Source organism: Pinus tabuliformis, chromosome 7 (genome assembly GCF_031772625.1).
Source record: "Pinus tabuliformis cultivar Carrire ecotype Pingquan chromosome 7, CPIR1, whole genome shotgun sequence".
NCBI classification, from domain to species: Eukaryota; Viridiplantae; Streptophyta; class Pinopsida; order Pinales; family Pinaceae; genus Pinus; species Pinus tabuliformis.
Genome location: NC_142293.1, coordinates 1,756,132,390 through 1,756,204,478, shown reverse-complemented (window position 1 = coordinate 1,756,204,478; position 72,089 = coordinate 1,756,132,390). Strand labels below are relative to the sequence as shown.

At 36.9% G+C, this 72,089-nt stretch overlaps 1 protein-coding gene and 2 pseudogenes across 1 annotated transcript; all 3 read right to left on the bottom strand.

The window, feature by feature from the left end:
* Window positions 1-1,057: 1,057 nt before the first annotated feature.
* On the bottom strand, window positions 1,058-1,474 carry LOC149255381 (caffeic acid 3-O-methyltransferase 3-like). The gene has a single exon (XM_089455022.1). It carries the CDS (start codon window positions 1,472-1,474, stop codon window positions 1,058-1,060), a length of 417 nt encoding a protein of 138 aa, XP_089311148.1.
* A 19,339-nt stretch (window positions 1,475-20,813) lies between these two features.
* On the bottom strand, window positions 20,814-27,228 carry LOC149255380 (uncharacterized; annotated as a pseudogene).
* Window positions 27,229-29,746: 2,518 nt separating this feature from the next.
* Window positions 29,747-39,858, bottom strand: LOC149255379 (uncharacterized; annotated as a pseudogene).
* Window positions 39,859-72,089: the final 32,231 nt, after the last annotated feature.

Genomic DNA, 72,089 nt, shown 5'->3' with positions numbered 1-72,089 from the left:
AATCTTTTTCATGCCAGAAGATAACACAAGACTTTAAAGGGTTATCCACTGAAACTGTACAAGTCATCATCCTTTTCATACCTGAAGATATAAAACACTTTGAAGGGTTACCCATTGAAACTGTACAAGTCCTTTGCTTGCAGAAGGGTTCTGGCATTTTATTACAGGAAAAGGATTTTTATACTTGATCCATGTTTGTTCATAAATGTAAACCTGTGAAATCACTATGGTATACCGCTATAATGGTCACACATGGATGTCTGAAAAACATGCAAAAATTACAATATGTCTGTATTTTTTGAAAAGTTGAATCTATTTGGTAGAATGGAAGAGCAAAGGGAAATTTTGATGTTTATCAACTGACAAAAATGTTAGACTCCATGTGGGTATATGTATCTTAGAGATTCCTTTTACTATTCGAAATGCAATTTCAAAACAAAGAGATTATAATCTATATAGACATTCAGGGTGAAAAGGATGTTTCTGATATATAGGAGAAGACTTCCTTAGTAGAGGGAGATTCGAGGTATCCCAAATTTTTATGCAAGGCATTTAGAACCAAATAAGTATGTCCAGGATGGCATACCCTTGGGCATATCGTTCTCTGTGCAAATTATTTTTGAGTGTGAGTGTCACATTTGGTTCTGTTGGCTACAATTCATGTGTGAGAATGCAGAACTTTGGCCCAATTCGTTAGGAAAAGACAAAAGTATGAGCATTCTTTTAATGGAGATAAGTTTCCCTAGATATTTCAAATTGTTTAAGAGTGCGTTGTGTGTTCACATGTAAATTCGAAATGAATTATATCTACCAAAATCTAAAGAACATTGTAACTTCATTACAGATGCATAAATCTTATGTTATTTGCAATACAAGATTATTCTGCATCGCCGAAGGAATATCAAATTGGAGTTTTATTGAATTGGTATGATTCCAGTAGGATCTATTGGCTACCAGTTCTAGTGTTTGTGGCCATGGCCTCATTGAAAATATTGTTGGCTTGGGGATTACGACCCAGATATTCCCAGGGGCTTGTACCATAAGTTTTGTTAAATGTTTAGCAGCCCTCCAAGACAGATTCGTGCAAATGTTGATAAGCTTCCAAGTAGACCTTGTCTACTATCAGGAGCAGGAAAGGCCCACAAGGTTGCCGATTTTCACCCTGCACCAACAGCTTCGGAATGCCCGTCAAGCAGTACTTTATTTTCATGGTATCTGCATGGTCTAACTGATCAGCTTCTTCTTGTTCAGTAAAAACGCCATAGGAGGCAAGGAGCCTCAGAATTATGAAAAGGTATCCGACATCCACGTGCGAATGTGAATTACTAGTCGATGAGGAATTAGCAGCAACAATGTGAAAAACAATATGCTCAACCGAAAGGGCACCTCCGTTGCCTTGTGTGGCGATAATGTCAGGAATGTTGAGCAACACTGCTGCTCTCAAAGCCAGGGGCTTGATGGAAGACCATATCATCTCATAAAGATGGATATTAAAGATAAAAATTAAAAATTAAACGTTATTTTTTTATTTTTATATGCATCAAGTAAATATTTTTTTAATAAAAATAATAAATTGAATTTTTTATTGATATATTCTTAATATTTTACTTATCTGTAAATTTGTCTATTAAAAAAGTTATAATTGGATGCATATTTTAATTTTAATTTTAATAATTATGTTATATATATTGAATTTTATAATAAATTTTGTGAAAATATGAGTTTATGTAATTTTGGAAATTTTGTGTGAATAGAAATTTTTTTAAGGATTAATTATAAGTTTACTGTTTGAATCTATAATGTATAATCACATTTTTTTCAAGTTTTAAGTTGTTTTTTTATATTGAATTGTAAAATAAAGAATATTAATTTAGATAAAGAAGCTTTAGAATTTTTTTATGAAGTGGAATTTCTTTAAGAATTTAATGCATGTTTAATGTTTGAATTTAAGATTTCATTTTCTTTAGGTTTTAAGTTGTTTTTATTTATATTGAATTATAAAATAAAACTTTTGAGAATATGAATTTATATAAAAAAAAAACATTGGAAAATTTATATGAAGATTGGTGAATGTTTTAGGCACACTATGTATAAATGGAAACGCCTTTAGAGGTTACTCACAAAGAAATTTGGTTTGGAACAATTACCACATGAGGGAGAGTGAAGGGTTCAGTTTAGGCGATGAAAGACAAAGGTACCATACTGAGGTGATGAAAGACAAAGGCACCATATGATGGTGGAGGGTTCAGTCTGGCTTCTATGCTTGGAGATTGGTGAATGTTTTAGGCACACTGTGTATAAATGGAAATGCCTTTAGATATTACTCACAAAGAAATTTTGTCTGGAGCAATTACCATATGAGGGTGATTACCATATGAGGGGGAAGGATTTAGTTTGGTTGAGGCAATGAAACAAAGGTACCATATGATGGTCAAGGGTTCAGTCTAACTGAGACTATGAAAGACAAATGGAAGAGAAAGGAGTTCTGATCTGGGATGCAATTATCAACGGAAATAAACTCTTCGAATTGTCAATGAAAATAAACTCTTAGATTGAGCACTTGGGAAGGAAGTTGCACATGGCTCTTTTTTGAGTAGATTGTTTGATTGTATTACATTTAACATTAACATTTTTTTCACTCAAATTGGGCTATAGTTAGATCATGTAACATATCACATCTTTTTTCATTTATGCTCTTCTTCCATATGCACGACTTATGGCGTTTTCTTTGCAACATCTGATGCAAATGCTAGTTACATATCATCTCTTCAACTCCATATTAAGTAGCTAAGAAATTATATATCTACTTCATACTAAAAAGTAAATTAATTTTTTTGTACTAAAGTTGATGTAAAATTAAGGTGCAAATTGAATTATTTTATTTATGGCCAACATTGATTTTTTTTTTTGTTATTACTATATTTTTCAATTTGTTAATGTAAGTATTATTTTATTATTATTAAATTAACTTTACGTGACAACATCTCCCTCATATTTTTGGTGGGCATTGATTTTTTTTGGTTATTATTATTTTTTTTAATTTTCTAATTGAAATATTATTTTTATTATTTTTAAATGTATTTTTGAATAACTACTTTTCTATTATATCGTGCATCAATCCCTTGTCTCTTAAGTGTTATGGCAAGATAAGACTAGCTTGTCATACATAGCTTGTTAGGATGGCAATTATTATTATTATTATTACTAATTATAAAAAAATGAATGCATGCACTAAACTTATATACATTTTAAAAACATGTCAAAATAAAAATAGGTTAAAGCAACAATAAGCAAGAAGAGTTTAATGCCATAAATTATAATTTAATGGAAACCTTATTTCACATATGTGGAAATGATATTTTTTTAAATTAAATTGAAAAGTAAAAAAAAAATAGCTACTTTTGACATAAATCTCAACCCTATATCCCCAACTATTAATAAAATATTCCAAATGTATTTTGTGGAGATTAATTCCTACTATCCATCTAATAATTATTAATTAAAATTTTAAAAACCTTATGTCAAAATAAACACAACTATTCGACTCAAGAAACATATCAAATTGTCTTTCCAACTTTAAATTAGTTTCTTTGATTTTTCAAATATATATTAGTGTCTTAAACTCGAGTTATCTACTACCAATCATCTGGGTAAGGAACATGTCAGTGTCTTTCTGTTATAATTACGCTGATAGGAATTTATCTGCTGGGTTGGGGTGGCAGACACCATTCACCCCAACCAATCGCAGGGTTGCATTTTCGTTCGCCTTTGTCCAACTAACATTTGACATGCAGCTATTTCTTGTTGCTTTGGTATCTCAATCCTTATTCTTCTTCTTCTTCTTCTTTGGCAAGGGTTCCTGGTCATCTTCTTCTCTCGCTGGAAGGACGACCTACATCAAGTTCAGGTTCGAAGGCTCCACTAACCTCCACCATCTTCCATAGCAGGCGATGTTTCACAACCTCAGCTTCTCCCTCAAAGAGCTCCACCAATGTCAATTCGTTTAGTCCATGGTTTTTCCCTACATAGGACTTGAACCACCTCCAACCAAGAAAATTTGAACAACGCCTTTGTAATTCAAAATCCTTTTGTCAATAGAGGCTTGGAGGTGGGCGAAATCGACCAAAACTAGAAATTTATTGGCTCCCCAACCTTCTAAGAGATGAAATGGTTCATCTTCCTCGTGACTTTGTTTGTCTTTGTTGCATGCAACTAACAAACTAGAGAACTCAAACAAAAAAGTTAACAAAATCAATGATGAATTATATAGAGAGGAAAACTACCAAACCCGCCATCCAAGAAATGACCAAAAAGGTTTCCCCTCTTCCGTCTACCTCTATTTTTATTTTTACTCTTTTCTATTTAAGATATGTCGGGTTCGAATCCATGTATTTGTTTTGGCAGGATTGTGAAATAGATGGACTAAACAAGCAACTGGAAGAAGATTGAAAGACGATGGAACCGTTTCTTCTCTAACTTCAACAAGAACGAGCCAAACGATTGGAATGGAGTGTGAGAATGCATGGTTGAATGACCAGGTTTTCATGCTTATGAACATGCTCAATGATGATGATGGGGTTGATGATATCAAGGGCTTGCATGTGATGAGCCTCGGTATTGCAACAAGAATGTTGCAACTCCCAAGGCTACCGACTTTAATTATCAACCCGGGGTTCGTACAAACTTAAGAGGTGTCGGCACTATATGTGTGGCATACAATGTGTCCTTCCTTTGCTGTCATGATGTAATGGAGTGCATGTACTGAAGTCAAATCCTAAACTAATTGCAGAAAATGAAATGTTTGAAATGGAACCTTAACCTATTGCAAGAAAGAAAGTACAAGGAAAGAAATTGAAATCAAATGCTAAAACACACCATTTTCTAACTAACTTCCAAGAAAATATGCTTTGCAATAATGCTAAATTATCATGAATGAAATGTTACTATCTAAGCATGGAAGTAAGAAGCATCAAGCATCACTAATGTGCAAGTAAAGGGACTGAAATAAATCTATTTTTGTCTTTTTGTCTTTTCATACAAAATCAAGTATGCAAACTAATTTCCTTTGGTGATGTGGCAACTGAATTTAAGGATGTTGAAGGTTGGATGGAAGGGTTAGGAGATAGTTGGATGGTGTGGGAGACCCTTGGGAGGCTTTTGGTGACTTATTAGAGGTTTTCCATCAATTCGGCCTCAAAACAAGTCGTTTCAGGAAAACCTACAAGATGTACTAGAAACCTACAAGATGATCTAGTAGGAATTACAGGAAATCTACAAGATACAGCCGAGAGCAAAATGTGAGGTGTTGGAGGTGATCGGAGGCTTAGGAAAGGTGTGTGATGGGTGGAATGGAGTGGGAAAATTCATAGGATCACTCAGAACTCAAAAGCAAAGTCGGGAGATGGATGGATTCGCTCAAAAAGCTTGGAGAAGTTTCCTTGTGAAATGATGAAATTGGTGAGGGTTTAATGACCAAGAAAATCAAATCCAAATTGGATGGGACAAATATTGTTATTAACTAGGATGTCTTAGGTCCCTATTCCAAGTGGAATCACTCAAAAAGACCTTTGTTAACCCATTCTAAAAAAAACAAAAAGAACATTACTAGTAAAAAATCTAGAAATTCGAAAACTAGTGAGCTAGTAAATCTAACAAATGCCTGACCAAATCAAGTGCAAATGCAATGGAATAATTTTTGTTATGAACTAGAATGTTTTTTTGATCTAATTCAAGTGGAATCAAGTCGATTGAAGCTCGTTAGCATGCTCTAAAAAATAGCAGAAATTTATTGTTCTTTGCTAAAAGGAAGGTCCAACAATCTAGATTTGGGAATAAGAAGATTAATCCACGCATATCAATGATTACTATGAACTTCCAAAGCTTTTACAATGATGAAACAAGACTTGTGATCCTGCAAAAGAACTTTCATTAACCAGTTAACTCAGTCCTAAAACAAGAAATCATTAATACTAAATGCAGAAGTAGAAAGAAATGAAAACTAGAGATGCATGTGAATAAGCAATGAAAAGAATGAAATAGAATGATACAAAAGGGCTATAAAGTTCTTGGGATGGCCAAGCCCAAGGAAACTCAGAGACCTATGGAGGAGAACAAGATTTAGAAGCTGAACATGACACCAATCTTCATTATTTTCATCAATAGAATTACATCCCTGCAAGAAAATACAATGGAGCTGCAAGAATACAAGCTCTCTCCACAATAAAAATTAATGAAAATCTATCCCTAGAGGAAAATTCGACTTGGTACTTATAAAAAATGATTAGGAATCATTCCCCATGAATGGAGGAAGCTTTCCCCACCAAAATCCCTTGATTAGTGGATCTAGTCCCCAATACTAGGAATTTGCATTAAATGGCAGGGAACACATTCCTAGATTTTTTCAATCATTCCCTAGAGGAAAATTCGACTTGGTACTTATACAAAATGATTAAGAATCATTCTGCATGGATGGAGAAAGATTTCCCCACGGAAATCCCTTGATTAGTGAATCTACTCCCTTGATTGGTGGATCTTCTCCCTTGATTGGTGGAACACATTCCTAGATTTTCTCAATCATTGGAGTTCCACAATTTGTGGCATAATTCCATAATATCTTGTTGACTTATCATTTATTATTGATCCTCCAATAGTAGGGAACAAGTCCCTAAATTATCTCCTCCTCTAACTCTTCATAATCTACCCAATATTCTCATAATATTCCACAAAAAATAAATAATATTAGGCACAAATATTCAATTATTCATAAATCTTCCTAATGAATATATTAAAGTTAAAAATAAATTATCTAATGCAAAAATAGAGGTTTAATGTGCTGAAGGATGGTCATGGGCCTTAATTTATGTTTTAAATTAGAGGCATGGGCCTTAATTTATGTCTAATTTAGAGGCCCATCATACCCCCCTACTGAAAGTGTTGCTCATCATCTGAGCAACTTAGTGACCTCATTGTGCCTCATCCATGGCCCTAGTGGCCTCTCTCTTGTGCATTAAGACTCTTGGTTGTAAGCATTGCAAGGACAAGGCAAAAAAAATATTTGTGCAAAGAAAAATCCTTGTTTCTTGAGACTATTAGTTTGCCTTCTTCCCCTTATTCAAGATGGTTATTGATTGTTTCTTTCAGTTTGGGAAGGTCTTCCACACCCTTATCAACATTCTGCTACCTTGTTCCACCATTTATTTTCCTTAGGACTGCCTCCTGTAGGATTTCTGGGTCACTGTAATTCATACATGATCATCCTGTAGAAAACACAGTCCCTTTGTAAACTGAAGTAAAGGAGTGGAAAAAAATGACATAAATGGTGGATGAATGAATGGTAATGAGTGGTAAAATAAAAATGTGAGTGACAGGGGTCTCTTTGTGATCCTCCTTTTCTCTTTGACCGTCCTTCTTGCTGGCCTGCAAATGGAAATTTCATGAAAATGGAGAGGATGATCTCTTTGTTTTTTTTTTCGAGAATGAAATAGGATGGATGAATGATGAATAGATAGTGAATATGAAGTGGATGGAGGTCTTGGAGTGTTGTGGTGACCTTGGCCTTTGCAAAAATTTCTTCTTTTAACTGTTGTCCTCATTCCTTGAAATGATCACCCTTCATAATTTGACTTTCCAACATTGCATGAGTGAAGGAGTGAGTTGCAATTAACTAGCTGAAGGCAGATGAGACTACCAACCAATCCTTAGCTTATAAAACCTCATCTCTCATGCATTGACAACAAATTTCTGACTATAATATGCTCAAGAGAATAGGTCAAGAATATTGCATACTTGTACCTACCTGATGGTTGTTGGAGAGACATGCATGCTGTTGCTGAGTTGATATTGATGTGCAGGTGTTGGATGGTCATGCTGATGATCCTGATGCTGTTGTTAAGCTCTTGAGGAGCTTCTTTGACCTCTGGATCTCCTTTAAAACTGCTCACTGCCAATCTTGTAGGTGATGTTTTGTATCCTGTAGGTTTATAGGACAATGACTTGTTTTGTCCATATCTCCCAAACGGTAGACTGGATTAAGCTGAAACTTTTTGAGCATGTTGCCATCATCATTATGCACCTCCCCATAGACAAATTTTGGTCAATGGATGCACGGATCTCGAAAAAAGCAAAAAATGGTTGAAGGTGATGGAGGTATATTTCTTGGAAAATGTGCACTGGAATTTGTTGAAATTTCTTGGGCATGTTACCATCATCTATATGAATCTCCCCATGAAATAGTTTTTTAAATGGATGCACGAATATTGAGAAAATGCAAAAATGGCTGAAGATGACGGAGGCTAATTTCTTGGAAATCGTGCACTAGAATTTGTTGAAACTACTTGAGCATGTTACCATCATCCATATGCATCTCCCCCTGAAACATCTTAGCAAATGGATGCATGGTTTTCAAGTTATGGCAAAAACAAATTTCTGCTCTATGTATTTTTGTATCTTGTAGTAAAACAGAGCATCCTGTAGTTTTTTAGGACAGCAAGCAAACTGAATGGTAGAAGCTTGAGAATGATGGGTGGATGGTGAAAATAGATGAGGGTGATGGATTGGCATGGCCTTGGCCTTGTTGGAGCATTTGAGCAAAGGAGGAGAAAGTCAAAATTTGACTTCTTTTCACTAGGCTTGACCAATTTTCCTTTTGGTACCAACTTGTTCTTGTTGCTTGCAGATGTTGGAGAGTACATGCATTTATCAAAGAGATGCATGGAGCAAGGATTTCTTTTAATTTTTTTCTCTTTTTTCTTCTAGGCCTACTAGCCGCCTCAATGAGGTTTTCAACTAGTAGGTCTGCCTAGGTGCCTCAAAGGAGGTTTTCAATCAATGAGCCAATCCGAGGCGCCTCAAAAGAGGTTTTCACCTGAGTTTTTTTTTTTTTTTTCTCTTATTTTTCATTTTTTTTCTACCCTACCCTACTTGAAAAACAAAATCACTTTCAAGTATAAGAATACTTCCAATGGAGCCATGTGCACATCAAGATGACAGAAAAATTGATGTGTAGGCTTGAGATGTATGCTTTGACATTTACCTGAATTTGAGAGATCAAATGATTTGACTTTGATGATATCAAGCACAATTGAAGAAGAGGGTATTGCTGCAACTTAATGACTGTCTGGAACCATATTTCAATATAGTTGTGATGCCCCTGGTCCACTTGTTGATTTGGATCATTCTTCATGTCTTCTTCTACCATGACCTTCAAATATTCCTCTTTTTGCTGATTGTTCTCTTGAATACATGGAGGATTTGATGGTAGCCATGAGGGAGTTCTCTCGATCTCTGATTTTGATGTCTGCTCTTCATCAATCATAGCCCATGGTTCTGTGGTCTTCTTATTTGAATCTTCTTCTTTTGGATGTGGTCCTTCAATGATATCAAGATGATCTCTTTTTTGCAATACTCTTCCTGAGCTATGGTGAATACCATTGATCTCAAGAGGAGATGTTTGGAAGTGTTGTACCTCAGCATTGTAAGTGGGTTGAGCTACTTCAATGTGTGGGTTTGGGAATGGTGGTATAGGTAGTTGAGTGGGAGTGTATATTTGAGATGGATGTGGATGGGGTTGTGGTTGTGGTGGAGGTGAATGGTAAGGATAACATGGAGTTTGGTATGGAGGATATTGAGGAATATATTGAGGATATTGTGGATGGCTCCCATAAGTTCCTTGCCAACCTTGTTGCCAAGATTGGTTTTGGGGTTGAGATGGCCAATGTTGCCAAGGAAAAGGTGTGTTCCAATTACTTTGAGGTGGATGTGCATAAACTTGAAATTGTGAATTAGGTTCTTACATCATATCAGGTTGCTGCCATGGTCCTCTTGGAGCTACATAACATTGCTTCATTGGCAATTGACTTGCTCCATTGTCCTCTTGGTGAACTTCCTTCAAACTTGGTAATGAGGAGCAACATTTAACATCATGTGATTTTGGATGGACAACACAAACATCTTATTTTTGCTCATTTTGTATTCTTAACATTTCTACTTGTTTGGTTAGATTGCTAAGAATTTTTGTTTTAAAGTCATCAAACAAATTTCCAAGTTTAGCTTGACTTACCGATCTTGACACTGATTTACCTACTCTTGCTTTTCCTCTTGATACATGTTTGCATGTTTCACAAATTTCCTCAAATGATCATTGATATACATCACCTCTACTCATGAGATTAAGGAGATCAATCCACTCATCCATAATTGTTCTAAGTAAGAGGGGTTTTAGCGTGTCAGATCCTAAATGATGTAGTTTTTCCCTCTTAAGATTATACATGAACCTCTCTATTAGATCCTCTAGACTTTCATCTTCTCTTTGATTCATTCTAAAGATTTCTTCTTTAAGATCACGATCTTTATATTTTTCTAGAAATATATTTTGCATATCATTCCATGATCTTATTGAATTAGTCCCTAAACTCATGAACCATTTAAGAGCTCTATCCTTCAAAGTTCCCAGAAACAATCTCAGTTTTTGAGTTTTTAATAAGTAACCATAAGATCTACAAGCAATCTCAAATTCAAAGAGAAAGGTTTCTGGATCTTCTAATCTTAGACCATGAAATTTTGGAAGAAAAGAGGGAGGGATGTTCTTCATGTGCACACTACCATCAGTATCTTGAATGGGAAATTTGAGAGGATCTTCCTCATTGTCATCATCTCCATCCATTTCTTCTACATTCAGTCATCTTCTTCTTCTACCTACAAAAGTGAATGACGATATGGCTCTTACTACACCATCTGATCAAATGGGGGGGTGAGTTGGTGTCGGAAAATTTTGCTTTTGTTTTTATGATTGAATGAAAACTATAATGCAATGCAATTTTCTACTTTTGAAATCAAATATGCCTAATGATTTTTTTTTTGTTGTTGTTGCAAAAATTAAAAAGAAATGAATCAACTAGGGAAGAAAACAATGCATACTTTGACACCTCTTTGGCAATGGCGCCAAAAAGTGATGAGCCTCAGTATTGCAACAAGAATGTTGCAACTCCCAAGGCTACCGACTTTAATTATCAACCCGGGGTTCGTACAAACTTAAGAGGTGTCGGCATTATATGTGCAACATACAATGTGTCTTTCCTTTGCTGTCATGATGTAATGAAGTTCATGTACTGAAGTCAAACCCTAACTAATTGCAGAAAATGAAATGTTTGAAATGGAACCTTAACCTATTGCAAGAAAGAAAGTACAAGGAAAGAAATTGAAATCAAATGCTAAAACACACCATTTTCTAACTAACTACCAAGAAACTATGCTTTGAAATAATGCTAAATTATCATGAACCAAATGCTACTATCTAAGCATGGAAGTAAGAAGCATCAAACATCACTAATGTGCAAGTAAAGGGACTAAAATAAATCTATTTTTGTCTTTTTGTCTTTTCATGCAAAATCAAGTATGCAAACTAATTTCCTTTGGTGATGTGGCAAGTGAATTTAAGGATGTTGAAGGTTGGATGGAAGGGTTAGGAGATGGTTGGATGGTGTGGGAGACCCTTGGGAGGCTTTTGGTGACTTCCTAGAGGTTTTCCATCAATTCGGCCTCAAAACAAGTCGTTTTAGGAAAACCTACAAGATGTACTAGACACCTACAGGATCCTACAAGATGTACTAGAAACCTACAGGATCCTACAAGATGTACTAGAAACCTACATGATGATCGTGTAAGAATTACAGGAAACCTATAGGATACAACCGAGAGAAAAATGTGAGGTGTTGGAGGTGATGGGAGGCTTATGAAAGGTGTGTGATGGGTGGAATGGAGTGGGAAAATTCCTAGGATCACTCAGAACTCAAAACCAAAGTTGGGAGATGGATGGATTCGCTCAAAAAGCTTGGAGAAGTTTCCTTGTGAAATGATGAAATTGGTGAGGATTTAATGACGAAGAAAATCAAATCCAAATTGGATGGGACAAATTTTGTTATTAACTAGGATGTCCTAGGTCCCTATTCCAAGTGGAATCACTCAAAAAGACCTCTGTTAACCCATTCTAAAAAAATAAAAATAAAAATAAAACATTACTAGTCGAAAATCTAGAAATTCGATAACTAGTGAGCTAGTAAATCTAACAAATGCATAACCAAATCAAGTGAAAATGCAATGGAGTAATTTTTGTGATGAACTAGAATGTTTTTGTGATCTAATGCAAGTGGAATCAAGTTGATTGAAGTTCGTTAGCATGCTCTAAAAAATAGCAGAAATTTACTGTTTTTTGCTAAAAATGAGGTCCAACAATCTAGATTTGGGAATAAGAATATTAATCCAAGCTGCTCAATGATTACTATGAACTTACAAAGCTTTTCCAAGGATGAAAAAAGGCTTGTGATCCTGCAAAAGAACTTTCATTAACCATTTAACTCAGTCCTACAACAAGAAATCATTAATATTGTTAGGATATTCCGACACATAGGAAATAGTTAAGTATAACTTGGTCTAGTGTAGAGTTAGGTAAAGTGTGTTTCTTTACTATATACTTTTGTAACTTACAATCCGACGGTCACGATATGTTCTAGACATGAAGTGATCCGACAGTTCATTCTCTCCTCGGTATTATTGATACTTGATCCGTGGCTTAACACCCGATTGGTCCATGATCTCTATTTAAAGAGCATGGAGGGTCATTTGTGGGTTAACCGTTCATGAGAGAAGGTTATGTAAATTTTCATTATTTTATTAATAAATTTCCTGAAGTGGCTGCTTTGGCTCAGGCCGTGGACTGTTTCCCTCTTTGAGGGTTTTAACCACGTCAACAATACTGGTGTATTGATCTGTGATCTGTTTGTGAGCGGTGTCCTTTGGTGTTTTGTTTGAGGAACTTACCCTGTAAATTCCTACATGGTATCAGAGCTATTTGAGGGCCGCATCCATTGGTGATCCAAATCTGAAGCCGGTAGAACTGCATTCGACTGTCGTTTCTTAGATGTACTATTACTGAGTACTTTCGGGCAGAGAGGACTACTCTATTGTGTTAAGAGCATCTGTTCCAGTGAGGAACCCCTTTTGTTTGACACGAAAAGGTTTCTAGTAGCCCTAGCTACGTCATTTTTAAGATCTGGAGCTATACGGTGTTTATTTGCAGTTTTTAGTTATTTTCTCTTTGTTTATTTCAGTTTATTTAGCTCTTTTTTTTAATTACCGGATCTAGCTTTCTCAAGTAAGCACACACCCCAAAGCTTCAGTGACAAAAAAAAAAAAAAACCTTTTCCTCTTTTCCAAAAATTACTAACCTTGTAATTTAGCTCACTTGGTCCAAAGCTACTTTATGAGAGTAGAGGTCTTGAGTTCAAGTCTTTCTTTTTGTTGAGTTAATTAGATTAAGTTTGGAAAGGGGGCGAATTTTTTTTAAATATAACATTATCAGTCATTTTCGCACATTCCCGCACTTCGTCGGCATCTTCAACAACTTTTCTTCAAAAAGCCATAACTTCTTCATCTAGAAGCCGTTTTCAAAGCTGTTTTTTTTAATCAGCCTAATTTTTCAAGATCTTTCCATTGGAACACTTAGTTTCAGCATATATAGCTTCAATTTGTGTTAAAATGGAAATTCCATGCCAAGCCAACTACTTCTAATGGTGGTCCTACATTGTGGATTTACTTAGAAGTAAAGGTATTTACATAATAGCCTCAAGCCAAGAAACCAAACCAAAAGATGAAGATAAGGCAGCCAAATGAGAAAATAGGCAAGATCATGCACGTGGGTTGATAGGGATGCCTGTTTCTCCAGACCTTAGATTCCATATCGCAGAATTTGATACTCCTAATGAAGCAATGAAACAAATCACTGAAGTTTTTGGAATTAAAAATGAACTTATAGCCCATCAACTCGAAAATGAGTTGCTTACATTGGACCCCAATAATTTTTCTTCCATTGAAGATTTTTTGTCCAAGTTCAAGACCCTTAGACTTCTCTTGGAAAGTCTTAAGGTTAAGAAATAAGATGGTAACCTTATCTATTCCATTCTTACTAAGTTGGGACCAACCTACTCTGTGTTTGTTTCCACCTTCCATTCTACAAGAGAAGCCTTCATTTCTCAAGGACAAGACTACAAGTCCCCTTCCTTTGATGCCTTTTGTGATTCTTTAATAAGAGAACAAGAAAAACTCTTACATCTTGGTCTTCTTAATCTTGGAAACTCTTCTAAGAAAGCCTTAGCCGCTCAACAACAACCAAATTCAAAGAATCCTAAGAAGCTGTATCCTAAAAAGAATGGTCCTAAACCAAACAAGGGTCCTAAGCAATTTCAGTCTCAAAATGAAAAATCATTTCAACAAAATGATAAGGCAAATAAAAACAAAGGGAAGAAGACTGATAGACATTGCCACTTTTGTAATCGAGATGGCCACTTAGAATCCAAATGATTTAAGAAGATGGAAGCCTTGGAAGCAGCAATGAAGAAGCATAACATCCATTTGGAGCACTCTTCAACTTCAACTTCATCTTCAGGAATAACACTTTCTGCATGTGGTTGTCAAGCATCTTAGTCTGGCTATGCACTAAATGTATCTTCTTCTTCTCATTCTCATGAGTGGCTCATTGATTCTGGAGCTTCTTATCACATGGCCAAAAACAAAGCCATGTTTTCTTCTTTAAATGATTGTAACACCAAAAATATATATGTTGGTGATGATAGATCTCTTAGTGTTGTAGGGACTGGAACTGCTCATATAGACAATGGTCAATTTAATGATGTATTATGTGTTCCAACCTTATCCTGCAACCTTCTATCTGTATATCAGATAACTCATTTAGGTGAAGGTAAAATCGTTGAATTTTAACCTCACGATGTTGTAATTAAGGACCTAAGAGATCCTAGACAGATTTTAGCTACTGGCAGTGCTGATGATTCTACAAGGTTTTATAAGTTTAACAACTTTGCGTCATCAAATCTTCCCTAGTCGGTATTTGTTGCTCATAACGATGAAGTGAGAAAACTTTGGCATGAGTGATTTGGTCACTTAAACTATCGCTCCCTTCATAATCTATGTAAAGAAAATATGGTGACAGGTCTTCCAATGGTATCTTGCAGAGATGGTGTTTGTTCTGGATGTGTACTCGGAAAACATCATCGGGATAGTTTTGAAAAACATGTCTCTTGGCATGCCTCATCCCCTTTACAACTTGTGCATAGTGATTTATGTGGTCCACTTCCAGTTGTTTCATTCTATGGCTACAAGTATTTCTTAACTTTCATTGATGATTTCTCTAGATGCACTTGGGTATACTTCTTAAAACTCAAGAGTGAACTATTTAACATGTTCTTGGCATTTAAGGCCTTTGTTGAAAAACAATCTAGACATCAAATTCTTAAGATAAGATCTGATAATGGTGGAGAATATGTTAACAACAAATTCATCAACTTTTGCACTAAGAATGGAATTCAAATGCAACATACTGTTCCATATGCTCCACAACAAAATGGTGTAGCTAAAAGGAAGAATCACACCTTAAAGGAAATGGCTAATTATATGCTTCAATCTAAAGGACTTAGTCTTAGTCTTTGGGCAGAAGCAATTAACTGTGCAAATTACATAGTAAATCGCACTCCTACTAAGGTTTTAAAGAACATCACTCCAGAAGAAGCATGGAGCTCAATTAAACTAGATGTAAGTCACTTTCGTGTTTTTGGAAGTGAAGCATGGGTCCATATTCCAGATGAGAAACATAAAGCTTTAGAACCTAAGGGTGAAAAACATATTTTTGTTGGATATTCTGAAGATGTCAAAGGATATAGACTTATTCCATTTAAGTCAAAAAATGTTATCATTAGAAGAGATGTAAAGTTTGCTGAAAATATATCGGCCTATGAACCTAGTGCGGCGGATGTGCCACCTCTCTCTATCCCTTCTACTTCTGAAAATATTTCTTCTTCAGATGATGACAGTGAGGATGACAATCCTCCCCCACCTTCTCAGGATCCTCCTTCAGCTCCTCAGCTTCCAAAATGGGTCCGTGCTACTCGGGATGTAGCAGGTGCTCTTGCCAGTGATCCTACAGATTAGTGTCGCACACGTTCTCAGTTCAATAGAGCCTCTTCTTTACTGGCTCAAGCTTTAGCGAATTATGATCCTGACACCTTTGCAGAAGCTTCAAGCCATCCAGATTGGGATGCAGCTATGAATGAATAATATCGTTCATTATTGGCAAATGATACATATAATCTTGTTCCTCTTCCAAAGGGACAAAAACTTGTTAGATGCAGATGGGTTTACAGAACCAAGTATGGCCCAGATGGAAAAGTTGATAAACATAAAGATCTTCTTTTTGCTAAGGGTTTTTCACAAGTTGAAAGCATTGACTATATTGAAACCTTCTCCCCTGTTGCCAAAATGAACTCTATCCTCCTTGTTCTTTCCATTGCTGCCTCTTTCAAATGAGAAGTCCATCAGATGGATGTTAAATCTGCCTTCTTGCATGGAGACTTGCATGAAGAAATCTATATGGAACAACCTACTAGCTTTATACAAACATACTCCAGCCTTATATGTCAGCTTAAGAAATCCCTTTATGGTCTCAAGCAAACCCCTCGAGCTTGGTGTGCCAAAATGGATAGCTTTCTTTTAGAAACTAGCTTTTCTAGGTGTCATTATGACAATACTGTCTACACCAAGAAAGTGGGAAAGTCTCTTATCATTCTTGTTCTTTATGTTGATGATCTTATCCTTACTGGTAGTGATCCCAACCTTATAAACCATGTGAAGTCCAGCCTTAAAAAGAAGTTTGAAATGACAGACTTAGGACACTTGCATTATTTTCTTGGTCTTCAAGTCTTGCAATCCAAGGAAGGTATTTCCCTTTCCCAGTTCAAGTATTCCTATGATCTTCTACACCATTTTCACATGGAAGACTATAAGCCAGCCCCTTATCCCTTTTAGTCTGGAGCCAAACTTTCAGTCACTTGTACTTCCCCTGAAGTTGATGCTACCTTATATGGTCAACTTGTAGGAAAACTCTTATATCTGACCCATGCTCGTCCTGACCTTTCCTTTGTTGTTGGCCTTATTGCTCAGTTTATGCAAAACCCACATGAACGTCATTAGAAAGCAGCTAAAAGAATACTTCTTTATGTTCGAGGTACAATTCAGTTTGGGATTCATTACAGTGCAGAAGCATCTCCTCTATTGGTTGGTTTCATTGATTCTGATTGGGCTGGTGACCCTGATGATCGGAGGTCTACTGCAGGTTATGTGTTCACTCTTGGTTCATGATCTATTACATGGGCTTGCAAGAAACAAAGTTCCATTTCTCTTTATTCAATAGAAGCAGAATATCATGGTGCCGTAGAAGCTAGTAAGGAGGCCCTGTGGCTTCGTCAGATCCTGTTAGAGTTTGGCTTTCAGCAGCAGCATCCGACTACACTTTGGTGTGATAATCAAAGTTCCATTCAACTATGCAAAGATACAATCCAACATAAGCACAACAAACACATTGAACTACACATGCACTTCATCAGAAAGCTCATTCATGACCATGTTCTTGAAGTGCAATATTGTTCAACAGATGATCAAGTTGTAGACATCTTTACAAAGGCTCTCACAGAGGCGAAGTTTACTAAACTTCGTTTTATGGTTGGAGTTCAGGAAGTTGTCACTAAGGGGGGATAGGCTCTAGTGCCTCCTTCCTTCTACTATTGTGTCATATTTGTACATCCTTCAATCCTATCCCAAGTTGTTCTTAAGGGGGGACGTTAGGATATTCCGACAAGAAATAGTTAAGTATAACTTCGTCTAGTGTAGAGTTAGGTAAAGTGTGTTGTACTTTTGTAACTTACAATCCGACGGTCACGATATGTTCTAGACATGAAGTGATCCGATGGTTAATTCTCTCCTCAGTATTACCGACACTTGATCCGTGGCTTAGCACCCGATTGGTCCATGATCTCTATTTAAAGAGCATGGAGGGTCATTTGTGGGTTAACCATTCATGAGAGAAGCTTATGTAAATTTTCATTCTTTTATTAATAAATTTCCTGAAGTGGTTGCGTTGGCTCAGGCTGTGGATTCTTTCCTTCTTTGAGGGTTTTAACCACATCAACAGTACTGGTGTATTGATCTGTGATCTGTTTGTGAGCGGTGTCCTTTGGTGTTTTGTCTGAGGAACTTACCCTGTAAATTCCTACAAATATTAAATGCAGAAGTAGAAAGAAATGAAAACTAGAGATGCATGTGAATAAGTAATGCAAAGAAGGAAATAGAATGATACAAAAGGGCTTTGAAGTTCCTGGGATGGCCAAGCCCAAGGAAAATCAAAGACCTATGGAGGAGAACAAGATTTAGAAGTTGAACATGACACCAATCTTCATTATTTTCATCAATAGAATTACATCCCTGCAAGAAAATACAATGGAGTTGCAAGAATACAAGCTCTCTCCACAATAACACTAATGAAAATCTATCCCTAGAGGCAAATTTGATTTGGTACTTATACAAAATGATTATGAATCATTCTCCATAAATAGAGGAAGCTTTCCCCACTAAAATCCCTTGATTAGTGGATCTAGTCCCCAATAATAGGAATTTGCATTAAATGGCAGGGAACACATTCCTAGATTTTCTCAATCATTCCCTAGAGGCAAATTTGACTTGGTACTTATACAAAATGATTAAGAATCATTCCCCATGGATGGAGAAAGATTTCCCCACTGAAATGCCTTGATTAGTGGATCTGCTCCCTTGATTGGTGGATCTTCTCCCTTGATTAGTGGAACACATTCCTAGATTTTCTCAATCATTGGAGTTACACAATTTGTGCCATAATTCCATAATATCTTGTTGAATTATTATTTATTATTGATCCTCCAGTAGTAGGGAACAAGTCCCTAAATTATCTCCTCCTCCAACTCTTCATAATCTGCCCAATATTCTCATAATATTCCACAAAAAATAAATAATATTAGGCACAAATATTCAATTATTCATAAACCTTCCTAATGAATATATTAAAGTTAAAAATAAATTATCTAATGCAAAAATAGAGGTTTAATGTGTTTAAGGATGGTCATAGGCCTTAATTTATGTTTTAAATTAGAGGCATGAGCCTTAATTTATGTCTAATTTAGAGGCCCATCAACGTGTATATCTCATATTCAGGGGTTTGCAGGGTTTGAAGATTAGACGGTAATTGGGATATCTTTGAGGATGGTAGGAGAACGACAATATGGTGTTATCAAAGCCCATATCAATGGCAATACCCACTGAGGTTGATCTTCCCAGGACTTAACAATTGGAAGAGGTATGACTAAAATCAAATGCCCTTGATTAATTTTTTTAGGGTTATTTTAAATTATATTTAATTTTTTAATTCCCTTCTTTTCCATAAAATTGCATGTGTTTGGGTGTTATATTATATGAGGTAATTGTGTGTAGTTTTTGGTGAGCGATGGGCTTTATGAGAGTCCAAAGGATGGTTCCTTAAGGAAGGAAGTTTTGGCCCAAATTGATCAGGTCAGGGGAATTTATATATTTTTCCGTAAAACTGGTGTAGGGAATATGAAGTGGTCTTAAGAATTTAGGAAATTGTTGCTATGTTATGGTTAATTTTCTTAGCACGGGGTAAGTATGATTGTTTCATTATTTTCCAGCTTGCAAAAGCAAGGGTCAAGAGGATAACTCATGAAAGAGGGTATGGTGAATAATGGTTGGAAGAAGCAAAAATTATGAAAATTTATACATTTGGGTCTTATCGTATGTCGGTAAATTACTATACTTGTCATGATTCTCGTTACAATGCTTTGTTTTGATCTCATCTTCTATCTATTTTCAGAAAATATTATGGTTTTTAGGGTTTGTATAATTTATAGTCTCACCCTTTAGTGTTATTGTCAATAACTGTCAACTGTTGAGGTTGATGCTCTCAACTATAGATCCAGATTGACGTGGTACTTATTTATGTTGCGAGTTAACCCCAATTTATAACTATGGTCATTCAATAAGTCAATGGCACTGGATGAAATTTTGTTAAATGTAAGTGTCATTTAAGTCTCAAAAGATGTCCACTACATGAGGCACACAGTCTTCTTAGTTTTGTGTAATGTTGTTCAAAATTACTATTGTTATAAATACTTAAACCTTACTCCTTTAAAGTTCTATGTTTTTATTGGTTTAATAATTGATTGCTAGCAAAATCTCGATGTCAGTAGGTACATGGTCCAGGAGCAGATCTAGACACGCTGTGTGTAGGGCCTTGCTATGTGAAGTTAGGGAGGTGAGTATTGAATGTTTTTTTAGTCAATTTGCTTTTCATGATGGTGGATTGATTTGACAATATATTGTGTCAATTTTCATAATACTATCTGTGGGTGAATTTTTTGGACATAATTTGCTTGGTCGTCCACATGGATACAAAGTACGCAGCTGGCTTATTCTAGATGAATACTACTAATCTAAATAATCAATTTACATTACTCTTCCATAGGAGGATTTTTTTGGCATTTTTCACGATATATCGACTGAAATATTGGAAGTCTCTAAACTCCATCCTAGCCCTGATGCACAGTACCTGTCATGGAGTTTAAGTTAAGAGGGATATCTATTTTTTTTGGCGAGTTAGCTTAAAACCTATGTTTTATTGAATGCTTAAGCCAGACAATACAATAAAGATTATAAAATTCCTCATATATATCGGATTTTGATTCTAGAATTTGCACTTGAAAAATGGAAGAAAGCTTTGATTTCACTTCATAAAAACTCTTAATGTTACAATCTCATATGATACTTGTAGTAATAATGAAGCCATAGATCTACATTAGGGGGGATTTATTCACAAAATGCATACATGCACGGGATAACACAAATATTTGTGTCAAAAAAATCCATTAAATGCCTTACCTTTGTTTCTTGCCCTTTCTTTTTTTCTTGCTATTTTTGGTGTGATTCCTAGTCATCATGCCACATTTTCTGATACACCATTACTAGTGTCAAACATCCCATATGCGATTGCATTTTGAAACCAATTAAGAAACTCTTCTTTTGTCATATTTTCATCTAGGTTTGTAGGTACATCAGCATTTGTGCCAGCTTTGTGAGTTGAAGTTCCACCTCGAGAATAATATTTTCCAATATGGGTAGTATTGACATTATAAATAGGCTTGTGTGTGTTTGGAGGACACTTCATACTCTAGTAAATAGCCCACTCAGTTGCATCATATTCTTTGCTTTCTACATAGGCATATGCTTGTGGTGTGTCCACCCTTCTAAGCATCCTAAACAAAAATGCATGGTATGTTTGTTCAACCCATCCATATCCACCTTTTGCTTGATGGTAATATTGGGAATCCTGGCACCACCTAACTTGTTCTTTTGTCCTATCAATATGTATCCAAATATGTGAACCATTGCATTTTTTGCAAGCTATTCTTCTTGAATTTGCTTGAAGACCACCCCTCTCATCCTCATCATTAGCACAACCATGTCTAAAAGGGTTGTTCCTACTGATGAGCCTCAGTATTGCAACAAGAATGTTGCAACTCCAAAGACTACCAACTTTAATTATCAATCTGGGGTTCGTACAAACTTAAGAGATATCAGCACTATATGTGCAACATACAATGTGTCATTTTTCGCTGTCATGATGTAATGAAATGAAATCCTAAACTAATTGAATAAATGGAAATTTTACTTTGAAAAAAAAATTAATCCTAGGCAATAACAACAAATAATAATTGAAATCCTAAGAGCATGAATTCAAAGAAATAGGCCTAATCTACGTTGTAAAAAGGCATGTTCTAATTGATGTTTATTCTTCCTCGACCATTGATTTAGAGCCTAGGTGTCATGATTCAAGCCAAATAGACAAAAACCAAACTTTTCGAGCAAATCTGGGCAAGTATATACGTGCTAGAAGAGTGCTACAGGAAGTTAGAGGTGCTGCTACAAGAAGTTACAAACTGCTACACGAAGTTACAAATTGCTACAGGAAGTTACATGATATGGTACAGGAAGATATAATTCACCGAATGACCAAGCAAATCATATCCAAATTGGATGGGACATATTTTTTTTTTGAATAGGATGTCTTAGGTCTCCATTCCAAGTGGAATCACTAAAAAATACCACTGTTAACACATGCTAAAAAATAACAGAAAATTACTACTCTAAAATCTAGAAATTCGAGAACTAGTGAGATAGTTAATCTATCAAATGCCTAATATAATCAAGTGAAAATGAAAGGGGGTGAATTTTTTTATTAAATTTAATGTTATTATGATCTAATTCAAGTGGAACCAACTCAATTGAAGCTCATTAACATGTTCTAAAAAATAACAGAAAATTACTACTATTTACCACAAGGGACTTCCAAAAATTTAGATTTGGGACTAAGCAAACTAATCCATGTAGTTCAATGGTTACTATGACCTTAAAAAGTTGTTCCAAGGATGAAATCATGCTTCTAATCCTGCAAACAAACTTACTTCAAGCATTTAACCCAATCCTACTACAAGAAATCATCAATACTAAATGCAAAAATAGGAAAAAAAACAAGAACACGAGATGCATGTGAATAAGAAGTGAAAAGAAGAAAAGTAAATTATACAAAAGGGATCTGAAGCTCCTGGGATGGACAAGTCCAAGGATACTCAGAGTCCTATGAAGGAGACCAAGCTTTAGAAGCTAAAAATGGTACCAAACTTCATTATTTCCATCAATGCAATTACATCCCTGCAAGAAATGAAAGTGGAGCTGCAAAAATACAAGTTTTCTCCACAAGAGGACTAAGAAAAACCAACCCCTAGAGGAAAATTTGAATTGGTACTTATACAAGATGATGAGGAAGCATTCTCCTTGAAAGGAGGAAGCTTTCCCCTTAAAAATCCCTCAAATAGTGGATCTGGTTCCCAACACTAAGAATCTGCATTAAATGTCAGGGAACACATTCCTAGATTTTCTCAATCATTGGAGCTCCAGAATTTGTGCAATAATTTCAAAATATCTTGTTTATTTATTATCTAATATTTATCCTCCTGTAGTAGGGAGAAAGTCCCTATATTATCTCCTCCTCCAAATCTTCATAATATGTCCAATATTCTCACAATATTCTACAAAAATAAATAATATTAGGCACAAATATGAAATCATCTCTAAACCTTCCTAATGAACATATTAAAGCTAAAAAAAATTATTAAGTGTAGAAGGAGAGGTTTAATATAGCCTTCATGTGCCTAAGAAAGGTTAGATGGGCCTTAATTTGTGTCTAATTTGGAGGCCCATCATACCCCCCTACTAAAATTGTTGCTCATCCTCTGAGCAACCTATCCATCCTCCTTGCCCTGTTGTTCTTCATGTATGCTGACATGTTTCATGCTTTGTTTGTTGGTCTATTTGATGCTCTTTTTGCTGCTCTTCTTGCTACTGCATTTTTTCTATCTCAGTTTCCCAAGGAAGCCCTAATGTAGGTTGAGGCTGCTTCTTTCCCTTAGGTGATTCTTCAACTGTAATGAGTTCTATTTTTTAGGGAAACACCTTGCTTTTGGTTCATTGTCTTGGCCAATTGGATCATGTAAATTGACTACAAACTCAAGTGTAATCCCATCATCATATCCTCTTACCTTTTATTTGCACCCTTGCCATTTCCTTTGAATATTTCCTTGCTCCCCAAGGCTTTAGTGGTTATTTTGGGTGAAATTTACCTTCCTGTAGCACTCTGTTAGTTTCCTATAACAGTTTCTCGACCTTCCTGTAGTGCTACATGATCTTCCTGTAGCAATTACAGTCTTCCTGTAGCAATCCAGAGAGAGGCCAAAATTTGATTTTTGAGCTACTGGGATGATGGAGAGTGGTGAGTACATGAGCTGCACACAACCTGAATCCTGTAGAAACTAATATTTGCATGCCAAGAGGTGGTGGGTCCACCTTTTTTATTTTATTTTTATTTTTCATTGATTTTTTCATTATTTTTTTTCTTTTCCTTTTTTTCAAATTTTTTTCTCTTTTTTTTTTTCATTACATGCAAAATAAACTCGAAGTTCTTTGAGCTAACTGAGTTGGCCCTCATTTATCCTTTTGCACTCCTTGTCCTCCATCACTACTAAATGATTACAACCCACTTTCTCAAGTCCTCTTCACTTTTATCTTGTTCCTCTCCCACAAATGTGGGTGTGTTGGCGGAAAGTTGAAGTTATTTGCTAGATAAGGTTGGGGTTGCTTTGCTACTCATTTTGAATATAAAAAAATCTTTTCCATCATACACTTGCAACGTTTTTCAAGCTAAAATAAGTTCATAGGAAAGTTTTAGAGGATTGCATACCTGAGCCTTAACCTTGATGTGTTTTTCAGGTGATATTGAGGCTAATGATATGAATGTTGAAGCTGCCTTTGGTGGCTCTACAGCTGCTAGTGATGATCCTTTGGTGGTTGCATGCTTCTTGAACAAAGGTAATGGTTGATCTGTTGGCTTCTTGAGGTGTCATATTCTTATGCTTTTTTCTCCATGCATTGGCTTTGCTCTGAAATTTTTCTTTGGAAATGTGCTTAGCTGATTGAAGTTGTCACTATAGGTCTTCTTGATGGTGGATCAAGCTGTTGTTGTTTAAGATGATTAGTGACCCTGTAGTAGCCCTGCTGAAGTTTTGTGGCTTCCCAAGGTCGAGGAGATGATCCCTCAATGCTTCATGTTGGTCAATTCTTCATTCTGGTGCTTCCAAGTGGTTTTGATTGTGGTTCTAGAGGGCTTGTGCAGACTGCTACAAGACTGTGTGTCTTCCTATAGCAGTCAAATAAACCCTCCTAGGATCATTATTTCCTTCAGGTGATACCTTTAAAAATACTAATAATTCATGAGTAATCTTTTGACAAGGATCAAAGGCCTTTTTTGTGGTGGAAGGGATGGAAGAATGGGTGAAAATGAAGATTTTTCATGGACAGGGATGAAAATGAGAGTGGAGAAGAGGTCAAGTGGTGTGGAAAATGAATGATGAGGCTATGGTGGACCTATCTCAACCTTCCCTAAAGAAAACATGACCTTTTGACCCCTTTCTCCAATCAGATTTCCTCCTGTAGCTTCTTCTCGGCCATCCTGTAACAATTCAGAACTTCCTATAGCATTTTAGGACAACCTCCTGTAGCAAAATTATTTTATGCATATCTCTCAAATGGTAGACTAGATTGACCTAAAATTTGGTGAGCATGTTGCCATCATCCCTATGCATCTACCCATTAAAAATCTTGGCCAATGGATGCACTAATTTAGAGAAAAAATAAAAACGGTTGTAGGTGATGGAAGTCAATTTCTCGAAAAGTATCCACTAGAATTTGCTGAAATTGCTTGAGCATGTTATCATCATCCATATGCATCTCCCCATGAAACAACTTGTAAAATGGATGCACGTATATCGAGAAAAATAAAAAATGGTTGTAGGTGATGGAGGTCGATTTCTTGAAAAGTGTGCACCGAAATTTGTCGAAATTGCTTGTGCATGTTACCATCATCCATATACATCTCCCCCTTAAATAGATCGGAAAATGGATGCTCGGTGTTCAAGATATGATAAAAATAATTTTCTGTTCTGTGTATTTTAGCTTCTTGTAGCAAAACAAAACCTCTTGTAGCATTTTAGGACAATGAGGAAAATGAATGGGAAAAGATTGGGAATGATGGGTGGATGGTGGAAATAGATGAGGTTGATGGATTGGCATGGCCTTGGTCCTTTTGGAGCATCTGAACAAAGGAGGAGAAAGTCCAAGTTTGACTTCATTTGACTAGGATTTTGACCAACTTTTTCTTTTTGTGCTAGAGTGTTCTTGTTGCTTGCAAAGGTTAGGGAGCACCTACATTTATGAGAGAGATATACATGGAGCAAATAATTTTTCTTTTTCATTTTTTTCTCTTTTCATGGGCCTACTAACTGCCTCAGTGAGGTTTTCAGCTAGTAGGTCTGCCTAGGCACCTCAAAGGAGGTTTTCACCTATGATCTTTTCTTTTTTTCTCCTTTTTATCTTTTTTCCAACCCATTGACCACCTCATGGAGGTTTTCAATCAATGAGCCAATCACAGGCGCCTCAAATGAGGTTTTCACCTGATATTTTAATTTTTCCTCTTATTTTTCATTTTTAAAATTTTTTCCTATCCTAATCTACTTGAAAAAACCAAAATTATTTTCAAGTGTAGGAATACTTCCAATGGAGCCACTTGCATAACTTGCTGACAGATAAAATCATGTGTAGGCTCGAAACATATTCTTTGACATGTACCTGAATGTAAGAGTCCAAATGTTTTGACTGAGATGAGATTAGGAATTGTTGAACAAGAGTCCACTTGCTGATTTGGATCATCTTGGATGTCTTCTTCTTCCATGAAATTCAGATCTTCTTCTTACTGATTATTCTCTTGAACACATGGAGGATCTGATGGTAAATATGAGGGAACTTTCTCAATCTCTAACTCTGATGTCCTCTCTTCATCAAGTGTAGCCCCTAATTCTTTGGTATTCTCATTTGAATCTTCTTTTTCTACATGTTGTCCTTCAATGGCATCAAGAGAATCCTTTTTTTTCAATACTCTTCTTGAGCTAAGATGAATACCATTGAGATCAAGAGGATATGTTTGGAAGTGTTGTACCTCAACATTGTAAATGGGCTGAGCTACTTCCTTGTGTGGGTTTGGAAATGGTGGTACAGGTAGTTGAGTGGCAGTGGATGTTTGAGATGGATTTAGTTGGGGTTGTGGTTGTGGTGGAGGTGGATGGTAGGGATAGCATGGAGTTAGGTGTGGAAGATATTGAGGATATTGCAGATTTCTCTCATAAGGTTCTTTCCAACCTTGTTGCCAACATTGGTTTTGGGGTTGAGATGGCCAAGGTTGCCAAGGAAAGGGTGTGTTCCAATTACTTTTATATGGATGTGCATAAGCTTGAAATTGTGAATTAGGCTCTTGCATCATACTAGGTTGACTAGGCTTCCATGGTCCTCTTGGAGCTACATAACATAGCTACTTTGGTGATTGGCTTGCTTCATTGTTCTCTTGGTAAACTTCCTTCAACCTTGGTAATGATGGGAAATATTTAACAACATGTGATTTTGCATGGAAAACACAAATATCAACATCTTCATTTCCCTCATCTTACATTCTTAATATTTCTACTTGTTTGCTTAGATTGCTAATAACTTTTGTTTTAAAGTCATCAAGCAAATTTCCAAGTTTAGCTTGACTTACTGATGTTGACACTCATTGACTTACTCTTTCCCTTCCTCTTGATATTTGCTTGCATGTTTCCCATATTTCTTCAAATGATGATAGGTATACATCACCTCTACTCATGAGATCAAGGAGATCAATCCACTCATCCCTAATTGTTCTAAGTAAGAGGGTTTTTAGCATGTCGGATCATAAATGATGTTGTTTTTCCCTCTTAACATTATACATGGACCTCTCTATTAGATCCTAAAGGCTTTCATCTTCTTTTTTATTCATTCTAAAGATTTCTTTTTTAATATCATGATCTTTATATTTTTATAGAAATATATTTTGCATATCATTCCATGATCTTATTGAATTAGTCCCTAAACTCATGAACCATTTAAGAGCTCTATCTTTCAATGTGGTCGGAAACAATCTCAACTTTTGAGTGTTTAGTAAGTAACCATAAGATCTATAAACAATTTCAAATTCAAATAGAAAGGTTTTCGGATCCTCTGACCTCATACTATGGAAGTTGGGAAGAAAAGATGGAGGGATGTTCTTCATATGCACACTGACATTAGTATCTTGAATGGGAAATCCAAGAGGATCTTCTTCATTTTCATCATCTCCATCCATTTCTCCTACCTTCTCTATCACCTCTTCTTCCTCTACTTGCAAAAATTAATGGTGATGTGGCTCTTACTGCACCACGTGATCAAATGGTGGGGTTGGTGTTGGAGAAACTTTTTTTTTGAATAAGAATGTTAATGCAATGCAATTTTCTGTTCTTGAAATAAAATATGTTGAACGCAATTTCTTGATTTTGAATAAAGTAAAAAGAAATGAATCAACTAGGGAATAAAACGATGCATACTTTTACACCTCTCCGGAAACGGTGCCAAAAAGTGATGAGCCTCAATATTGCAACTCCCAAGACTACCAACTTTAATTATCAACCAGGGTTCATGCAAACTTAAGAGGTATCAACACTATATGTGCAACATACAATGTGTCCTTCTTTCGCTATCATGATGTAATGGAGTGAATGTCATGAAATCAAATCCTAAACTAATTGCATAAATTTAAATGTTACTTTGAAAAGAAATTAATCCTAGGCAAGAACAACAAATTATAATTGAAATCCTAAGAGCATGAATTCAAAGAAATAGGCCTAATATACATTGTGAAAAGGCATGTACTAATTGGTGTTTATTCTTCCTCAACCATTTACTTAAAGCCTAGGGTCATGATTCAAGCCTAAGAGACAAAAACCAATCTTTTTGAGCAATTCTGGGCAAGTATATATGTGCTATAAGAGTGCTACAAGAAGTTAGAGGTGCTGCTACAGGAAGTTACAGGCTGCTACAAGAAGTTACGAGATTTGCTATAGGAAGATATAATTCACCGAATGACCACAAAATCAAATCCAAATTGGAAGGGGATTTTTTTTATTTATTGAATAGGATGTCTTAGGTCTCCATTACAAGTGGAATCACTCAAAAATACCCCTGTTAACACATGCTAAAAATAGTAGAAAATTACTACTCTAAAATCTAGAAATTCGAGAACTAGTGAGCTAGTTAATCTATCAAATGCCTAGCCTAATCAAGTGAAAAAGAAAAGGGGTAAATTTTGTTATTAAATTTAATGTTCTTATCATATAATTCAAGTGGAATCAACTCAATTGAAGCTCATTAGCATGTTCTAAAAAATAACATAAAATTACTATTTGCCACAAAGGGACTTCCAGAAATTTAGATTTGGGACTAAGCAAACTAATCCAAGTAGCTCAATGATTACTATGACTTTCCAAATCTGTTCCAAGGATGAAATCATGTTTTTTATCCTGCAAAATAACTTACTTCAACCATTTAACCCAATCATACAACAAGAAATTGTCAATACTAAATGCATAAATAGGAAACAAACAAGAACAAGATATGCATGTGAATAAGAAGCGAAAAGAAGAAAAATAAATTATGCAAAAAGGCTCTGAGGATCCCGAGATGGCCAAGCCAAAGGATACTCAGAGTCCTATGAAGGAGACCATGCTTTAGAAGCTAAAAATGGTACCAAACTTCATTATTTCCATCAATGCAATTACATCCCTGCAAGAAATGAAAGTGGAGCTACAAAAATACAAGTTTTCTCCACAAGTGGACTAATAAAAACCAACCCCTAGAGGAAAATTTGAATTGGTACTTATACAAGATGAGGAGGAAGCATTCTCCTTGAAAGGAGGAAACTTTCCCCTCCAAAATCCCTCAAATAGTGGATCTAGTTCCCAAAACTAGGAATCTGCATTAAATGACAGGGAACACATTCCTAGATTTTCTCAATCATTGGAGCTCCAAAATTTGTGCAATAATTTCAAAATATCTTGTTGATTTATTATCCAGTATTGATCCTCCTGTAGTAGGGAGCAAGTCCCTAAATTATTTCCACCTCCAAATCTTCATAATCTGCTAATATTCTACAAAATAAATAATATTAGGCACATATATGAAATCATCTCTAAACCTTCCTAATGAACATATTAAAGCTAAAATACATTATTAAGTGTAGAATGATAGGTTTAATATAGCCTTCATGTGCCTAAGAAAGGTTAGATTGGCCTCAATTTGAGTCTAATTTGGAGGCCCATCATCTGCCACTCTGATCACCACTTCTAAACCTGCGAAGGTGACTGACTAGCTCCTCGATTAGTTCATCATTATAAATTTTCCTCTTAACTGAATCCAATAGAACCTCATATCCATTTTGGATGTTTTTAAACAATTCCCTAGCTTTTACATTGCCCATATTTTTGTCAAGATGATCCAGCATCACCTTTTTCCTATACTCATTTTTTAGGAAAACAACATCTATGTTTTCATAACGAGATAAACCAAGCACTACATAGTGATCAAGGCTATCTGATAGTTGGAATACTTCATCTTCAGAAGATGGATCTCCTCTAGCCAGGCCACTGGTTGAGGGCCCTCTTTCACTATCTCTAGAATAATTGTACTAAGAGCTTTCACCAAATTATCTTATTGAAGAAAAATTACCTTCTTCACCATGAGGACCATTGTATCCAACTGCATGAGAGAAATTTCTCGCCCGTCCATTATTCCCTTCATATTGTGGATCAAAAGCTCTCTCTTTACCTTCATTTGTATTGTTCTTTAGAAACTAAATTAAAATGTAACTAGATATGTGTTACACAACATTTTGTCACTGTCCCTGTACTCCCTGTTCCTTGACCCTGAGGACCTCTACAGTGAACCCTATATGCTTACCCTTCATCAAGAAACTCCCATTGTGTCCCTCTTCATGAGCAGAACAATTCCCTTTTGCACCATTTCCCCAAAATCTTTTGTTTTTCCCAGTTTACAAGACCGGTGCTAATGGCCTTTGTCCTCGCGCCAATATGTAGGGATGAACACTATCCCTAGCTTGATTTTAGACTTTTGTGATCCATACTGATTTTGATAAATTCTTTTGGATAAATCACATCATGATTTTTTGGTCGACGTTTCAAACCATCTAATGTTGTTCATCATCAGGACAAAGGTGAGGATGAACCACATTTAGATGGTTCGAACATCAACCAAAAACTCATGATGTGATTAATCCGAAAGAATTAATTAAAACTATCCCTAATGCCGACCGGAGCGAATGATCTTTGTTCCAGTCGCACCGATCCTCTTATGGAAAGTTTTTTAAATAAAGAGCTGAATCATCCAGCTCTAGAAGCTTCGTAACAGAAGTCTAGTAAATGGTTTGGTCGGATGGGGTATAGGATGTCAGTTTGGGCTCCTTTACCCTATAATGATGGAACTACCTCAAGAGATAAGACATTCTCCCATGAGAAGAGGATCCATCTCCCATCCATTCATCCTATATAAACCTCACTTTTTCCCAAGCACAAGTTAGTGTTAGTGTTGGAGTGTTAATATTGGTGCGCTAGTGCTAATTAAGTTTGTAGTAAACAACAAGCTATTCATAGTTGTAGCTCTCTAGTTGTGTCAAGAAGAAGTGTGATTTGGTTTGGAGTGAAGCCTAGAGAGAAGAGCCTTAAAATTATTGTTGTTGAGGCCATCATGGAATTCTAGCAGAAGTGTGTGGGAACCTGGTCCTGTCAAAGGAGAACGGCAACGTCAAGACAACGGTTGTAATCTCTTCTTGATTAAAGATATATGAAACTATCGATTGATTTCCTACATGATTTGTCATCTTACATATTCATGTCTTAATGTTTCTTGACTTGTTAAGTAGGTTGAATTACAATTTGTCTATTATCACGGTTGTTGTTTACTGTTGTTTACTTGTTTTAGGTGTTTGAAGAAGGAAGCGAGAGACAGCTAGAGTGAGCAAGCAAGGACGTCATCAAATGGGATAAGTGTACTAAGAGGTGGACCCTCTTAATTGGTTCTAACCTAAGGAAATCTTCCATAGAATGTATTAGTTATGGCTAGACCCATTATCAGGCTAGAGGAATTTGTTTATGTCCACACTTATAATTTTACTTCACCATAAATTGGCGACTCCACTGGGGAGCCAATCCTTCTGTTTGTCTTAGATTTCATGATTTCGTGTGAACTTTTCTAGTTCCACTTTTTCCCTTTGGTTCTGTTTCTTTTCTCCTGCTTACTAGTCTGAGTTCAAAATTCATAGTAGCAGATTTGGTCCATGTTTCAATTTTTTTTTTCTTGGCTCCCTCGCTCAGTGTGCTTAATCCGCTGACAGTCACGTCGATTAGCACGATATGCTGAGAAACAGTCGCGTCGACCTCCCTCTAGCGAATGTTCTCAGTTAGGTAGTCGCCTCGATGCCTGTAAGTGAAGATTAGGGTTTGTCCCCAATCTTGGCCAGTGTGTTTTGCTTTCATGATTTAGACCTTGTAAGCCTTTTAGACCGTCTTCTCCCTAGCTAGAAAGCTTCGTTTAGCTTGCTTTGTGTGCTTGCTTAGTTTAGCCCACCCTCTGATATGCCCTGCGTGAAGTTCTTTTTTATTTTTTCTTTGAATCCATCGATCAGTGATATTTTTGGCCAAATAGTCGTGCCGATCAGGCCTATCAGCACTAGTTTTAGCTTGAAATTCATGTCAGTCGTGCCGATTAGCGCTACTTTTGGCCCAAAAGTTGCTCTGGTCTCTGAGTTAAGAAAAATCAAAATTTCTCCCATTCCAGTGCCAGTGTGCCTTGACCCTCAGACTCTCTTCTTCCTCCCAGAAGTGACTAGGATGCTTTATTTTCAATTGAATGAGTGAAAGAGTCTCGTTTGTTCTCTTATTTCAAGTGTCTCTTTTGTCTTTCCAAGCATAGATTACATTGCTTGGTTTGTCGATTCAAGCAATTATGTGTTTGGTTTGTTCAATTCAGGGAAGAAGTTGATTTTAGTTTCATTTATAATGATTTGGATTTGATTGATGCTTGTTTGTTCAGAATTGTGAAAATTTTGATTAAAGTGCTTTATGTGAAAGATTCATTTTTCATTTTATGAAAAGGGGAACATCATTCTAGTTTACTTAAGCGAAAATATTGTATTAGTAGTATCATTGAGAAGCTAGAATTGCATCATCATAAGCATTGGAAGTGAAATGAAACTTGTTTTGTTGTTAAGGGAAGATTAAGTGCATTTAGGATATTTATTAGTGAGAGATTTCATTCTTCGATTGTTGCATTAATTTTGTGTTCTCTATCTCTCAATTAGTGATAACTTTCATCAAAGACAAATATCTCTTTTCTCATATAGTTGCATGTAGGAGTTTTGTCAGATGACAATGGTAGGGCCTTGTAATTGAAACCTAATTCAAGACCAACCGTTAAAATTGATTGAATTAACCTAAGGAAGCATTGAAACTTAACGCTCACATTTAGTGGTCTAGGCTAGAGACGTGTTCCAGCGTCTTTAAACCTAGCAGTTGTCATTCGCTTCGGCATTAGACAACGCTAGTACAGATTTGTGCTCCCTGTACCGTCGTGTAAATAATGAGAGACCCCACTAGAATGCAATCCTTTATCCATAGGAAGCCGAGTCTGCCGCCTTGTAAATGTGATATACCGAACACAACATTCGAGGAGATTGCCTTCCCGTACTTCTCGGTTTGTTGGGAGGTATTCTGTAGTTCACGGTTACCTGGTAATCCTTTCCGCCTAGAGTACCCTGAGAAGTCATTTTTTATCTTTACTAACTCTTTAAATTTGAAAAGATCCTCGAGTACTTGTCCTTTCGAGCTTGTTAACTCCGAAAGTGACTAGAGTCATCTTTCGTCCTTTTCTTCACTCTTAAAATGTGTAAAGGTAAATTTTTGTTTCAGTGTTTCCCACAAAATATTCCTGGTAAAAGTTATATTCCTTAGTAATTCTTTAGGGTCGATTCCAATGGCAACATTTCTAGAGTCCACTAGTCAAGGGTTCCCCTCGAATGGGAATCCTGGTCCTTTTCCTTCTTTTGGAAATGTTGGTGCTCCTTATATGACAAAGTTGTACCTCCCTGGGTTAACCATTAGTTTACCTGTCTGGTTATTTTCGACCTCGATGATCCTGAGTGTCCCAGATCCTTCCCAAACACCTCCTTAATTTGAATCACATCATGTTGATTCTAAACTTGACCTCTCACCTTCTTCCCCTATTTCTTCACCTTCCTCTTCTACTTCGCTTGGTGAAAGTTTCAAATATAGTAACCAGGAGGCTAAGAAGAAGAAGAAGAAGATGAAGAAAAAGAAGTCAGATAAGCGAAAGGCTAACCATGTAGCTATTTCTCCAAATGCACCTCCCGTAGACAAACCTTTCGATCCTCCATGGAAGGTCAGATTCCCTTGCAAGATGTGTAAGGGTGACCATCTCCTTCGAGACTGTCCTGGCATTCCCAGAGTCTTAGAGGTATGGTCTCAAGACCTGAATCAACCATCCTCGTCGACCTCTGGAGATCATGTCGATGCTACACCCTCGGCTAGTGATGGTAAGAAGAAGGGAAAGATTAGATTCCCCTGTAGGTTATGTGAAGGAGAGCATCTTCTTCACCTTTGTCCTCTTATGGATAAAGCTTCCAAAGTTTTTAAAAACCTTACAGCTCCTCAATCCCAACTTCCTATTGGTTATCAGAGGCTTTCTTCTAACCCTCTCCCAGCTGGTAAAGAGATTGACTTGAATTCATCTCTTGCCCATCCTACTCTTCCTGTGCGAGACTCTTTTGTGTCTATTCCCGGCCAACCATTGGTTGAAAAGAGTGTCGACTTGGCTCCGCCTTTAGTTGTTCACTCTATTCCCGAAGAGAGTAGTAATCATACTGCTCATGTTCTTCTCATCTCCTTAGATTCCCATGAATCAAAGAGTGATCCTCCCATCCCGGTTGTTCAGGAGAGTCCTCCTATTCCTGTACAGCATGGTGGAAATCGTATGATAGCCCCACCAAGTAGTTTTGTTGCTTCTTTTGATTGGAGTCACTTGACTGCTTTCCGCCTCCCATCTTATGTGCCTTTCCAGATCACAATACAAGCCTATAATATGGTAGTACTTGGCACTATACTAGATGAAGGTGCATCTGTTAGCATCATGTCTTCTACTACTTGGCAAGCTTTGGGTTCCCCATAGCTTGTGCCTGTCAGTCAAAATATGTTGGCTTTCAACAAAGGAACTAGTCAAACCTTGGGGGTCCTTCTGAAGTTCCCTATTACTTTGGGAGGAAAGGTTGTCTATATAGACGTGATGGTAGTCCAAGGTCCCTTATATTTCAATCTTCTCCTTGGACACGACTATGTTTATGTCATGGGAGATCTTATTTCTTCACTTTTCCATGTGGTTTGTTTTCCACACGAAGAGAGAATTGTGACTATTGATCAACTGTCATTCATTGGTCACCAGGAACCTCCTTTGCAACCATTGTCCCCTATCAGCTCTTGTTTTCAAGTAGTACCTTCCTTGCCATAGGTCAATTATGTAGCTACCCGTTCCGTCTCCGCATCTGCTAATGATAAAACGGATGGTATACTACATTCTATAATGGGGGAATTGGAACCTGATCTGTCTTTGGTACCAAATGACATGTATTCCTCCCAGAACATGGTTCTTCCATCTAGTGAAGGCCTCTTGGGAGCCATGTTCTCTTATGGGTCATGAGCAAACGTCATGAGGATAGTTCCTAGTCTTGTTTCAACCTCGTTAAAAAATGAAACAAGGATTCGTGAGCATAGTTTTTTGTCTTGTGTCAAGCTCGTTAAAAAATGAAACAAGGGTCATGAGCATAGTTCCTTGTCTTGTGTCAATCTCGTTAAAAAATGAAACAAGGGTTCTGAGGATAGTTCTTTTACTGTGTCAACCTCATTAAAAAATGAAGCAACTCCCTTTTCCAAATCGAGTCTTTGATTAAGATCTCGTAAAATCCCAATCGAGTCTTTCCTGGATCTCGAGAGTGAACCTTCGTTCCATCCACCTTGCTGAATGAAATGAAGCTTGGGGGGCGTGTACCTTGAATTGAGTCATTATGTTGGGGGCATGCAAACTTATAGCAAGCATATTTTTTTATTTCAAGCTTGTCTAAACATGAAACCGAATCCAAGCAGAGTTCTCCATGGTTTAAGCTTGTGTAAAAATGAACCCATGCCCAATTTACATCTCATGATTGTTGTTTTTATTAGCTAATTTCTGCTACATGAGCCTTGGTTGTTTCATTCAATCGCCACCATCTCTTTGGCCGGTCATATGCTTGCACTTGGTTGTTTTTCCTTTCCTTAGGAACCGCAATGATGAGTGGTTTTATTAACTAGCCTCTTGAGCATTACATGTTTTGAGTAGTTCCACCATTTCCGAAACCAGTTGCTACCGTTTATACCACTCGTTCCTCTAGGACGAGTCACCTTAAAGCTCTTTTCTGACTCGTAAAAAATGAAAAGATCATCGAGTATTTTTCCCTTTTGACTCTTGAAAGAGAATAAAATGGTGGTCCGATTTCAAGCTCTTTTCCGACCCTTTAAAACCAAAAATATAGTCGAGCCCTTGTCGTTTTGATCTCGTTAACGAATGCGAAACATTGTGTGCCCAGTATAAGTTTACCCCTTTTTTAGGCTGGGATGCACTATTTACAAAAAAGGTACTCCTTGACTGAAATGGTCAAGCAGTTCTCTCAAGTATTGTTTTCTACCTTTTCGGGCTCGAGAGACACAAATGTACGAAAAGGGATCATGTGGAGTTTTCTTTTCCATGTCTTTTTCAAACTCTCTAAACATGAAAAATATACCGAGTTATACCTTTGTCGAACTCGTTAAAATATTAAATGACATCAGATTCGTCATCATGGCGAACATGAGCTTCTCCTTCCTAGGGCTCGATAAGATTACTAGATCGGATTCGTCCGAAGGATGAACTTACAGTGCAAGCATGTGATATCCCCTTCAAGCTTGCGATTAAAAAATAATTGGAGTACCTGCTAGAAATGGTGGGGGAAAATTTTGAAATCTAATCAGTTGTGTCGGCAACTCACTCTTGAACATGACACTTTCTGCTTCGTGTCAAGTTGGGATATCCTCCTTTGTATCGTTGACCTTCCTGGGTTGGGCCGTTCATTTTTGCCTTCCATTTGATCTCTGACACGTCATCATGACCACCGATCATATGGATCCAAAATCTGCCAAACTTCCAGTCATGTCACCGATATGTTCAAGAGTTGTCCTTATGTAGTTACACTTACGTCTGATTCTCTATATCATTCACACTCATTTTGAATCCTCTCGTCTCGTGTCGATGATGTGGGAAACATTATGGCCCTCCTTCGACATGATCGTTTCTCGTTGACTTCAACTCATTATTTGGGAAGTTAACCGAGGGACCCCCTTCCAGTACCTTAGAGATTGCATGCCCTAATGGCAAGTTCTTCGCACTCAACGACACGTTCACATCATTGGATTTTGATCGAGCGATTTCACGGGTGTTCGAATTCGGTTCCTCTATTCACATTCCGTGAATTGTGCTGATAGTACCTTGAGGACCATTTTCATTATTAGTGGTTTCTCTCGCGCTTGTTAACAATTTACATCATTGAATGGTTATCAAGCGACTTTATAGCATGTTCGACGTCAACACATCTATTCACATGTTACAATTTGTACTTTGATCGGGTCGTGTTGGAGCGCATGACCCTAGACTCAGATCACAAAAGTCCAGGTTGCGAAGTGATGTGACATGGTTATGTTGATATGCATGTCTCTTTCAGATGGATGGCTGCAACCATACCATGAGTTATCATATGTGATCCTTCTCATTTTTGGATGGCTGTGACCATACCTTGGTTTCGATATGATCCTCTTTATAGGATGGCTGCGCCCATGCCTGGATCCATTTACATGATCATTCTTTGGGTGGCTGCATCCATACCACGATTCATGTATCATTTGATAGAGTTTTCAGTTATGTATATGTATCTGTACTTGCTTGCAGGTTTTTTCGACGACAAACTCTGGTTCCCCACACTGATTCATAAAGCATTTCATCCCTCACTCTAGTTCGGCCTTCATGCTTTAGGGGTCATCTGTTTTGTCACTGTCCCTGTACTCCCTGTTCCTTGACCCTGAAGGACCTCTACAATGAACCCTATATGCTTACCCTTCATGAAGAAACTCCCATTGTGTCCCTCTTCATGAGCAGAATAATTCCCTTTTGCACCATTTCCCCAAAATCTTTTGTTTTTCCCAGTTTACAAGACCAACGCTAATGGCCTTTGTCCTCCTTGTGCCGATATGCAGGGATTAACACTATCCCTAGCGTTGATCAGAGTGACTGAGATTTGTTCCAATCGCACTGATCCTCTTATGGTATTTTTTTTAAATGAAGAGCCGAAGCTTCTAGCTCTAGAAGCTTCGTAACAGAAGTATGGTAAATGGTTTGGCTGGATGGGGTCAAGGATGTCAGTTTGGGCTCCTTTCCCCTATAATGATGGAACTACATCAAGAGATAAGACATTCTCCCATGAGAAGAGGATCCATCTCCCATCCATTCATCCTATATAAACCTCCCTTTTTCCCAAGCACAAGCTAGTGTTAGTGTTGGAGTGTTAATATTGGTGTGCTAGTGCTAATTAAGTTTGGAGTAAACAACAAGCTATTCATAGTTGTATCTCTCTAGTTGTGTGAGGGAGAAGCTTGATTTGGTTTGGAGTGAAGCCTAAAGAGGAGAGCCTTAAAACTATTGTTGTTGAGGCCATCATGGAATGCTAGCAGAAGTGTGTGGTAGCCTGGTTCTGTCAAAGGAGAATGACAATGTCAAGTCAATGGTTGTAATCTCTTCTTAATTCAATATATATGCAACTATCGATTGATTTCCTACATGATTTGTCATCTTACATATTCATGAATTAATGTTTCTTGACTTGTTAAGTAGGTTGAATTACAAATTATCTATTATCACGGTTGTTGTTTGCTATTGTTTAGTTGTTTCAGGTGTTTGAAGAAAGAAGTGAAAGATAGTTTGAGTAAGTAAGGAAATCATCAAACGGGATAAGCGTACTAAGAGGTAGGTCCTCTTAATTGGTTCTAACCTAAGGAAATCTTCCATAGAATGTATCAATTGTGGCTAGACCCATTATCAGGCTAGAGGAATTTGTTTGTGTCTGCACTTATAATTTTACTTCACCACAATATGAAATCCAGGTTCATGCACAAAACCATGCCAAGCCATCCCACATGAAATTTAGCAGAATAGATAGAGTACAAAATTGTAATCAACAACACTAGATGTTCATGATTCAGAGAAAAAACAATACTAGTTACTATAATTAGTAAGTTGGTCATCTAAAAGCTACCATGTATCCATTGAACAACCATCCCAATAATAGTTTTTGTCAAAACTGAAGTTTTGTAGCCAAAAACAAATGCCATCGTGCAAGCTACACCCTGAATCAATAAATCCCAGGCTCATAAAAACATTGAAAATGGCTGCCATTGAGATGAAGCTAAGAAAGATGCACCAAATAACCACAAAGAAGGATGATGTGCCCAAATGAAGAAATGAGTCCATGCCTCTGAGATAACAATCTAGCCACAGTATGAAAAGTAGCAAGAATAACCTCTCGAAATGCAACAACCATGTGCAAAATATGGGAGATATTTGTTGAAACCTATGAACAATAAAGTCCCTTGCCTGTAAAATAGCTGCAATGGATGTCGTTAATATAGGATTCTGATGCTGGATCCATTCTGAAGCTTTTCTAAATAGAGTATATGCATGTGAAAATTTACTCTTATCATTCCCATTCCCTTCTAGCTGTTAGGAAATGACATGCATCCCATTCTCTATTATTTCTTTCATCTCATTATATAGAGTAGTTGTGGCTTGAGTAGTGAAACGTATGTCTTCGCTGCAACTTTAAGCATTCATCAACCTTTCCTCATACTCTGCCTCACTAGCATTACTTCCGTCACCATCTCCAATAGTTCTTTTCCCTCCATTTTCTTTGGATGTAATTACTTCTTTTGACTTGCAAGAAGTTAGTTTTGTACCCTTAGAAATGTTGGGTTCTACAGGTGCTGCATCATATTTACCATCTCTCAAACCTCTGGACCTCTATGATTTGTTCCTGTAAACATTGCTCTGATTGTCTGGGAAATCAATATTCTGAGCATTCTCACTGTTGTTGCCATATCCCTCATGTATGGATGATGTTGTAGACCTTGAGCCCATTTTTCTCTAGGGCATACCAATTGACTTTGTAGAGGCAACATTGTCCATTGATACATCCTTTTTAAACCCCTTTCCATGGAAGTTACCCTTTATAGTCATGAAACCAAAAGTTACATGCCTTCTGATTAGTCTTGTGCTAACTCCAATATGAATGATTCGCCACCATAGGTTTCCATAAAAGCAAGAACTATATATTTATGTTTAATAATTTCTTAAGTACCATGGAACCAAAGTCTCAAACTAGGGAGAGATAAATGGATTTAAAACCTTGTTGGAAATTGTTTTTCCACTACCTGCTTCTTTGAGGACCAACTGGAGAAAAAACATAGTCAAATGTATTCAATAAGTCATTTGATAGCCAAAGAAACTGCTTAAAAATGGCACCAACTGGGCATCAAATATGGCCATCGTTAGCTAGTAAATTAACCTTAATCTACACTAGAGATGTTGCAGTTTGTGAATTACTAGTTCATTTTTCACTTATGTGAAAGCGGAGTAATGGGGCTTCACTTCAGGCACAAGGCCCCAGGGAGAGGGAGGTCAAGAGGGATACCTATTGATTTGATCTATGCTAACATATCACTTTGGGTTTTTCATGAAGTAAATTACTCCTACACACATGATAAATCAAGTATTTATATTCAAAAAATAGTGTTATGGTTCACTCTGTTTTTTTAATCATTTTTTCATTTTCGAAGCTAATTGTGGTGTCCCCTTTGCTTGCCACTAATTATTTTGTTTAGAATCAGTGAATAGTTTTTAATTTGAGTCATGTGTATCATTTGATCCTCATTAGGGATTTCATCTCTGATTTACATTTTTTGTATTGGTGTGTATATAGGATTTTGATATATCTCAAGAGTTAGTACTCTATGACATTGATGAACAAAGTGCAAGGAGCTTATCATTGTGCATATATTTTATACATTTTCAAACAAAATTTGGAAATAATTTTCTTAATATAATTCATCCTTATTTTGTTTCATGATTACTCTAACAAGTCTTTTATAAATAAAATCCAACACTTATATTGTGATCATATGAAGCAAACTAAAAACATCATTTGAAAAATAGTCACATATGGATAGGATTCGAAAAGAAGAAAAAATCATATTCTCTCTTACATCATGACTTCTATTTGACTAACTTCAGAAGAAATATAGGAATATAATTCTATGCATCCTTTATGTAGGTGGTATTGAGATATATGATATACACGCCGGCAATGGGATTTTCATTTATGATGGTAACACATAATGCATAATTTGTCTGATCGATATGTATAGTTTCAAAGCTAGAGATTTTCCATGACTTTGGAGGATCTTGTCTTGCTCCATATTCCATGCTTCTAACTTGTTTATGATGTTTAAGATCATGTCTGTGATATCCCTTGGCTTGATAATATTGGTAATTAAATGTGCATATGTGTGTTTTTGGTTAAGTATGCTACTTTGAAAGAAAATTGAACATTTTAATTATCAATAACTTATTACTGATATAATTGATTATAAATTTGTACTTATTATGTTTTATTTTTGTAAATAAAGAATTTGGGAAAATTAATTGTTGAGTACAAATGGCTGAAAGAGATGAAGCTGCAATTTATTGTGGAAGTATTATTGCCCAACAATAAGTCCTAGGCATCTAATATGAATGATTAGATTTAATTGAGGAATTATGATATTGGCCAATTAATTGTTTCCTAGAAGACAGGGAGTTGTCCTCAAGAGTGGGAAACAGGAGCTCATTAATGAGCATATAACTACTTGCCACATGTTGATGAGGTGGAGACAGTTATTAACCACCAAAAGAGTGGTAGATGGGTTGGAAAAAAAATCATTGCTTTTGTCTCATTTTGAGAGTAGAAGAGACTGAAGAGAAGCAAGGAATAAAGGCAGAAAGAAATTGCAAGCCTGGTATGCTCGGGGGGACATTGTAAGTTTGTAGTGTCAAGGTCGAGAGGAGCCAAGTACTTGACTATTAATTTTCCAGAAAAAAGAAAATTTGCTTCAAATCAGTATCTCTAACTGGAAAATTGTAACAACCCTAGTGAAAATTCCATGTAATTAAAGTTAATAAAGGAAAGACAATAACCACGGTTGATGGGACACTTACTCCAAGCTAAATGTTGGGCAAGACATCCTAGTGTGGGTGTTCATTTGGTTATTAATGGCTAAGGAAATTAGAAAAGGCAGTGACTAAGGCTTTGGAAAGGCAAAATGACATTTTTGGCACATTTATTTATGAAAATAATGGAAATTAGGAGAAAAGGGAGGTGAAAGGTCATAGGTTGCATGTGAGGAGGAAAATGAAGAAAAATAATGGAAAAGGAAGAAAATAGAGGCCGCATTCATAAAAAGGCTTTTGAGGATCAGTTGGTAACCTTTTGTCATTTCAGTTTTGGAGCTATCTCATTATTCTCTCTCTCTCTCTCATATTCTTGGAGACTTAGAGTTTCTTGGAGCACTCTTGGAGGGTGTGGCACACTTGGATTTTTGGAGCAAGAAGGCAAAGGAAGGGCAGGAAAGCTCAAGAGGACATCAGGATCAACAACTACAATGGGATTTGATTATAGGCAACGAGTTGCATGTATGTTTTCCTCACTAGTTTTGGCATGCATGACATATGCATGTGGATTGTTGGTCATGGTCTGTCATTGGCATGGAGGATTGCCTAGATTGACAGTGGATTTCCTAGCCTTGAGATTTCCTAGATAGCCATGGCGATTATGGGTTTATTTCCTTGTTTTTTTTTGGTTGGTTCTCATGTTTCCTTAGCTTGGGTTGAGTTATTAATTCCTAAAAGCCCTGGTTGGACAAATGCTCTAGAAGCCCTATAACAACTTGGGTTGAGTTACTAGTCCTGGAAGCCTTGGTTGGACAAATGCTTTGGAATCCCTTGGTGGGTTGAGTTACTAGACCTGGAAGCGTTGGTTGGAAAAAACGCTCTGGAATCCTTAGAAGGATTGGATAAAGACCAATCTGATGATGATTTTGTGATGTCTGACCGTGAGGTGGAATCACTATTTAATGGGTTGAGGTGGATGGCCTCTAGAAGCCTTGGATGGATTTAGATTGATGTGTTCTATGAGATCCCACATTTATGCTTGGAATATGGCATGAGGGTGAATAGTTGAAGAGAGATTTGGCTCAACCATTCTATGGTCAGGTGGAACTTGGAAGTCCCATCCCGGGTTTGGATTTTGCATCATCAATATGAGGTTATTTATACTTATATTTCTGAGTATTATATTGGATTATATGTGGTTTATATCGTTGTGATTTCATTGTTATTTTTGCTGCTATTATGCTAGTTATGTATGTGTTTTATGACATTAGCTATGTATAGCTCTCATCATGTTTTTACTTGTAAATGAATGGAAAATGTATATATGACCTAATGGATGAAATGACAATTGATGTGTTGAGGCATCAATGCTTCTTAGCGATTCTCAGCTAAGTATGCGACCCCTATGTTTAGATTTGTTATTTACACTTGTAGATTACATATTCGTGATATGTTTGACGAAATGCCTGTCATTGCTAGTAGAATTCCAATCAAGGTCTCATTCATGTGATTGCATTTATACTATCATTTCCTTATTATTTTACTGTTCTGAAGATGTGATTCAATTCTGGGCAATGACCTGAGATTTGGGCCTGAAAAAGTGGCTCAAATACCGGGGATGCTGGCACAACACTGACAAAATGAGTCCTTGGACGCTGGCTTGCATGCCTGTGAGAGCGTCTAGAGGTCCCTGGACGCTGGCATGCCCATAGCATGAGCGCGTCTAGAGGTCAAGTTGTCCAAAAGCTTAGTGGGACCCAGGGATTGGTTGGCATAAAGGTTGGGTTGGTTCCTGAGTGTCCTAATGTTGATGTTGGATGTTTGTATGGTGTGTTTCCATCGGTTTCACTTCCTTAATGTGAATTAGGAGGTCAAATCATATTATACTGGCCTCTCGTCACATGTTTACCTCGGCTAGTCAGTTGCTTGGGTAGATGTGGGAGGAGGGTGTTACAGAGTGGTATCAGATCATGGTTTACCCCTTGGACTGGATGGGATGTGTGTTGGTCATGCATGCATGTCAGTTGCATGTGTGTATCTTACACTTGCATTCCATGTTCTTGTTGCATTTGCATAATGTTGATTATGGTTGTAGTGATGTCGTCATGAGGAACTTGATGTTGTTATTGTCGAGTGCACCGTAATGAGTGTATGATTGGTTACATGTTGTTATATGTCGCTTGGTTGTATTCTTGCAACGGTTACATGCATCATTCTTTTAGGTTTGGTTACAAGTATTGTTCGTTTATGCTTGGTCATATGTGTTTATGCATATGTATGGTTGGTTACACACTGCTTACGCATATTCATGTTTGCATGTGGTCAAGTGTGCAGTGATGTAATGATTGTTGTCATGCATGAGATCGTGGTGTGTGTTGTTGATGAGGTCATCCATTGATGACTGGACCCTAGATAGAATGATGGTTGCATGGTTATATTCTTATGTATTATGTTTCTATATGTTTTCATGATTATGTTATACATGTATCACGTTGATTTGTTGATCTTGCAGACAAGGTATCCTCCTCGAGCTATACTAAGGTACGCTGTTTATTGTGATTTGGTTTAGTTGACATCATATACCTTGCAAGAAGAAATATAAAATGGCTAGCAAGATGGTAAACTACAAAGACTCTCCCTATGAATCAAATGAGCAGTATGGTGTTGGAAACTCTTCCGATTTGGTAGATACATTGAGAAGCTTAAAGGAAGAAATAAGGAGTTGTAAGGCAGATAATGACAGAATCATGTAGACAGAGGAGAAACAACCTGATGTAAATGCAGTGATACTTCAGAGTTTGTCAGATTTGCAGCGACAGGGACCACGTTAGATCAACTATGAGCAGGAGGACAAAACTAATGGGGCATATGGTAGTAGGTCGCATGGTGGTCACATGTCAGATAGAGATGACATAGTCAGAGATGGCAGATTGTTGGACACTCCGAAGAGGAGAAGGGATAGACACAAGTATTATTCTAGTTCTGATTCAGATAGGCACTATGATCATCATCGTTATCATCCTTACAGGAGGAGTGATAGGGGATACTTGTCAAATGAGTTTAAGAAAGAAAAGCCACCTACTTTTGATGGAGAGATGAAGAAAATATAGGATGCAGAGGCATTGTTTCCTGGAATGCAAAAGTTCTTCAGTTTACATGATTGTTCACAGAACATGAAAGCCAGAGTAGCTACATTCAGTCTCAAAGGTAAAGAAAACATTTGGTGGGAGGACATGAAGAATGTTAGATGTATTCATGAGGAAGACTTGACTTGGAGTGAGTTTGAGCAACTGTTCAAGAAGAAGTATTTGTCGGAGAGATACTTTGATGACAGGGAAAAAGAATTCTATGAGCTAAAGATGGGATCGATGACAAATGAGGAGTATACTAGCATGTTCTTGGAGTTACTGAGGTATGTGCCTTATCTCATGGAGGAGAAGGCCAAGATTCAGAGGTTCATTAGTGGATTACCGATTGCATTCAAAGACAAGATTGAGTTCGATGAGCCAAAATCATTGGAGGAAACCATTCGAAATATAAGGCATTACTATGAACAATTGAAGCGCAAAAATGAGGCTAAGCCAGATTGGAAAGGTAATGTGAAGAATAATGGAAAATGGGATAGAAAGCGAGAAATACCTCAGGGTATAGATAATAAAGAGAATGTTTCACCATCTAAGAAGTTCAATGCATCAGATAGAGGACAGGGACATCGATCTAAGGAGCAGAATAAGGGTGTAGGCTGGAAGCCTATAGAGTGTTGGACTTGTGGCAAAGATCATCACAAGAGAGATTGTCCGCAAAATCTGGGTGGTAGGTCTCAAATATATCGTGCACATGAGGCACATACTGTTGGCGATGTTGGTTAGAGCGTTCCTCATATCTATGCAGCGTTTGATAACAAACAGGAAGATCATCATGCATCTATCATTGAGATGGATGGTAAGCTTTGTGATCAAGCTATTTCTATTTTGATTGACCCTGGATTTAATTATAGCTATGTTATTCCTGATTTAGTGGATAAGTGTGGTTTGAGTAAGGAATTAAATGTATAATATTGGTTAGTGCAGTTGGCTATAGGTACAAAGAAGTGAGTGCATCATTGGGTAAGAGCTTGTGCATTTGATTTGAATGGTATACCTACTGCAACACATTTGAATGTATTACCGTTGGGATCATACAATATGTTGTTGGGCATGGATTGGTTGTACCTTCATAGAACCAAGGTGGACTTTTATGACAAAGCCATTGAGTGTGTTAATGGCAATGGAGAACCAAGAGTCTTACAAGGTAAGAAGAAAGCGACATCAATTAGGACAGTAACAACTATGCAAGCAAAGCGCAACCGCAGGAAAGGGTGTGTATTATTTGTACTGCACATTTCTAGTGACAAGGGTAAGGAAGTTGAGGATGCAAATGTTTTGAGCAGGTACCTAGTTTTACAACAATTCAAGGATGTATTTCCTAAGGACATTACAAAGTTTCCATCTCACAAGGAAGTAGAATTTTCTATTGAGTTGGTGCCATGGGCAACTCCAACATCAAAGGCACCTTGCAGGATGAGCACACGTAAGTTGGTGGAGTTGAAGCTACAATTGAAGGAAATGTTGGACAAGGGGTACATTAGGCCAAGTGTATCACCATGGGGCACACCGGTATTGCTTGTGAAGAAGAAAGATGGTACTCTTAGATTATGCATTAACTACGGGTAGTTGAACAAAGTGACCATCAAGAACAGGGATCTGTTACCGAGGATTGATGACTTTTTTGATTATTTGAAGGGAGCAACAGTGTTCATGAAGATCGACTTGAGATCCAAACATCATCAGGTACGCATCAAAGAGGAGAACATTTACAAGACAACTTTCCAGACTAGGTATGGGAATTATGAGTTTGTTGTAGTTCCATTCGATTTGACTAATTCTCCAGCTAATTTTATGTTCTTGATGAATAGTGTGTTGTATACGTATTTGGATAAGTTTTTTATTGTGTTCATTGATGACATATTGGTATATTCTAAAAATGAGGAAGATCATGCCAAGCATTTAGCAGCAATGTTGAGGTTGTTGAGAGAGAATCAGTTGTATGCTAAGCTTAGAAAGTGCATTTTCTTTCAGACTGAAGTACATTACTTGGGACATGTTGTCTCCAAGGAGGGCATTGCAGTAGATCCAGAAAAGATAAGGGCCATCATGGAGTGGGTAGCTCCTAAGAATGTGGATGAGGTGAGATCTTTTATGGGGTTAGCAAGCTATTATAGGAGGTTCATTTGGAACTTCTCACAAATTTCTTATCCTATCACATCATTGCAGGGTAAAGGTAAGAAGCTTGAATGGACAAATGAGTGTGAGGCTAATTTTAAGCAGCTTAAGCAGTTGCTAAAACATGCACCAGTGCTAAAGATTGCAAATCTGGAAAAATAATTTGCGGTATACACAGATGCTTGCAAGAAGGGACTTGGTGGAGTCCTTATGCAAGATGGAAAGGTGGTATGCTATGAGTCACGAAAATTGAATAAGCATGAGCAGAAATATCCCACGCATGATCTTGAATTGGAGACAATTATACATGCATTAAATATGTGGAGACACTATCTTTTGGGTAGGAGGTTTACATTGATGAGTGATCATAGTGGTTTGCGGTATCTATTTGACCAACCGAATCTAAATGGTAGGCAGGATCAGTTGTTGGCTACGATCAATGAGTTCGATTTAGAGATCAGGTACATTAACAGAAAAGAGAATAAAATGGCAGATGCTCTTAGCAGGCGGATATAGGTAAATCACTTAGCAGCTATGAGCTTCTATGGGACATACATACATGATAGGATCTTGCATGCATGTAAACAAGATGTCAGATATATGGAGATTATGCACATGTTGCAATAGAGTACAAGTACAGGTACAGGTACATGTACAGGTGCAGGTGCACGGATGTGGACTATTGTCTTATAGGAGATGGATTGGTTAGATTCAAAGACCGGCTATATGTGACAGACAATAGTGAGCTCAAGAAAGTGATCTTGAAAGAGTTTCATGTGAAACCATATTCAGGTCACCCAGGTTATCAGAAGACACTAACAACAGTGAAGAGATTTTATTATTGGTCGAACTTGAAGAGGGATGTAGCAGAGTTTGTGGCTAAGTGTTTTGATTTTCAGCGTGTGAAGGCAGAGTGTAAGCACCCAGGTGGACTACTACAACTGATTGTGATTCTAGAGTGGAAGTGGGAAGTCATTTCCATGGACTTCATCACAAGTTTGTCGAGGACAGTGAGACAACATGATTCCATCATGGTTGTTGTGGATAGGTTGACAAAGGTTGCACATTTCATTCCAGTGAAGTCTACATTCTCAGCTAGCAATGTAGCACAGGTATTCATCAGAGATGTGGTCAGATTGCATGGTGTTCCAAAGAATATTGTATCAGAAAGGGATGCGAAGTTCAGTTATTTGCAGGTTTGGGCACAGAGTTGGCCTTCAGTACAACTTATCATCGACAAATAGATGGACAGATAGAGTGGGTCAACAAGATATTGGAGGACATGTTGAGGATGTATGTGATGCATCAACAACAAAAGTGGGAAGAGTATCTTACACTGTTATAGTTCACTTACAACAACAGGTATCAGGAATATTTGAAGATGAGTCCATTTGAGGCATTATATGGGTTGAGTTTCAATACTCCTATCAGTTGGAGTAATCCAGTTAATAGGGTGTTGATTGGACTAGACATGTTGGCAGACATGGAACAGGAAATGCATGTGATCAAGAAGAATCTAAAGGTAGCACAAGATAGGCATAAAAGGTATGTAGATCGGAACAGGTTGTTCAAGGAGTTCCAGGTTGGGGAACATGTGCACTTGCGCATCAAACCGAAGAAGAGCTCCTTGCGGATTGGATCATGTGCCAAGATGGCACCATGGTTTTGTGGACCCTTCAGTATCATTAAGAGGATTGGTTCAATAGCCTATCGACTTCCGACGGTGAAAGTCCATGATGTTTTCCACGTATCATTGCTTCATAAGTATGTTAGAGATGTTGATCATGTGATTGGCTGGTCTGTATTGCAGGTGGAACCAGATGGAGAATTCCAATCGGAGCCTCAGTTTATGTTGCAGAAAAAGGTGTTCATGCTCCAGAACCGAGAAATAGAGCAAGTTAAGGTAAAATGGAAGCACTTTGGACCCGATCAAGCTACATGGGAGAAGGCGGATCAAATGTGGGCTATGTATCCTTCCTTGTTTGCCATTTGTGGCGAAACATTTTTGGCATGGTGTTTTGGTATATGTCTTGGTATATGCTTTGGTATATGTTTTTTTAGTGAGGTTGCTATATGTACATATGTATATGGATGTAAATACCACCATGAGCTATGTTATAAAGCTCCAATAAGCGGTATGGGTGTAATGCCATTATGGTATTATGTTTGTTATGTCTTGATGTTGGTTGCTTCTCAGTAGGTTGATCATTGTAAATACTGCATCGAGCTAAGTTATAAAGCTCCATCGACAATATATTTTTCTTATAGTAGTTTTGTGGTTATAGGTGTTGTTGAACACCGAGTATGGTGTTCCCCCAAGGGGGAGGGTTCTGTAACAGCCTTGACAAAAATTCCATGTAATAGAAGTTAATAAATGCAAAACAATAACCACAATTGATATGACACTTATTCCAAGTTGAATATTAGGCAAGACATCCTAGTGTGGGTGTTCATTTGGTTATTAATGGCTAAGGAATTTGGAAAAGGCAATGGCTAAGGCTTTGGAAAGGAAAAATGGCATTTTTGGCACATTTATTTATGAAAATAATGGGAATTAGCAAAAAAGGGAGGTGAAAGGTCACATGTTGCATGTGAGGAGGAAAATGAAGGAAAATAATGGAAAAAGAAGAAAATAGAGGCCTCATTCATAAAAAGGATTATGAATATCAATTGGTAACCTTTTGTCAGTTCAGTTTTGGAGCTTTCTCATTATTCTCTCTCTCTCTCATATTCTTGGAGACTTAGAGTTTCTTGGAGCACTCTTATAGAGTGTGGCATACTTGGATTTTTTGGAGTAATAAGGAAAAGGAAGAGTAGGAAAGCGCAAAAGGACATCGAGATCAGAAACTATAGCAGGATTTTCTTGCAGGTACCGAGTTGCATGTATGTTTTCCTCACTAGTTTTGGCATGCATGGCATATGCATGTAGATTTTTGGTCATGGTCTTTCACTGGCATGGAGGATTACCTGGATTGATAGTGGATTGCCTAGCCTTGCCATTTCCTGGATAGCCATGGAGATTGTGGGTTTATTTCCTTATTTTGTTTTGGTTGGTTCTCATGTTTCCTTAGCTTTGGTTGACTTATTAGTTCCTAGAAGCCATGGTTGGAAAAAATATCTGGAAGCCCTCTAACAACTTGGTTTGAGTTACTGGTCTTGGAAGCCTTGGTTGGACAAACGCTCGGAAAGCCCGACAACAGTTGTGGGTTGAGTTACTAGTCCTAGAAGCCTTGGTTGGAACAAATGCTCTTGAAGCCCTGAAAGGCTTGGATAGAGACCAATACGATGATGGTTTTGTGATGTCTGGCTGTGAGGTGGAATCACTGTTTGATGGGTTGAGGTGGATGGCCTTTGGAAGCCATGGATGGTTTCAGATTGATGTCTTCTATGAGATCTCGCATTCATGCTTGGAATAGGCATGGGGGTAAATGGTTGAAGTGAGATTTGGCTCAACTATTCTATGGTTGGGTGGAACGTGGAAGTCCCATCATAGGTTTGGATTTTGCATCATCAATATGAGGTTATTTCTCCTTGTATTTCTATGAGTATTATACTGGATTATATGGTTGTGATTTCATTGGTATTTCTGCTGCTATTATGCTGGTTATGTATGTGTTTTATGACAGTAGCTATGTATGGCTCTCATCATGTTTTTACTTGTAAATGAATGGACAATGTATCTATGACCTAATGGATGAAATGGTAGTTGATGTGTTGAGGCATCAATGCTTCTTAGCGATTCTCAGCTAAGTATGAGACCCCTATGCTCATATATGTTATTTACACCTGTAGATTACATATTCGTGATATGTTTGATGAAATGCCTATCATGGCTAGTAGGGGTCTAGTCAAGGTCTCATTTAAGTGATTTCATTTATACTGTCATTTCCTTATTATTTTACTGTTCTGAAGATGTGATTCAATTCTAGATAGTGACCTGGGCTCTGGGCCTGAAAAAGTCGCTCAAATCCTAGGGACACTGGCACAACACTAACAAAAAGAGTCCCTGCAGGCTGGCTTGCAAGTTTGTGAGAGCGTCCAGAGGTCCCTAGACGCTAGCATGCCTATAACATGAGAGTGTCCAGAGGTCAAATGGTCCAAAAGCTCAGTGGGACCCAGGGGCTAGTTAGCAGAAAGGTTGGGTTGGTTCCTGAGGATCCTAATGCTGATGTTGGATGTCTGCATGGTGTGTTTCCGTCGGTTCCACTTCCTTAACATGACTTGGGAGGTCGAATCATATCGTAGTGGCCTCTCGTCGCATGTTTACCTCGGCTGGCCAGTTGCTTGGGTAGATGTGGGATGAGGGTGTTACAAAAATTTACTTGTTTTTCAAGAGAAAGGAATTATTTATGTGTTATGACTATTTTTTTTATGTAGATAAAAGGAAATGAAAATATTGGTTTTTTTATATTTGAATTATTATGTACCCTTTTCTAATTTTGTATTGAACTTAGTACTTATGATTTGTTAGAAGAAAGAAACATAAATCAATTTTCCTTTTTAAATAAGTATTGGATAGAATAAAGAATGCACTTAGAACTGTAAAGCAACAGTTTATAAAAAAAATGAGCTTTATTTGTGATGAAAAACTGGAACTAGAGTATATCAAATAGAAAAGAAAATTATTAAACATAGACTCCAGTATAAAGATATACATGTATTTATATGTTACACTAAGTGCCACTTTATGTGATATATATGTTATGCGTGTAAGGAAAACATAATTCTTGACATGTATTTTTTATCATCTATAAAATAGACCCTTATAATATAATATCAATGATTTTGAACGAGTAAACTATTCAATCAAACAAATATTCCTATGTACATATAATTGGAGCAAGAGATAAGTATGAAAGATATCCTTCTTTGAAAAGAGAAAAAAAATAAAAAATAAAAATACTTAGAAACTATAGTAGGATTGGAAAATTTTAGTTCCATCGAACTATATATATAGATATTACTATAACATTTACTAAAAATGAGATTACATAGAGTTTTACAAACTTTGTAATACTATCAAGTCTGAATATAGGAAGAGGTACTGCCCCCTCAAAAGAGAACAAATTAAACATAATTTTGGTTCCTTCCAGATATTGTTTTAGTAAAGAATAAGGTTTATAGCATGAAGAAAAAAAAATTAGTTCCAAAAGAACTATACGCCTCTTAAGGCTTATAAAAAAAAATAATTGAATTAATTATAACTCCAAAGACAACCTTTTGAAGACTTGTCTTAAAAAAAACATCATTTATGCACAAGCTAAGAGTTGGGATCTTTGACCTAGTGATTGAAATGAATTAGTTGGCAAGGAACCACGTAACTTGAAAATGTATTTTTGTAAAATTATAGTTGCATTTGATATTGTGCTTATAAAACCAGATATAAGTAGAGTTAATGAATTATATAAAGTACTATAGAAGAAAAAAAAAATCTTGTAAATTAATAAATTTACTATAAATTAATAAACTGGAAAACTTGGGCACAGTGGAAACCCAAAACTCTAAAGCCAATAAGGTTTTTCTCCAAATAACATTATTCAGCAAAGACCCTAAAAGGGTTCAAAACAAATCCTGTAATAAACCAAGAAAATATACCACCGAGGGATCATAAGATCATTTACAAAAATATAAGAAAGAAAAAACCACTATAAAATGAGTGAACAACGACATGGCTCTACACTGCCATCGCTTCAAAATACAAACACTGAGAGGTATTAAATGTAAATTTAGCTAGTAGCAACTTTGGTGCAGGAGAAGAAGAGGGTATTGTAACCCTTGTGGTCATTTTTCCATTTCGAAAATGAAGCCGAACAATACCCAAAGCAAAAATCAATTGCTAGGGTTTTTAAGAAGTAAGGTTAAACCTAACTTTCGAATAAGAATGAGGGAGGTTTTTGCTACCCTGTGAGAAGTTCAAGAAAATGTCAGATTAAGAATTCGAGAAATCCTAAATCGATTACCATTGTTTATTACGAGAGATTCACTCTACAATGTCGATTCGTCGGGTCAAAGGTACTTGTTGGTGCATGATTTGACCATTTTTTAGGACTTAACTATCCTAATAGATTTTGCCTCATGTTTCCCTCGTTATATAACTTCTTTTTATATTCCCATAATCAAAATCACATGCTTAAATTTTCATAATAAAATATTCACAAATGCTTAACATTAAGTTTATTATAATGATCATTATAACTCATTGAAATCATTATTTTATTAAATAAAAATGAAAAGTTTTAATTTTAATGATTACAAAAAACAATCACAATCATTATTATAATAATTTGAAAATAATAAATAATAAATAGATTAAAAAATAAAAAAAATAATAATCAAAATTAAATATTATAATATATACATATAAAAATAATAAAATATAAATTAAATGAATTAAAATATAAAATAAATATAAAATATAAAATAAACAATATATAAACCTCTCTTCCATTAATACTCTTTGTATTTTTCATATATCGAATTGTCTCCTTCCTATTAAAACATGAGGTATGGGATCCAACAAAATGAGTTGACCTTCCGATCTAATGGCCAAGATGTCACTGGCCCTCGATGACCGATTGACTTCTCTCTCCTTTAAGGATTCGATGGATTTCATCGGGTTGGGGTTATTTCATTTTTCCACCTCTAACCTAAGTTTTGAGTTTTGTATAAAATTTATATGTATAATATATTACTGTATAAGAGTTTAAATTTTATATATATATATATATATAAATTATATTGTTTGTGATATTTAAAATTTAAATATATATATTTGAGATTTTATCTGTGTTTTTTTTGTTTTTTAATGGTTGAATGGATAAGTTGTGCAGACATAAATTTATTTGTAGTTGGAGGAGCATTGAAAGAAATTGATCCATGATTTTAAAAATTTGAAATTGTTCCCCACATATTAGTAAATCTAATTTGTTTTTTATCAAATATAAACTAGTTTTATAAATTTAAAATCTAATTTGCTCATTTGCATTAATTGTAGTGTTAGTAAAAAAACATAAATCAATATTTTTAAAAAGAAAAAACAAATGTTAGATTTAATGCATATTTGACATTGTAGATCATTAAAAGGTTCTGGAAAGCAAATTCACATTAAATATATTTATTTTCTCATGAGAGATATACATAGGGTGAATATTTATTTACTATGGGTTTATTTATTTTATAACTAACTCATGTATTTTCTTTTTAATACATAAAAGATTATTTAAAAAGCTTGTTACTTGAAAAAAATTGAGCGAAATCAATTAAATAATATGATTACAAATAAAGTCAACACTGAGTAGATTCTTCTGTTACTGAATATATCTATATATAAACTCTCATTACTCATTTGGGAGGGTCAACAATTAATGGAGAGGCTTTTGGGAGAAACAGATTCACTTGGAAAAGTCTGACTACATATCTTCTACAAGCTGGATTCATGAGGAGTTTATAATGTGACGTTATGCAATTTTTAATAGATAATTATTTTTCATTTTCTTTATTTAAGTGCATTCTTGTTGTTTAGCTTTGTTCTTTTTATTTAATTTTGGATATTCTTATCTAACCTAGTGATTTATGATTTTGACTTGATCAATTCGTATTTCACTCCGTCATTACTTGATTTGTTTCTCTTCAGGACACAAAGTGTGACTTTTTGGAATGTTTCCTGTTTATTTTCCAATCTAATTTTTCTGGAATTTGAGATGTATTCATTGAAATCACAAGTTTGATAGGTGAACTCTTCTCTCCAAGCTTTTTGAGCATAGGAATAAAATCTTAAATCAAACTAAATAATTCGTTTTCTTTAGGTCCGATAGACCGAAGTTTGGTCTCAATGGACATTAACCATCACCATCATCATAAAATTTTAAATGTTTTTTTTTATATATATATATATATAAAATTTTAAATGTTGTTGTTGTTGCTGTTTTTTTTAATGGTTTTTTTAAGTATATTTTTGTTTTTTTAGGTTTTTTTAAAAATGTTTTTAATCTTAATTTTAGTAGTTATTTATTTATTTTTTTAATCTAGTTTGTTTTTAATTTTAATTTATTTTTTAGTTTTTGTTAATGTTTTTGTTAATGTTTCTATTTTTATTTACTTAATTTTATAGTTTTTAAATTTTTTTAATTCTTTTTTTTCTCAAATTTTTTTATTTTTATTTTTTTATGGTTTATGAGATATTTTTTTTTTGAAAATATGTTTTTCTTATTATTTATTTCTTTATATTTTTATTTATTTATTTTTAGATAGGTTAATTTTGTTTTTATTTTTAATTTTATGTTTTCATTATTCTTTTGAAATTTTAATATTTTCCAGAGTCATGATAAAAGTCTTTTATGCCATTATTTCGAAATGTTGAAAATTTAACCTAGAAAAAAAATAGTGTTATTCCAACATCAACAATCCTTTACGCCATTATTTCAAAATGTTGAAAATTTACCCTAGAAAAAAAAAAGTGTTATTCCAGCATCAACACTTTTTGTTTTGAGGGTGTTTTTTGCACAATTTTTGCACAAAAATTCGGTTTTCACTGCCATTTTTAAAACATGTTGAAAATTTACCCTAGGAAAAAAAAGTGTTATTCCAACATCAACATTTTTCGTTTTTAGCACTGTTTTTCATGTTTTTTTGGTTAGAGTTCCCGTTTTGAGTTTATAATTCTCGTTTCAAAGTTTACATTGTTAGGCCCAGAGCCCAAGTCATTGCCTAGAATTGAATGACACCCTCAAATTAGTAAGATAACAGGGAAACAATGATGCAAAAGTAAATATTTGAAGAAGCCCTTAACTGGAACCCTACTAGCCATGACAAACATTTCGTCAAACATATCACAAATATGTAATCTACAGGTGTAAACAACATATTTAAGCATATGGAACTCATACTTATCTGAGAATCACTAAGAACCATTGTTCCCTCATATCATTTGTTGTATTACCATCTATTAGATTATAGATACATTGTCCATTCATTTACAAGTAAAAACATGATGAGAGTCATACATAGCCATTGTCCTAAAACACATACATAACCAGCATAATAGAAATAGAAATACCAATGAAATCACATCCATATGATCCACATATAAACCCGTATAATAATCATAGAAATACAAGGATAAATAACCTCATATTGATGATGCAAAATCCAAACCTGGGATGGGACTACCACGTTCCACCCGACCATAGAATGGTTGAGCCAAATCTCTCTTCAGCCATTCACCCTCGTGCCATATTCCAAGCATGAATGTGGGACTCAAACCAAAAGAACCAACCAGGGCATCCCGAGGCTAAACCACCTCACCCTCATCAATAGAAACCAGGCTTTACCGTAATCCATCCTGGATCACTAGGCCAACACAATGAACATGTAATAATAGGATTTACCATGATCTCCACTAGATCACTAAGCCAAAAAAGCATGGATGCCACTAGATTTCTCCACCTACACCATGAGGAATTTTCCTGTCTCCTAGTCTCTCAGGCTTTACTGCAATCCACAGTTTGATCCAGGGATCACTAGGCCCTAAACTGAGACACCACCCTCTAGTATTTACCGTATATCATGCCATTCACTGGCAAGGATTCCTAGGCCTAATAAAGGGAAACCACCTCTAGGATTTACCGTATATCTTGCCATTCATCGACAAGGATTCCTAGGCCCACCGAGGCAACACAATCCTAGCTTTACCGCAACCCATAGTCTGGCCGAGGGTTCACTAGGCCAGTGGATTTAGCGTGATCCAAAGTCTGGTTTAGGGACAACTAGGCCATGTGCTCTATCATTTGGAGATCCACCTTTCTCATCATTGAATCCATCTGGCAATCCAGCTCAACCAAAAAATGAGAACCCCATCATACCATGGTTATTAAAAAATGTCAAGGCTAGGCTGAAAACACTATCACACCTGGAAAAACCCATGCCATAATAGCAAAAGAAATACATGCAATACCATGTATGCCATATCTAGCAAGGAAAACACACATGTAAATTGATACCTACAAAGAATCCTGCTATAGCTGCTTGATACTACTCTTCCTTTCTTGCTCCTTCCTTCCTCTTTCCTTCTTTTCCTTTCTTGATCCAATGCAAAACCTAAGGAAAAGCTTATACTGACCAAGCTTGCCCACTGATCCTCAAAAGCCTTTTTATTAATGAGGCCTCTATTTTCTTCATTTTCCATTATTTTCCTTCATAAATATGCCAAAAATGCCATTTTTCCTTTCCAAAACCTTTGCCTTTTCCTTTGCAAATTTCCTTAGCCATAATGATAGAAACGAACACCCACTTGGATGTCTTGCCCACCATTCAACTTGGAATATGTGTCCCATCAATTGTGGTCTTATATTTTTTACATGGATTTTTTAACCATGGTTGTTACAATGACCTCCCATTTTCACTTTGGAATCAAAATCGACTGTAGTAATCCACCTGGATGCTTACACTCTGTTTTTACCTATTGACAATCCAAACATCTAGCCACAAACTCTGCCACTTCCTTCTTCAAATTTGGACAATAGTAGAACTTCTTCACTGCTCTCTATGTCTTCTGTTATCCTGGGTGATTTGAATATGGCTTAGCATGAAATTCCCTCAAGATAAGCTTCTTGAGCTCACTGTTGTCTGACAGATAGATCCTGTGTAACACCCTCCTCCCACATTTACCCAAGCTAATCAGTCGACCGAGGTAAACATGTGACGAAGAGTTACTATGATACTATTCAACCTCCTAGATCACCTTAAGGAAGTAGAACATATGGATCAAAACTTTAAAGACCTCCCTCAGGAGCCACAGAACCTTCAAGAGCCAACCAACCCCTCTAGGTGTCCAACCCTTGAGATAAATTGATAGACCCCTAGTCACTCCCATGAAAATATTTTCATGCGATTGAGACCCTCTAGTCTCTCCCACAACAAGGCCTCCATGCGACTGTAGCCTTTTTCAGGTAGTTCTGTGCTAGCGACCATGACTTCTAAGACACTTTTTCAGGGCCTGGACTCAGGCCTCTGCCCAAAACTTCATGAAACTTCTAGAAATGATAAATAACAAGATGATAAGGCCTCTAATGCAAAACTTGAACAAGAACCTGACCTGACAAGGCCTATCCGTGACAAACATTCAATCAAACACATCATGAACATGTAATCTACAAGTCATATAGACACATCTGAGCATAGGGACTTCATACTTATCTGAGAATTGTTAAGAAGGTATGATGCCATCTCACAATAGTTGCATTATCGTCTATTAGGTCATACATTCATTAAAAGTTCATTTACTAATCAAAAAATGATGTGATCCATAACCAAAGTTTGTCATAAACCATGCTTATAACCATCATATATCCAACACAATAACAATGATAAAACAACCATTAAAACCAAATATAAACAAATACATTTACACATAAAGCACAAGAGGAATGAGCTCTCATTAAAATATGCAAAAGCCAGCCAAGCCAGGCACTTCCACTTACCACCCGACCATAGATTGGGCTCAACCAAATATTTCTTTCAGCCAATCACCCCCATGCCATATTCCAAGCATGAATGTGGGACTCACAACAAAACCAATCAAGGCTTCCTCAGGATTTACTATGTATCCTGCCAAGGGATTCCTATGCCCAAACAATAAGCACAAACCACATGATTTACCACAATCATGCCATATACTGGTCAAGGGATCACTAGGCCCTAAACAAGCATGGATGCCTCTAGATATCTCCACCTAAACAGTGAGGAATTTGTCTATCTCCACCCTCTAGGCTTTATTGTGTATCCCACCATTACCTGTCAAGGGATTCCTAAACCCAATAAGGAGTTTGTATGTCTCCACCCTCTAGGATTTACCGTGTATCCCACTATTACCAGTATAGGGATTCCTAGGCCCAACGAGGGTATTCACAACTATGTTTTGCCATGTATCCCACCATTACCGACCAAGGGATTCCTAGGCATTATTATTTTTTTGAGACTGCTCGACTCATTTTCGAAACCATCTAGAAATCTTGCTCAACCAAGTAAGAGAAACCCCATCACTCCATGGCTATCCGAAAATTGCAAGGCAAGGCTGAAAACCACTGTCACACCTGGCAAAACCCATGCCAATGACAACAAGAGAACCAATTAAACACATGCATGTACCATGCATGCCAAAACTAGTAAGGAAATCATACATGTAACTCGATGCCTGCAAGTAGTCCCGTTGTAGTCGCTTGACCTCACTCTTCCTTGCTTGATATTTTATTCACTTTTCTTTATTGTCCTCCCTTTGTATCCCTTCCTCCAATGCTAGAGTGCTCCAATAATACTCTAAGTGTATGAGAGTAGAGAGAATATAGAGAGAGAGCTCCAAAAATAAACTGGAAAAAAAGGTTGTGAACTGATCCTTAGAGGCATTTTTATTAATGAGGCCTATTTTTCTTCATTTTCCATCATTTTTCTCCTCACATGCAACCTGTGACCTTTCACCTTCCTTTTCTCCTATTTTCCATTATTTTCATAAATAAATGCCAATAAATGCCACTTACCTTTTCAAATCATTTTCCAATGCCTTTGCCAATTTCCCTTTATCCATAATAAACCAAATGAACACCCACACTAGGATGTTTTTCCCCAACATTCAGCTTGGAATACATGTCCCATGACCTTGGTCTTATTTTTCCTTTATTAACTTTATTACTTGGATTTTTAACCTGGAGCTGTTACAAACCCCTCCCCCTTAGGGGAACACCGTCCACAGTGTTTAATGACACTTACAGCCAATAAGATCATTGAAAAGAAAAATATACTGCACATGGAGGTTTATAACTTAGCTCGTTGTAGTATTTACAATGATCAACCTACTAAAAAGAAACCCAACATAATGAACATAACAACATGAAAACCGTATTGCTTATTGGAGCTTTATAACACAGTTCATGGTTGTATTTACATCCATATACATATATACATGTACCAAAACACCATACAAAAACATACACCAAAATTCATCCACTCAACCATCGAATAGAGAAGGATAAATAGCCCACATCTGATCAAACATCTCTCATGTAGCTTGATCGAGCCCAAAGTGCTTCCACTGCACTTTAACCTGTTTGATTGCTTGGTTTTGGAGCAGGGGCATCCTTCTCTACAAAATACATTGAGGTTCCAACTGTAATTCTCCTTTTGGCCCCACTTTCAATACAAACCAATCAATAACATGATCAACATCCTTTACATATATTTTAAGCAATGAAACATGGAAAACATCACGGACTTTCACTATCAGAGGCAGTGAAAGTATGTAGGCCACTGGTCCAATCCTCTCAAGGATCTCTAAAGGCCCACAATACTGAGGTGATAACTTCACACATGAATCGATCCCAAAGGAGCTCTTCTTGGGTTTCATGCACATGTACGCATGTTCCCCAACCTAAAACTCAATAAACAACCTATGCTGGTTTACATAACTTTTCTACCTTTAGATTCTTCTTGATAACCTGCATTTCTTGTTCCATCTCTGCCAACATGTTTGGTCCTATCAACACCCTTTTCACTGGATCACTCCAACTAATGGGAGTGTTACAACTCTGCCCATATAGTGCCTCAAAGGACTCATCCTCAGTGACTCCTAATACACATTTTTGTAAGAAAACTAAACCAATGGAAGATAATCTTCCCACTTCCACTGCTAATGCATCACATACATCCTCAAGATGACCAATAGTATTCTACTGACCCTTTTTGTCTATCCATCTGTCTGTGGATGATAAGTTGTGTTGAAGGCCAACTCTATCCCCAAACCTACGAACAACTCCTTCCAAAACTTGGAACTAAACTTATTATCCTTGTTCGACACAATATTCTTTGGAACACCACCCAGTATCACTATATCTTTGATGAAGACCTATGCTACATCACTAGTTGAATACGTAGAATTCATTGGAATGAAGTGTGCTACCTTGGTCAACTTATCCACCACAACCATGATGGAATCATGTTGTTTAGACGTCCTTGGAAAACCTATAATGAAGTACATGGAAATGACCTCCCATTTCCACTCTGGAATCAGAATCGGCTGTAGTAAATTGCCTAGATTCTTACACTATATTTTAACCTGTTGACAATCTAAACATCTAGCCACAAACTCTGCCACTTCTTTCTTCATATTCGGCCAATAATATAACTTCTTCACCACTGTCAATGTATTCTAATGTCCCAGATGATCTGAATACAACTTAGCATGAAATTATCTCAAGGTAATATTCTTGAGTTCACTATTGTCTGACACATAGATCCTGTCCCTAAATCTGATCAAACCATCCACTATGAGACGATAGTCCACATCCTGTTCACTTGTATCCTACTGTAACCTGTGCCTAAGCTCCATGTACCTGTCATCCTGTTGTCCTGCTTGTAAGATATGATCCTATATATTTGTCTCGTATGATCTCATAGTTGTTATATGATTCACCCACACTCTTCTGCTAAGAAAATTTGTAAGCATGTTTTCCTTTCCCTAAATGTACATGATCTCGAAATCAAACTCACTGAGTGTGGTTAACCATCTAGCTTACTTGAAATTCAGATTAGGTTTCTCAAACAAATATCTCAATCCACTGTGATCACTCATCAATGGATATCTTCTACCAAGGAGATAGTGCCTCCACATCTTCAACGCATGGATGATCGTTGCCAACTCAAGGTCACATGTAATATAATTATGCTTGTGCTCATTGAATTTCTTTTATTCATAACACACTACTTGTCCTTCCTGCATAAGGACTCTGCCAAGTCCTCTTTTACAAGAATTTGTACACACCACAAACTCTTTATTCGGATATGCAACCTTAAGAACTGGAGCATTTGTCAAAAATTGCTTCAACTGCTCAAAGTTGGTTGTACATTCCTCTGTCCATTCAAATTTCTTACCTTTTCTTTGCAAAGATGTAATAGGATATGAAATGCATGAGAAGTTCTTGATGAACCTCCTATAGTAACCTGCTAACCCCATGAATGACCTTACCTCATCCACATTCCTAGGAGCTGCCCATTCCATGATAACTCTTATCTTTTCTGGATCCACTATTATGCCTTCCTTGGAAATAACATGTCCCAAGTAATGTACCTCTATTTAAAGAAACTGCATTTTCTAAGCCTGGAATACAACTGATGTTCTCTTAGAAATATCAACACTACTTCTAAGTGTTTGAAATGCTCTTCCTCATTCTTAGAATATATCAATATATCATTAATGTACACAATAACAAACTTGTCGAGAAAAAGGACACAACACACTATTCATCAAGCACATAAAACTAGATGGAGCATTAGTCAAACCAAAAGGAACCACAAAAAAATCATAATGCCCATATGTAGTCCCGATGAAGTCTTGTAGATGTCCTCTTCTTTGATGCGTACCTGATGATATCATGATCCCAGATCAATCTTTGAGAACACTGCTTCTCCCTTCAACTAATCAAACAAGTTGTCAATCCTCGACAATGGATACCTATTCTTGATGGTTACCTTGTTCAACTACTTGTAATCAATGCATAACCTAAGAATACCAACCTTCTTCTTCACAAACAATATCGGTGTTCCCCAAGGTGATACACTTGGCCTAATGTATTCTTGGTCAAGAATTTCCTTCAACTACAACTTCAACTCTACTAACTTTGATGTGCTAATCCTGTATGGTTCATTTGATGATGGTGCTACCCCTAGTACCAACTCAATGGAAAAGTCCACTTATCTATGTGACGGAAACTCTAAAATATCTGTGGGAAACAAACCCTGAAACTGTTGTAAAATTGGGTACCTACTCAATACCTCCGCATCATGAACATCCTTACCTCTATCACTAGAAACATTCACTACAACTAACACACACCCTTTTCTGCGTTTGTGCTTTTCCTGCATAGTTGCAACCATTCTGACTAATGTAGCTTTCTTCTTACCCTGCAAGATTCTCTATTCTCCATTGTCATCTATGCATTCAATGGCCTTGTCATAACAATCCATCTTGGTCCTATGAAGATAAAACCAGTCCATACCCAAAATCATACTATACAATCCCAACGGAAGCACATTCAAATGTGCTAATGTAGGCATACCATTCAACTCAAATGCACAAGCTCTTACCCAATGATGAACTATTTTCTTTGTACCTATAGCCAACTACACTAACCAATATTTTGCATGCACTTCTTTATAAAACCACAATTATCCACCAGGTCAAGATAACATAACTATAATTAAAACTAAGGTCAATCAAAATAGAAACATCTTGATCACAAAGCTTACCGTCCATATCGATAATAGATGCCTAGTGATTCTCTTGCCTGTTATCGAATGCTGCATAGATCCGAGGAATTCTCTTCCCAACATCCCCCAATGTCTGTGCTACTTGTTGTTATGCACTTGACTTGCGAGAAAACCAGAATGCCAGAAATACGAAACAATATAGCCCGAAACATAGAAATATCACATGAAATGAGACAAGCTGCAAATATATTTTATTATTCAGAAGTAGAATACAATGTTCACTTACCTCTTTGAGGGGGCAACCTCCAACAGAGCAGATCTCAATTACAATAAGACTCCATGATTCTTCCCTTACTATCTAAGATTATTTATAGCTTAATGACATCCAAAACCCTAACTACCAGTGGTCCCTTGCATAACATAGGTAAACACTTTATTTATTAACTATGGCCCATTTATAACTAATTGTGGTCCTTTTTTATAATGCGGGTCAACCACTTACAATTATTATTAATGCGGATAATCGCTTATGGGCTTTATTGACTTAGCTAACTAATTATGAATCTGACTAGGCCCTTTGGGCTCATTACATAAATAAGGGGTTAGGGTTGGACCCTAACTTGCCCTCCCCCATAAAAATTAGCCTTGTCCTCAAGGTTGAAGCTGTGGAAACTACTGAAGAATAGTGGTTGGTTATGATGTCACATCTTCTAGAGAGGTGTCTTTCCACTTGATGAGGATTTCCTTGATCGTGAAGCCATGGAGAAGTCTTTCATGAGTATCGAGGACCTGTTCTGGTTGGAGCCAAAGTGAGCCTTCCTCATCCAATTATGGCAGACTTGTTTGAACCCTGCAATTGTTCTCCACAACTTTCTCGAGTCGTGTTACATGGAATACCAGGTGGAATTTTGAAGTAGTTGGTAATTCCAATTTATAAACGACTGCTCTGATACGCTGAAATACCTGATAAGGCCCATAGAATTTCGCTGCTAGTTTCTCGTAACCCTTTTCTTTGAGAGAGTTATGCTTACAGGGTTAGAGTCACACCTTCACCAATTTCTACAATGGGCCTCCTAAGGAAATTATGAAATAAGGGTGGATATCATAAAGTAATATTAGATTGCATCACCAAATTTTAAAGGGAAAAAGGAGAAGGCTATTTTTTCAACTCGTATTTTCAACTTATCTCCCTATGGGTTTACTCAAATTTTGAGCGGAAACACTCATTGGATTCATAATTTGATTCCTCATCCAAGGAGTACCCATGTTGTATACGTTCGATAGACCCTCCTGCATGAAAATGAGAAATACATGAAAAACGTGATTATAATCACGGTTTTTCATGTATTTCTCATTTGTCATGTAGAAGGGTCCATCAAAAGTATGCAACATGGGTACTCCTTGGATAAGGAATTAAATTTTGCATCCAACGAGTACTCTCGCTCGAAATTTGAGTAAAACCTTAGGGAGATAAGTTGAAAATACGAGTTGAAAAAATAGTTTTATTATTTTTTAATCTTTTTACTTTTTTACTCCAAAAATGGTGAATCATCCCCCATGGTTAACATCATCATCTTGAATCCTATTGGTTCTTATAAAGTTTATTTTGGTTGTACATTTTTCTTAGGAGGCCCATTTTAGACCTCAAAATTCCCCTAATGTGACCACATGGAACGATGTTGGTCAGCCTGTTGCTTCATTCAGTTTTGAGCTTGATGTAGATTATCTTTGAGATGGAACGATTATGGTGACACGGTTCTATAGAAGCTGATCAACTCCCTAAAATTTGGAACATCTTGGGATATAAGAAATCGGTGAAGGTGGAATTTGGCCATACACTGGCTCATATGGAATCATTTTGGTGGCTTCATGATAGATAGTATTATACCACCATTAAGCCGAAGGTAGCCATTGTACCCATTGATGTTACTTATCTAAAGTGAAGCACCACAGATAAGTCTCCAAACATTTATTGACTGCTTTTGTTTGACCATCTATTTGGGGATGATAAGCTGTACTTAGTTGGAGTTACGTGCCCGAGAGCTTGAAAAGTTCCTTTCAAAATTTGTTGGTGAAATTGGGGTCTCGATCAGACACAATGGAAGTCAGCATGCCATGAAATTTGAAGATTTGGTCCATGAAAAATTGAGCCACCAATGTTGGGGTAAATGGGTGTGGTAGAGCACAAAAATGAGCATATTTGGAAAGTCTGTCAACAACCACCATGATGACTAATTTGTTGCTAGACTTTGGGAGACCTGTAATGAAATCCATGGAAACATTTGTTCAAACAGAAGCAGGGAACGACAAAGGTTGCAAGGTTCCTGGTAGCTTAATATGCTCCCCTTTATTACACTAGCATACATCGCATTCAAATACAAAAGTAAGAATTCCGTTCTTCATGCTGGTCCAAAAGAAAGAGAGACGTGCTCGTGCATAAGTCTTCTGAAAGCCTGAATGTCCTGCAATCGGAGAGGAGTGAAACTCTTCCAAGATGTGGTTTTTGAGGGTGGAGGTCAGGGATAGAACTACCTGATCCTCTTAGTGAAGAACCTAATCCTTCCAAGCATAGTCTTCTGAGGCATTAGGATCTGTTCTTAAGTTATTAATGAACTGGGACAAAGAGGGGTGGGAGAACCATTCATGGTGGGCCTCTTCAAGCCAATCTAGTATGGGTAGAGAGAGTGATAAAAGGGTGACCTCATCCTCAAATTGGTGTGATAAGGCATTAAACACTACATTGTCATGCCCTTTCTTGTAAATTATCTCATAGTCACATCCCATCATTTTTGCAAGCCATTTATTTTGTTGTGGTGAAGATAGACACTTCTCTAGAAAATATTTTAGGCTATGATAATCAGTGCGGATTTGGAAACGTCACCCCAAGAAGTATGGTCGCCAAGTGTCTAGTGCATGTAAGATGACCATCATTTCTTTCTCATATGTATATTGACCCAGATGTTTGCCACTGATTTGTTGACTGGTGAAAGCCAATGGTCTACCTTCGTGTATTAATACTGCGCTAATTGCCATACCTGAAGCATCACATTCAATGACAAAAGATTTGGTGAAGTCTAATAAGGCCAATACTGGAGTGGAGCACATGACCTGTTTGAGAACCAAGAAGGCCCGTTGAGCTGCGTTAGTCGAGAGAAATGCATTTTTCTTGAGAAGGTTAGTGAGGGGATTGGCAATGCATCCATAATTATGGACAAATTTATGATAGTAGCCTGTGAGACCCAAGAATCCCCACAAACTCTTCAAGGTTTTTGGTTAGGGCCAATATTGCATTGCCTGAATCGTTTTCAGATCAACCCTCACTCTTTCACGACCCACAATGTGTCCCAAATACTGTACTTCTTCCATGATTTGGATAATTTGACAAATAATTTGTGATCTTGGAGAAATTTCAATATCTGGTCAACATGTTGAAGGTGTTTGTCCCATGTTATGTTGTAGATGAGAATGTCATTGAAAAAGACCAGGACAAATTTTCTGAGATATGGTTTCAGAAGGTGGTTCATGAGGCTCTGAAAAGTGGATGGATAATTACAAATACCAAATGGCATGACCAAGAATTCATAATGGCCTTCATGAGTTTGAAAAGTTGTCTTGGGAATGTCAACTTCCTTCATGCGTATTTGGTGATAGCTTGAGCAAAGGTCTAACTTGGTAAAAAATTTAGCACCCTACATTTCATCAAGAAAATCATCAACTACTAGAATAGGAAATTTTTCCTTGATAGTGAGCTTCTTAAGGGCCCTAAAGTCGAGACACATGCACCATTATCCATCTTTCTTTAGAACCATGACCATTGGAGATGAGTAAGGGTTTCTGTTGGGATGAATAGCACTGACTCCAAGGAGTTCCTTGATGAGTTTTTCAATTTCATTCCTTGTGCAAAAGGATATCGATATGGGCGGAAATTTGGCGGCTAGGAACTCAGGACCAAAGGGATGTTATGATCATGTTCCCCCTACAAGGTGGGAGCTCCTTAGGTTTGTCGAAGACCCACTAGTGGCAATCTAATATTTGTTCCATATCAGGATGAATATGAGGAGGATTGGATTGAATGGCCTGGATGGAATTAAATTGGGCTCCTACCCCATGATGGCCCTTTTTAAAAATCTTCTCCATTTGATGCGCGTTGATGATAATAGGAGCACCTTCTTGGAGTCCCCTCAATGTATGAGTGTGGTCGTTCTGTTTAAAGCTCATATATAACTCCTGGAAATCCATTGTGACAGGGCCCAGTGTGCAGAGCCATTTAACACCAAGGATAATGTCACAACCACCCATTTCAATGGAAAACATGTGGGTTTTTAGGTGATAATCCCCCATATGAAGCTTAATATTTTCACAACGTCCTTCACATTTCATGGTCCCCACATCAGTGATAAGGACTTGGAAATTAGATACCTCTCGTAAAAAAAATGAATAGCTTCTTCTACTCTCTTATGGGTAAAGTTATGAGTGCTGCCACTATCAATCAACACTACTACTAGCTGATGCTTAATAAAACCTCGTATTTTGAGAGTTTGGGGGCAAAGAAGTTCCAGCCAAGGCATGTAGTTATATAACAGACTCATCTAGCATCGTTGTGAGATAATTGTCTAGGTCGGTTTGGGGTTCACCCCCTTCTTCCTCGGGCACTTCAGTGGATGGAGCTTCATTAGCTGAGCTATTTTCAGTAGAATCTATTTGAAATAATTTTGGCTCCTTGCATTTATGTCTTGGGGAGTACTTGTCATCACAGTAGTAGTAGGCTCCTTGTTTCCTTCTTTCGGCCATTTTTTGCGGTGACACCTTTTTAACCTTAAGTGTTTGGGTGGTGCCCATAGCCTCAATGGGATGTGCCTTTGTGACGAAAGTTGGAGGATTGGATGGGAAATTTAAGGTGACTTCTACATCTAAGGCCTTGTGGCATGCATCCAGCGAAGTAGGTGGGTGGTGCATTCAAACATGGACTTGGATGGATTCCTTTAGGTCACTGACGAAACATTCCAAGTAAAAGTCATCCTCTAGTCCATCAGTTCTGATGGCCAATTGTTCAAAAGTTGCAATGTAGTCCCTTACTGTACGTATTTGCCTGATATTAGTGAGATGACCCAAAAAGTGAGATTCCTGATAAAAGCGGTCACAAATGGCTTTTGAGAACATGTTCCAAGTTGGCTCCCATGGATAACATTTGATGCCACTACCACCACTTCCATATCTCTTGGTCCAAGTAAAGGGCTCCCACTTGTATTTTAGTTCCATCCTCCAACATGTATTAAGGAAGAAATATTGTTCCATTTGTGCCACCCATATTGCGGGGTTAGAGCCATCAAATTTGTACATGTCCAGCTTGGGTGTCCGATGGCTCGAAGATTGGTGATCTCCATGGAAATTAATGTGATGGTTGGATTCTCCTTCTATGTGTGCATCAACACTATTCTCTTCGGTCATGGGTTCATGATAGTTTTGCGAGCTGGGAGGTAATGGTCTCTGGAACTCATTGAATTTTTTCTCGAGGTGGTCGACCTTCTCAGAAGCCCTTTCTGTAGCCATAACTTGAGGCCTGGTTCCGAGCATACGTTAGCCCCAGTCAAATTTTGAGCTTACTTAAGAGTAGTATTCTTGGAAAGAGGACAAGCTGAGGATTCTAGTGACATGGGTCACTTAAATCCGCATTGGAAAAATTTGGGACCACCCGAAAATTGGGGGCTTACAAGTGAATCATACCACTGCAACCAACTCTTCGTCCTGAATCTTATGGGATAGGTCTCTTGCAAGCGTCTTGAGATGGCCCCAATTTTTTTTTATTCAAATCTTAAAGGATTTTTACTCCTATCTGATTAATACTACAGTGGCTGAATTCCAGAAAGTTTGATACTGCCAATTATCTTGTGAAAATTGGGTTGGGACTGTAGTAACAAAAACCCCAAGGTCTTGGTACTGCAAAATGAGTTGTGATAATATGATCTGGACTATGGTGGTCAAAACCCTCAAGGCAAAAAGAGTCATATCTACGATGTGAAAACCCCAATTGTTGAATTTGATCTGTACGATGACGACAAAACTCCAACTACTGGATTTGATCTGGATAGCAGTAGTTGAACGCCAACAACTGGATCTTATTTGGATGATAAGTAGGGGCAATATTAAGATAGATGAGGGAACTATGGTCTTAGAGGAGTGTCAGGTGCTACAGATCGTAATATACGCAAGGGTCCAACTATAGTACTCGGCCCAATCTTTTAGGGCGCTAACTAAGGAGAATTGACCGTACCCTTAACCATACTACCCAACTAGCCTATTGTACATGTGAGTAATCTCCCCGAGTGTTGTTCCCACTGTACTCTAGCAACAAGACGGTCGACGACTTATCTAAGTTTAGGTTTTAGGTTACCCTAGGGGGGCTTTTGATATACCCAAGGGTATGTAGAAGTGCAGTCCATGCGCGGTTTTGTCTAATGCACTACTAATCGAAGGGGTACCCATAAGGGTTACAAGGGGGTCCAACAAGCGTGACCACGTCTTGTGGTTCCTGCATTCATGCTTTCCCAAACCCACATGTTTTTTCCCTCAACGATAGATCCCATGGTTTAAATGTGCCAGAACACGTCTCTAGCCTAAAAAAGCTTTGTGAAAATTGGAGGTACAACTAGCCCTAGAAAGTGCTCTGATACCACTTGTTATGCACTTGACCTACAAGAAAACCAGAATGCTAGAAATACGAAAAAATATAGCCCGAATCACATAAATATCACATGAAATGAGACAAGTTGCAAAGATATTTTATTATTCAAAATCATAATACAATGTTAACTTATCTCTTCGAGGGGGCAACCTCCAACAGAGCATAGCTCAATTACAATAAGACTCCATGATTCTTCCCTTACCATCTAAGACTATTTATATATTAATGACATGCAAAACCCTAACTATTTGTTTTCCCTTGCATAAAATGGATTAACCACTTTATTTATTAACTATGGTATGTTTATAACTAATTGTGGTCCCTTTTCTATAATGTGGGTCAACCACTTACAATTATTATTAATGTAGATAACCGCTTACAGGATTTATTGACTCAACTAACTAAATATGACTTTGACTAGGCCCCCTGGACTTATTACATAAATACATGGTTAGGGTTGGAGCCTAACACCTATGCACTGTAAATCTGAGACCTACCACTCTGATACTATGGGTAATCTCTCTTGAGAAGCTCCTTGCCACATATCCAACACTACAGCTGTCCCTTACCATGACCTTTATTCTGCTGCCCTCCATGATGTGACCCATGTCCCTGTCTAACTACATTGAACTTCTTGTAAGGAACAACATTCTCCTTTTCACCTGCATCCTAGGGTGTAGTTATTATTTGCTGCCATTTACCTTTAGTGTTGTCTTTCCCCTTCCAACCTTGCTAGATTCTATCTTATGCTTTGATTCCTCATAACAATGCTTCAACTTCCTAATTAATTCTTCAAGTGACCGAGGCTCATCATACTCAATCTAATCTTTAAATGCTAATGGTAATCCACTAACAAATCTCTGAACTTTGGCTTTCTCATCCTTAAGATACAGTACATACCTCAAAAACTACAAGAACTTGTTCATATACTCCTCATCCATCATTGATCCCATATTTAGCTCATAGAACTCCTTAGCTTTACTATCATAGTACCTCTCTAACAAATATTTCTTCTTGAAAAGTCTCTTGAATTCATGCTAACTAAACTCTTATGTCCTCATGTCTCTAATATGCTTCACATCTCCCCCCCCCATGTTTTCTTTCTCTTTGAGGCTGAAGATAGCTATTTTGGCCTTCATGTTCTCTGTGTAACCATGCAGCTCAAAGAACTTCTTCATCCCAAGTAACCATGTCTCTGCATCTTCTGGTTTATTAAAATCTCCATCAAAGGTAGGTGGCTTGTATTTCTTGGACTCATCTGGAAAATATACCCTGTCATTGCTCCTGGAAGGATGATAACGATGATGACCATGGTACTTGTCAGAAACAGAACTAGATTAAAACATGTTTCCATCACCTCTCCTATCAGGTGTATCTAAGAACCTGCTATCTCTTATTGTGTCATCTCTATCCGATATGTGCCTACCATGAGACCTACTTCCATATGCCCCATTAGTCTTATCCTCCAACCCATGACTGATCCTAAGAGGTCCCTGTCTTTGCAAATTTGACAAACTTTGAAGGATAACTGCATTAACATCAGCTTGTTTCTCTTGTGCCCGAATGATTATGTCATTATCTACTTTGTAACTTCTTATTTATACTTTCAAACTTCTCAATGTGTCTGCTATGTTAAGAGAGTACCCAGCACCATGTTTCTCATCTAATCTATAGGGATAATCTTGTGAACTATAGTCTACCATCTTCCTAGTCATCTTTGATCTTCTTCTTGCAATTACACTATGTCAGCTAACACAAAATATAAACATAATCAACATACCTCAGTGTAGTTTACGGGAGGATATCTTGTTTTCAAGATCAACCAGATTAGCACAATGCATGTATAAACATAATCATAGAAATATATAAACATCATCTCAATCATCATCTAGTTACCATGTATGACTATAACATAACCATGACAATGCATGCATAACGATATATAAACACTAACATGCATAACAAATGCATAACCAACATGCACTCATGATGATCACATCCAACAACAATGACCATCATCCTCTACATGGCGACACAACTTCAATAATGACCACCACCATGCATACACA

Bases quoted from the DNA above. Each gene is read 5' to 3' on its own strand.
- LOC149255381 (XM_089455022.1), bottom strand. From the start codon at position 1,474: ATGATATGGTCTTCCATCAAGCCCCTGGCTTTGAGAGCAGCAGTGTTG.